Source organism: Trichosurus vulpecula, chromosome 3, assembly GCF_011100635.1.
Source record: "Trichosurus vulpecula isolate mTriVul1 chromosome 3, mTriVul1.pri, whole genome shotgun sequence".
Lineage (NCBI taxonomy): Eukaryota > Metazoa > Chordata > Mammalia > Diprotodontia > Phalangeridae > Trichosurus > Trichosurus vulpecula.
The window spans coordinates 316,094,487-316,166,575 of record NC_050575.1 but is presented as its reverse complement, the minus strand read 5'-3'; the positions used below and the strand labels follow the sequence as shown (position 1 = coordinate 316,166,575).

The 72,089-nt window shown below is 39.9% G+C and overlaps 1 protein-coding gene and 1 pseudogene across 1 annotated transcript; both read left to right on the top strand.

The window, feature by feature from the left end:
• The first annotated feature begins 992 nt into the window (after positions 1 to 992).
• LOC118842536 lies at positions 993 to 24,999 on the top strand (annotated as a pseudogene).
• Positions 25,000 to 41,431: 16,432 nt separating this feature from the next.
• On the top strand, positions 41,432 to 58,627 carry BMP10 (bone morphogenetic protein 10). The gene is made up of 2 exons (XM_036752170.1): positions 41,432 to 41,807; positions 54,552 to 58,627. Exons 1-2 carry the CDS (start codon positions 41,474 to 41,476, stop codon positions 55,484 to 55,486), a joined length of 1,269 nt encoding a protein of 422 aa, XP_036608065.1. The 5' UTR covers positions 41,432 to 41,473; the 3' UTR covers positions 55,487 to 58,627.
• The last annotated feature ends 13,462 nt before the right edge of the window (positions 58,628 to 72,089 follow it).

The following is a 72,089-nucleotide window of genomic DNA, read 5'->3' as shown; positions in this document are numbered from 1 at the left end:
ACTGGCCTGAAGTCTTTGTTCAGCTTCCTCCCGTAGATCAGCTCTGCTACTGGCAGCTCCTGCCTCAGCTGTGTCTGTGTCCGCAACTGAAGCTGCAACTGTAACTGACGATGTAACGGTCGCTGTAACTGACGATGTAACTGTCGCTGGCTCCAACCGGAAAAGGAAAGAAGAGAATCTTCAAGCTGTCCTCTCCCCTCTTATAGGGTTTTTGACATCATCAAGCTCCGCCCGAATGACCAGGGCCGATTGGTTCCTGAGTTGGCCCCTCCCCTTAGGACCCTGGGAGGTTCACATTCACATGGATCACATTAATAGCTAATGGAGTTTGGGCCTGGGGCTTAGCACCTAGTAAAGCTCACTGAGATAAACTGAGTCACTCAAAGAAAACAAAGGTCATTCTGGTTACACATGGCCATCTCTGTTTCTTTTGTATTCATTCTTTCTTTATCTGAGGCAAGACAGAATCCCAACCTAGCTATGTCCAGGAATCAACCTTGTGAGTGTGGGACATTCGCAGGTCCCACCAATGACCAGAGAGAACACCAGTAGTCACCAGCACGATAGTAGCTAATGGTAGTGGAAACGGCTGCCTGTGGATATGGAAAAACAATCACTCAAAGATGGCGGTGGCTGCAGTAAGTACGGCCTCTTGCAGTGGAGAAAAGTGCCGACTGGATTCCGCAGAGGCCCAGATGCTCTGGGCCAGCTGGGAACCTTGGGGGTTCCATTCGAGGAGAAAAAGACTCCTAGAGCCAGAATTTCCAAGGCATCCCATGGCCTGTTTTCTCTTCATGGATGCCTCTCCACCTTTGTGTTCTATGTTTGAGACCAGGCACCTTGCAAGCACCAGGGAGGGCATGCCCCATGTTTGAGGGAGAATATTTCATAACAACTTTTCTTGCTTTACCTTCTCTGTTAATCTCCCTTTTTCTTTTTTAAATAGAATTCAACTAGTTGATTGTTAATGAGCAACCTACTGGTAGAGAATCATGCATACCAGTAATAAAGAACCTCGGCCTCTCAGGGTTGCCCTTGGCAACCCCGAGAGTAGTGGCTGCCATTCCTCCGAGCATCCCAACCTGCCAGTATCAGTGTGAGTTGGGAGGAAATGAACCTAGAGGGGATGCTACATATAGATACATGGATTTGGAATGATTTACCCAAGGTCACACAATCAGTATATGACACAGGGGGGATTTGAACCCAAGTCGCAGAATGTCATAACCCAGAAGCAATCTTGGCCTCTTAATTTTATAGATAATTAAACTGGGAATCAGAGAGGTAAACTGACTTTCCTTTAGGCAGCAAGGTGGTACAACGGATAGAGTGCTAGACCTGAAGTCGGGAAATCCTGAGTTCAAAATTGACTTCAGATACAAATTATATGACCCTAGTAAGTCATTTAAAACTCTGCCTCAGTTTCTTTAACTGCAAAATGGTGATGATAATAACACCGCCTACCTGGCAGGGTAGTTGTGAGGATCAAATGACATATTTGTAAAGTGCTTAACATAGTGCCTGGCACATAGCAGATACTTGAAAAAGGCTTATTCGCTTCTCCACCATGCTTCTTTCCCCCAACCCCAAACACACATCACTAATAAATCTCAGAGCCAGGACTAGAACCCATTTTGACTCCAAGCCCAAGGTTCTTTCCACTACAACACACTAGATAGATCTTACATAACTCTTAAGTTCCTTCCTAATTCTCAGAGTCTATCATTATATCCTCAAAATGCCCAATATTGGCCACAGCTGGGAGCAGGTGATTAGATTTCCTGTGAAAGAAATCCCCTGCGACTGACCCTGTATAGCAGTCACATCCATCCTAGCCCTCAAAAAGGACCTGGATTTTCCGCTTGAGAGGAAGTGGCTCTGGCAGGAATTTGATCTCCGATAACCTGTTCCACTCCCCTCATGGCGGACTCTGGTGTGTATCTGTTGTGCTGGGCCCCTTGTTGCACAAGGCAACAGGCTGTGTTTGGGCTCAGAAGGAATGTGTGTTGTAGGCTTGGTGCTGAAAGGTTGGAAAGCGAAGCACGACGTGTCAGGGTTGATGATACCCCATGATGGAAAGGGTGTGATCCTCATGAGGCCTAAGAGGCTGTGGGGGAAGGGCCAGGCTAAATGACTTCTCACCTCTGAAATTACAGAATTACACAATGTCAGGGCTAGAAAGGGCCTTAGAAAGGCCTCCTCATTTTGGAGGGGAGGAAGCTGAGACCTAGAGGGAGGAAGCGGCTTATCCAAGGTCACGTAGGGAGGAAGCAACAATCCAGACTCAAACCCTTGTTTTCTAATGGCAAATTCCTTGTTTTTTTCCCCTACACCACAATGCCTCACTTCCAACAAATTCTTTTTTTAGAGAATCAATCAGTGTCTTGCTTCTTCCCTTGAACTTGGGGACAGATCACCCTGATAGCTCTAGATACTGAACTCTTGCCTTAGGTTTGGAATATAAATAGGCCGGGCAAATGCTGTGTTTGGGGGCTGCAAGAGCACCTGGTGTGTTAGAAGAAACCTCCTGAGCCTGGGAAATAGGTTATCAGTTCTGTGGAAGAAAGGAGCCCGCTGCTTCAGCTTAGACTGAGACCTGGCTGCCTTTTAGAAGGGGTCTGCTGACCCTTGTTCTTCTTCTACACATTCGGTCTGTGGCCAGGTATTTATCAATGTTTCCCTAGCTAATTTCACAATTATAGGAGGAAGAGATAAAAAAGCCCATCTGATCAGCTATGGAAAGTAAAAGGCATTCAAACTGCTATCACAGGACCTGGATTCAAATCCCAGCTCTTGCGCTTACTAGCTATGTGACCTTGGATAAGTACTTTCCCCATTGGGGGCCTCAGTTTCCTTCTCTACAAAATAATAGAACTTTATAGTGCTTTAAGGTCTGGAGAGTGCTTTTCAAATATCTCATTTTAAATTCACCACTATTATTATTCCTTTTTTACAGATGAAGAAACTGAGGCAGGCAGGGTTAAGTGACTTGCTCAGAGTCACACACCTAGCAAGTATCTCAGGTCAGATTCATACTCAGGTGTCCTTGATTCTAGGCCCTGTGTTCTCTCTGCCGCATTATCTAGCAGAAAAGGAAGTAAGCCAGGATGGAATGTCTGGGGTGTTCAGGGAGAACTGGCACCTCTAGTGGGAGGGCTTGCCAAGCCCTTCTCGGGGCTACTCATCTACCTCTAATATCTATTTGATCTACCCAACTCTCACCTGTGGCACCAAGAAGCTGCAACAGGTGCAGCAACCACACCCCGGTAAAACCATCTTGGCCGACGGGCTGAACCAGGTTGAGGGTCACTCACAGGCCTCACAGCTGTCAGTGAGTTAGGGGGATGTCTACCCTAAGCACATGAAGACGTCCCCTGGCAGAATAGGTGAAGGAGAACAATTTATTCCAATGGCTATGAACGTGGCTGAAGCAGATGTTGTGGAGGGCTTAGAGGTTGGTCACTCTGGATGACCCTGGAAGAGAGAGTGAGGCCGATGCAGCTCTGCCTCACTTAAATCCAATTTGTGCACAAGTCAAGTCATCACCCCAAGAGGGTGTGATGTCATCGGTCCTCTTCCAAATGAAGGACTAACAAGAAGAAGCCAGAATGGCAGGGCCTTAAAGGATGAGGAGGGAGGCAACAGGTAAGAAGACCGGAAAAGTAAGAAGGACCAGGTTGTAAGGAGCACAAAATGTCAAGCAGAGAAGTGTCCGCCTGAACCTTGAAGCAAGAGTGAGCTACCGGCCTTTGCTGACCTGGAGTCAGGGAGACTCGGGCTTAAATACTTCCTTTGAGTTTTGCGTTGTTGTAGTTTCTGTGTTTCCCCACCTTTGGATACTTCTACACAGTCTGTGGCCAAGTATTTATCAATGTTTCCCTGGCTAATTTCACAATTAAACTGTCCTGAATGTTCTTCTATTACCCATCACACATAACAGTTACAATAACTAACATTTACAGCATTTTAAAGTTTGCGAAATGCTGTCCTCCCAGTAGCTCTGTAAGAAAGGGAGTGCAAGTAGGAGGATCCTCATTCTACAGATGAAGAAACAGAGTGTCAGGGAGGTTTCATGACTTTCTGATGTTCCATGACTAATCAGTGTCTGGGGACAGAATTTTGAACTCAGGCTCCCCAATGCCAAGTCCAATGGGCTATTCATGCCGGTGCCAATAGAGCTGCCAAGTTCAAAATGAAGGGGAATCTGCATTAGTGTGTTGCCGAAGTGGGGGGTAAAATTAAATACTTGTAAATCTCATCCTATGTTGAATGCTCTGGTGGGACTTACAGACTCGAGAGGTTATGGAGTTGGATGGAACCTCAAAAGTCTTCTAGTCTAACCCCTACCTGAGAAACATCTCAACAAGGTTCTATTTTCATACCCCCAATGAAGAGTAACTCACTACTTTACTAGGTGAATAGAATTACAGGATCTCAGAATGCTCATGCTAGAAAATCGTTAGTCATCACCTAGTTCTATCTATTCATTTTGCAGGTGAAGAAACTCAGGCCCCAAGAGGCAAAGTGAAGCTAGAGAAGCAACAAGCCTGTAAGTTAAAACACAAAGTGAGGTTTTCCAACTCCAGATCTGGTGCTTTTTCCATCACTTTTCTATTTGTGGACAATTCTAATTATGATGAAATTCACCCAGGACTCAGGATCAGTGCATGTGGAGAGGGCAGCAGCCCCCAGGGGCCTGGTCTCATTTCTTTTCTCACTTGGAGTAAAGTGGAGAGATGCCCTAAGACACCAAAAACTTTAAAGTGATCCTGTGCTTTCAGCTTCAGACTTTTTCGTTTGCTACCTGGCAACAGGGTTTGTTGGTTTAAAGTGAAGCAGTGTGAGCAGCAGCCCTGTAAATAGGAACACATATGTGGTTTTGCCTACCTCAAATGCCACCTCCTCCATGAATCCTTTCCGGAAAGGACAGGATTCTTTCTCTTGCTTTTGACCTTCCCTCCCCATTCTCAGCTAGTGGATAGAGTATCAGGCTTGGAGTCAGGAAGACCTGATTTCAAATCCGACCTCAGGCACTTCCTAGCTGTGTGACCCTGGGCAAGTCACTTAACCCTGTTTACCTCAGTTTCCTCATCTGTCGAATGAGCTGGAGAAGGCAACGGCAAAGCATTCCAGTATCTTTGCCAAGAAAATCCCAAGCGGGGTCGCCAAGAGTGAGGCATGGCTGCACAACAATAACCCCAACTTCAGTCTTATTACACCTGTCTAATAAATTTCATCTTCCTCATGGGTCTGTGATTTTGCCAATGTGGGTAATCTCTCTGTAGAAATCTATCACAGGGACAGCTAGGTGGCACAGTGAGTAGAGCACCGGCCCTGGAGTCAGGAAGATCTGAGTTCAAATCTGGCCTCAGACACTTGATATACTTACTAGCTGTGTGACCTTGGGCAAGTCACTTAACCCCAAATTGCCCTGCCTTCCCCCCTCCAAAAAAAAAGAGAAATCTATCACAATCTCTTCCCACCACTGCCCCCCATCACCACTACCACCACCACCACCACCATCATCACCGCCATCGTCATCCTCATTCCTCGCATTTATATTTTAGTTTGCGAAGCACACCTCCCCTGGGCTAGTACAGTACATACATTATCTCATTTGATACTCACAACCACCATATGAAATAGAGACTACTGTCATTCCCAGCTTTACAGATGAGCAGCCTCAGTCTCAGAGGAGTGAAATGATTTGCCCAGGGTCACTCAGCTAGTATGTATCTGAGCTAGGATTCAAACCCAGGTTTTCTTGACTCCAAGTCCGGCACTTTGGCCGTTATGCTGCACTGCTTCTCCATGACTTAGGGGGTGATTCTCAAGAGTTTCTGTAACTTAAATATTGAAACTGAATGATAACGAGCAAACTTATCCCTGAAGAAAAGATGACCAAACGAACCTCCCTCTCTCCTTTCCAGAGACGGATGATTATGGATATGAAACATTTATACAGAAATAGAGATGTACGTGTGTGTGTGTGTGTAACGTGTATACATATGTGAATGTATTTAATATGTGTAGATAGATAAATAGATGGATGATAAATTCAGAGTTGGTGTACTAATTAGTTTTTCTCAGCTGTTTTTCTCTCTTTAAATTATTTAATAGAGGGAGTGGTTCTCTGGGAATAGAATAGGGCATTTGGGGAAAAGGTGACATGAAAACATCGATGAAAAATTTTAAAAATAATGGAATTGCTGTAGCTAAAAGATTCATCGCCCTGAGACAATCTTAAAATATAACTAGGCTAGTCTTCAGATTAGACACCTCATCACCAAACCTGTACTTGAAGCCTGGCCCGCTCGGTAGAGCCTACCCTAGCTTTCACTCCACTGGCAAAGTCCCCCTTAGCACCAAATAAAGCATCAGAGGACTTTAGTAGAAGTCTGATACACTTTGGCTCCTAAGTTCAGTGCTGGGAAGTACCTTAGAGGTCATCTATTTCATCCTTCTCATTTTTCAGTTAAGGAAACTGAGGCCCAGAGAGGTGAGGTGATTTGGACATTTTAGTTATCTTCCCAGTGATCCTAAGCTCCTTGAGGTCAGATGTAGCATCCTATCTAAACTTCGCATCCCCCCTGGGCTAGTACAACATTTTGTACCCAGTGTGTATGCAGTTGTTTACTTAATAAATGCTCATGGATATGTTGAACTCTGACTGCCCCTCTAAGAAATTAAAACACAGATTCATAAGTAGTGGTTAATTCTTTCCCATGTCTGTAGGCCACTTTCTGGCTTGGCTTTAAATATCAATGAAGAAAATAAAATACATACATATTTCTGAAAGTTGGCAAATACTTAACACTGCCAAGCTGTATGAAGAGTATTGATATTAACTAGAGATAGTCTCTGCCATCTGGGATGTTAGGGTGTAGGTTTGGAGACTGGGCACATACTGAAGACAAGTTGAATCAATCAGTTAACAAGCACTTATTAAAGGCATATCATAAGCTTTGCCCTGGGGATGAAACTACAAAAGGAGACAGACCCAAAGCTCAAGAAATGTTTATTCCATTAAGGAGGAACAATTAGTATCCTGAGTGGGCCAACAAAGGAAATTTGGGTCTAGATATTCATAGGGATTATGAGTGGAGCCAGAGGGCAGTAGAACGCCTCACCCTCTAGTAGCAATGCCCAAATAAAACAAGGATAGAAGAGATGCCACCAGGTGTTTTAAGTGAACTCTCTTCGTCTCGCATGCACCATATTTGGATTTCATTGATTACATGATTCCGGCAGCCTTCAGCCAGGAAATATTTCTCCCCTTTGCTGGATACTTCTGAGGACACTATCAAATATTCATCCAATGATAAAATGTCCATGTGCGAAGCATTTGGCTCCATCCTGTGATAAATTCCCATTCCTAGAGGACTGCCATTTTTATCCATTGCCCAGAAGGTTCTGACTGCCAATTGGACGCAGGCAGTTACTTTCTCAGCTGCTTCAGAATGCTGACATCTGCTCCTGTGCTGTCCTTTTGGGGCAATGTGATGCTACCCTGGTCATTTGGGTAAATAGCTACCGTGGCAATGGACAACAGAAAATTCTCCCATTATGATGGGGATGCCTACAAATGCTATGCAGAGCTGACTGCCGCATGAGCTACCATTCGGTGAGATAGGAGAGATACAGGAGAGCGTGACAGTGGGATGGGCATGTGGCAAGATGGCTAAAATTAGTTTCCAATCTGAGATCCTCATTTCTGTCTTCTCTGGAATGACAGCCATGCTCTGTATTTTTCCCCATACATGGTCTATTCTGAAAGGATTCTCATTGAGAGGTCCAAATGTCAACCACTCTGAAAAGGCTAGCTGAGGTTCTGTTGGAAATGTTGACCAGGCTCCAGCTAAAGCTTATCACCAGGTGGACAGCAAGGGACAAAACCAAAAGCTTTATGTAGCCTTCTGAAAGAGTAGCATTCTCTCTGTCTGCCCTTGTAAAGATATGACCCAGATACACATAGTACACTTACAAGTTGATGACCCATCTCTGTGTCCTCTTGTAAATCTTCATCTTGTTCTATAGCTTTCCATCCATCACCCTCTCGCCCCATTACCTTCAACAGACACTCCTCAAGAATAGCATCATCAGAGGTGGGTAAAATAAGGAACAGGAAGGTAAGGGGAGAAGATGAGTAAAAAGAGAGGCTGAGAAGGAAAATCATGAGTAAAAATAAGATGAAGGGAAATTCACACATAGTAATTATAATTTTGAATGTGAATTTGACAAGGGTAAAGACCTAAGATTTTGGGATAAAAATTCATTATTTGGTAAAAAATTGTTGGGAAAACTGGAAAGCAGTATGGCAGAAACTGGGCATAAACCAATATCCTACACCATTTACTAAGATAAGGTCAAAATGGATACATGACCTAGATATAAAGAGAGCCATTACAAGAAAATTAGAAGAATATGGAACATATTAGATGGATAGGTGAATAATTTATGCATAAACAAGAAAGAGAAAAGTTAGGTGTAAAATGGATAATTTCAATTATGTTAATTTGAAGTTTTTATACAAATAAAACAAATAACCAAGATCAGAGGGAAGGCAGAAAATTAGGGGAAAATATTTATAGACAGTTTCTCGGATAAGAGTCTCATATCTCAAATATGCAAAGAACTTTGTCAAACCTATAAGAATATGAGTCATTCCCAACTGGCAAATGGTCAAAGGATAGGAACAGACAGTTTTCCAATGAAGAAATCAAAACAATTTATGGTCATATGAAAAAAAATGCTTTAAATCATTAGTGATTAGAGAAATGCAAATTAAAACAACCTTGAGATATCATTTTACACCTACCAGATTGACTGAAATGATTGAAGGGGAAAGTAACAAATGTTAGAGAGGATGTGGAAAAATTGGGACCTTAATTCTTTGTTGGTAGAATTGTGAACTGATCCAACCATTTTGGAGAGCAATCTGGAATTATGCCCAAAGAGTTATTAAACTGCCTATACCCTTTGACCCAGCAATAATTCTACTAGGTCTAATTCCAAAGATGATTAGGCAAAAAAGGAAAAGAACCTATATATTTTAAAATATTTATAGCAGCTCTCTTTGTGGTAGCAAAGAACTGGAAATTGCCGAGATGCTTTTCAATTGGGGAATGGCTGAACAAGTTGTGGTATATGATTGTGATGGAATACTACTGTACTATAAGAAATGATGACTCAATGATCTTAGAAAAACTTGTAAAGACTTGCACATTTTGCACTTGCAAAATGATGAAGAGTGAAAGGAACCGAACCAAGAGAATATCATATACAGTGATGCAATATTGTTTTAAGAATGACTTTAAGAGAATAAATCATTTCGACTATTACAAATACCCAAACTAGGGGGGGAGCCAAGATGGCGGCTGGAAAGCAGGGACCAGCCTGAGCTCCCTGCTGAGCCCCTCCAAAAACCTATAAAAAATGGCTCTGAACCAATTCTAGAACGGCAGAACCCACAGAACAGCAGAGGGAAGCAGGGCTCCAGCCCAGGACAGCCTGGATGGTCTCTGGGTGAGGTCTATCCCGCACGGAGCTGGGAGCTGGGAACGGAGTGGAGCAGAGCCCAGCCTGAGCGACTTGGACCATCCAGACCAGAAGCCGAGCGGAGGGGGCCCTAGCGCCCTGATTCAGTGAGCTGCGGCAGTTACGAGACTTCTCAACCCACAAACACCAAAGACTGCTGAGAAGGTTAGTGGGAAAAGCTGCGGGAGTGGAAGGAGTTTGCGGTTCGGCTTCCAGCCCCAGGGGCAGCGGAGGTGGGGCAGCTACTGCTGCTGCTGCTTCCGGCTCCAGGCCCACCTGGTGGGAGGAATTAAGTGGCGGATCAGAGCAGGGGTGCACAGCCTGCCGAAGATCTGAGCCCAGTTCAGGTTGGGGGTCCTTGGGGAAGGAGCAGTGCTGGTGCGGCAGAGCTGGCACCTCCCCCCCAAACGTGGAACATAGAACTCTGTAGTCTACAAGCAGTCATACCCCACTGAAAAACTCAAAGGTCAAGTTAGTTGGCTGGGATTATGGCCAGGCAGCGAAAACGCACCGAGATTCAGTCTCAGACTCTGCATCCTTTCTTTGCTGACAAAGAAGACCAAAACATACAGACAGAAGAAATTAATAAAGTCAAAGAGCCTACAACAGAAACCTCCAAGAAAAACATGAACTGGTCCCAGGCCATGGAAGAGCTCAAAAAGGATTTGGAAAAGCAAGTTAGAGAAGTAGAGGAAAAATTGGGAAGAGAAATGAGAAGGATGCGAGAAAACCATGAAAAACAAGTCAATGACTTGCTAAAGGAGACCCAGAAAAATACTGAAAAATACACTGAAGAAAACAACACCTTAAAAAACAGATTAACTCAAATGGCAAAAGAGCTCCAAAAAGCCAATGAGGAGAAGAATACCTTGAAAGGCAGAATTAGCCAAATGGAAAAGGAGGTCCAAAAGACCACTGAAGAAAATACTACTTTAAAAATTAGATTGGAGCAAGTGGAAGCTAGTGACTTTATGAGAAACCAGGATATTATAAAACAGAACCAAAGGAATGAAAAAATGGAAGACAATGTGAAATATCTCCTTGGAAAAACCACTGACCTAGAAAGTAGATCCAGGAGAGATAATTTAAAAATAATTGGACTACCTGAAAGCCATGATCAAAAAAAGAACCTAGATATCATCTTTCAAGAAATTATGAAGGAGAACTGCCCTGATATTCTAGAGCCACGGGGCAAAATAGAAATTGAAAGAATCCATCGATCGCCTCCTCAAATAGATCCAAAAAAGAAATCTCCTAGGAATATTGTCGCCAAATTCCAGAGCTCCCAGATCAAGGAGAAAATACTGCAAGCAGCCAGAAAGAAACAATTTGAGTATTGTGGAAACCCAATCAGAATAACCCAGGATCTGGCAGCTTCTACATTAAGAAATCGAAGGGCTTGGAATGCAATATTCCGGAGGTCAATGGAGCTAGGATTAAAACCTCGAATCACCTACCCAGCAAAACTGAGTATCATGCTCCAAGGCAAAATATGGATTTTCAATAAAATAGAGGACTTTCAAGCTTTCTCAGTGAAAAGACCAGAACTGAATAGAAAATTTGACTTTCAAACATAAGAATCAAGAGAAGCATGAAAAGGTAATCAAGAAACAGAAATTGCAAGGGACTTACTAAAGTTGAACTGTTTTGTTTACATTCCTACATGGAAAGAGGACATGGATGATTCATGAGACCTCAGTATTAGGGTAGCTGAAGGGAATATGCATATATATATATGTATATATATATATATGTTTATGTATATATATATGTGAATGTGTATGTATGTATATATCTATGTGTATATATATGTGTGACACAGGGTGAGTTGAAGATGTAGGGAAGATATCTAAAAGAAATAAAATGAAATTAAGGGATGAGAGAGCATCATACTGAGAGAGGGAGATAGGGAGAGATAGAATGGGGTGGATTATCTCACATAAAGGTGGCAAGAGGAAGCAGTTCTGTGGGAGGAGGGGAGAGGGCAGGTGAGGGGGGAATGAGTGAACCTTGCGCTCATCAGATTTGGCCTGAGGAGGGAATACCATACATACTCAGTTGTGTATCTTACCCCACAGGAAAGAAGAGGGAGGAAGAAAAAAAAAATAAAAGGGGGGGAATGATGGAGGGGAGGGCACATGGGGGTGAAGGTAATCAAAAACAAACACTTTGGAAAGGGGACAGGGTCAAGGGAGAAAATTCAATAAAGCGGGATGGGTTGGGAAGGAGCAAAATGTAGTTAGTCTTTCACAACATGAGTATTATGGAAGGGTTATACATAATGATACACATGTGGCCTAGGTTGAATTGCTCGACTTCTTAGGGAGGGTGGGTGGGAAGGGAAGAGGGGAGAGAATTTGGAACTCAAAGTTTTAAAATCAGATGTTCAAAAACAAACAAAAAAAAGTTTTTGCATACAATTAAAAAATAAGATACACAGGCAATGGGGCGTAGAAATTTATCTTGCCCTACAAGAAAGGAAAGGAAAAGGAGATGAGAGGGGAGGGGGGTGATAGAGGGGAGGGCTGACTGGGGAACAGGGCAACCAGAATATAAGCCATCTTGGGGTGGGGGGGAGGGTAGAAATGGGGAGAAAATTTGTAATTCAAACTATTGTGAAAATCAATGCTGAAAACTAAATATGTCAAATAAATAAATTTAAATTAAAAAAAAAACAAATACCCAAACTAACTACAAAAGACATATGAAGAAAGATGCTATTTGCATCCAGAGAAAGAACCGATAAATAGAAGTGTGTATAGAATAATTTGAAATATGAATATGTGTGTGTGTCTAATGGTAGCCATCTCTAGGGTAGGATAAAAAATGGAAAAAAGAAATTTACATGATAATTTTATTATGTATTTAAAAGGAATAGCAAGTTGTACATAATAGATTAACAATTTCATATGCAATCATCTTTTTTATTATATTATGTTATAGAAATCCTTCTTTTATTCCATAAATTTAAATTTAAATTAAATCAAATTTAAAAAAAACGACTTCATGACCCAGCTGGTTTGCCTTACCCCATCGTGTGGGCAGGTGTACATTACCCATTCCTGAATGGATGCATAGATACCTGTATGCATGACACATTCCTGACATTATGATTTTTGAAGGGGTTGGTATTGATAAAGCAGTTTTCCCCACTCTCAGTCATAAAGCATAATACTTTATGGCTCAATAAATGTATTGATTGATAAAAGAAGTACACAAAAGCTGGTAGCCATTTATAAAAAAAAAGATGCTATATCATTGTCTTCCAGTTTGCTCATTATTCTGGTTTTTTTAATGTCAATAAACCAATCACGAGACCATTCAAAATGTAGCTTAATATTTTGAAATTAATTGTACAGATAATTCAACACTTGTTTTAACAATCGGCTAGCAGCTTCTGTGGGGGCGTAAGATGCACCCAGGAGGCTGCCAGCACGCCGGAAAAGCACAGGTTCTTTTTATCTGCTTAAACAAGGAAAGCACGGTGAAGGGGTTGACCAGCTTACTTTAATCCAGCATTCAGTTAGCATACAGACAACATTCATTTAGTTCAGGGGAAAAAACGCCAGCATTCAGTTAGTTCAGGGGAGCATATGGGCAAGCATCAACAGACAGGCCAAATACAGATTACAGTCAGCTAGTTCAGGGGAACAAATAGCCAGCACCCTGAAGTTCAGAATATTCATTTAGTTCGGGGGAAAACAAAACCACTACCCCAAACTTCAGAACTAAATACAAACAAATTACAAATATCAACAGACAGACCCAATACAATTCACAGTTACCAACATCTGGGCTCAGCCCGAGAACAAGGGCTGGCCCAGAGTCATGCTCCCCACTGCTCCTACGCCAACAGGAAAAGGAAAAGAGAGCTCTTCAAGCTGTCCTCTCCCCTCTTATAGAGTTTTTGACATCATCAAGTGCCGTCTGAGTGACCAGGGCTGATTGGTTCTTGAGTTGGCCTCTCTGCCTAGTGTAGACTAGGTTAACACCCAATAGGGCATGTCTCTGGAGTCAACACCTCCCCTCAGCCAGCCCCATGACTCATCACACAGGAAGTTCTCTTCTTCCTGTCATGGTTTCTGGGCTTCCTGCCCCGGAAGACAAGCCCCCAGCGCCCAGCGAGGCTCAATGAGGTAAGCTGAGTTACTCAAAGAAAACAAAGGTCACTCTGGTTACACTCCACCCCTTGTGCTCTAGGATACAACACTATAATTCCCTCAGTCCACGATGATCACAACTATCTATGATCTTATACAAAGTCTTTGAGAATTACTTGTAGATAAGAAGGTAGGGAAGAATGAGGGTGGATAGAAGAAGAGGGGACAGGAAACAAGAATTTCTGTGGCCAAAAAAATTAATCACCCTGGCTCCAACCTGGGGATAAGTTGTTTTTGTTTTTTTTTTTCTGAACTAAGCTAGCCTTGTCCACAGGTGACAGACATAACATTTGTACCCACTTTACCCACTTTCATGAAAATTAGACTAGTTTTTCCTTAAAAGATATTAAAACTATCCTAGAGGCTTGATTAACTGAGGAGACTAAAAGCTCAGGCTGTTACTATCACTTCCTGGTCTCCTAACACAAAACAGCACCAAAGAGCTCAAGCCTTACTCTGATGCTTGATTGACAGACCACAAAGAACAACTCAGAGACCAAGGAAGCTTCATTAAGCAGAATCAACTTGATGTGTCCTCAATGCATATTTTTGTGGGTTTTTATTCATTTTTTCTTACATTTTAGTTTCTGAACTGTCTCCCTCCCTCCCTTCCTCCCCACCCCACGCTAAAGAAGGATGCCACTTAACACAGATATATAAATATGTTTAAAACCATAGTATGCATACTTCTATCTATCAATTCTTTCTTTGGAGGTGGCTATCATCTTCCTTTGTAGTCCTTTGTAGTTGTTGTGAATATTTATAATATTGGTTGTTCAACGTTGTTCTTCGAACTATATTGCTGTCACTGTACAAACATTCTCTTGATTCTGCTCATTTCACTTTTTCATTATTTCATGCAAGTTTTTCCATGTTTTTATAAAATAAACCTGCTCATCATTTCTTACAGCACAGTAATATTCCAAATGCATATCCTTGTTGAATATCTTTCTCCTGCTATGACCAAGTATAACTCCTTCTATTAACTATTTAATGTCCTACGAATGTCTCATTTAGATTCAGTATGGAACATAAATTACTAGGTGACAGGCCTGGCCCAGAACATCATCCATCACTGGGCCTGAACACAAAGCCCACCTCAGTAATACCTATCAAAGGCTACACTCCACTAGGGAAGTCCCTTCCACACCACTATGAGGCGCCAAAGGCAGACTTTCGTATAAACTAGGGCTTTACAGTACAGAGTTTATACCGTACTGTACAGAGTGATTTTTAAATTGCTAAATGATTATTTTTAAAATTTGAAGCACCACTCAACAGGTAATGATTTTAAATTATGACCATGGTTCATAAAAGTTTAGCCAGTTCGATACAGTTCTTTGGAGTATATTTTCAGTCTTATGAATAATAGGTTTGGAAGCAGAAGACTAGGGTTCAAGTCTGGGATCTGCTACTCACTTAACTGTGTGACCCTGGACAACTCGACCTTTCTTGAGCCTCATTTTTATTCTTTTTAAAATGATAGGGTTAGACAAGATGCTCTCTAAAGTCCCTTTTACCTTTAGGCCCTGGAACGCTTTAGAGCTTCCTAACTGAGATCCATAATTGTTTGAAGGAGTTTGGCCTAACTCTGCACTCAGGAAAAATGAAGTAGATGAAATGGTTGAAAAATACTCATCATTCAGATAAGAGATTTCCAAACTTTTAAAAATGTGCACCCTGATTAATAAATTTTTAAAAAAAATACACACAAAAATCAGGAACTAAAATAAATGTTTAAATATGAAAACCCCTACATATATATAATATTTAGCAGGTATATACAATGTATTTTTGTAAATCATAAACATGTAAAACTGTACTAATACATTATGTCTGTTAAAAAAAGTAGGCATAATTGTTAAAAGGGAGAAAGATGAAATAAATAATATTTTAAATGGCTTTATTTTATTTAGTAATGGAACAAAAATTTAAAATGTAACATAAAAACAATGAAACATACATATATGGCATGAAATTCAGCATTTACATGACAAAGATCTAACTAAAGATGAGAGAAACCAGCTCAGTCCTATTAATCTAGTCAAGGTCAGACATTGATAAGTCAGCCTAGAGTCAGGAGGAGCACACATCCACTCCCATTGCCTTCACAAAATGGAATCACATCAAATCTATTGCTTGTCCCCATGTAACTCACACACCACTTTATGAGTTGCTAGGAGAGGGAAAGGGAAGGAGGAAAGTAATGGGATCAGGGGATGGGAAAGAGGGATGCCTACCTGTCTGAGTGAGAGAATAAGACAATGAGCAGGCCCAGAAATGAACAGGAGAAAGGTGGCAGGCCATTTTGCCTTTGGGAAATAGCAAAGTCCTTTAATGACCCCACGTTTCTCCTTGAAATAAAGGCCCACGTTTTTAACACCAATATTCTTCTGATGGTAGTATGAGTCAGTAAGGCATGAAACACTACCATTTCAGGGTGTGATCAGGCTGCTGCAGATCACAACCAAAGAATTATGTAGGAAAAATAGTTTAAAGAGTATCACTAAAGAAGCAGAGGATCAAAGAAAAGATGAGTTAAAAGATTGTGCCGGTCTTATAACTTGATCTGGGAATGGCTGATGGTATCTAGCAGTCTCCTTTGGTATCCCAATGGTGTAAAGAAAACATGAAGAGGGCAGTTGGGTGAATGCCCTTGTGGAGGATATAGACAAGAGCCACAAAGGACGGGCAGCCGTGGGTGGATTGCAATCTACATCATTAGAAGCAATAGTCACATTGGCGAGGTCACTGATCCTTGGATCATTGTACCATACTTGTTTTTTACTTAGGCGTGGACCTCTTGTGTTCCTGAAAGCAGGGTCCATTTTATTTTTGCCTTTGTGTCTCCAAAGCCTAGCAGAGTAGAGGGAAGGGGAATGGAATACGCCTTTATATAGCACCTACTATGCCCCAAGCACTGTGCAAGGTAGGTGCTATTATCCCTATTTTTAAGTTTAGGAAACTAAGACAAACAGAGGTTAAATGACTTGCCCAGGATTGCACAGCTACTAAGTGTCTGAGGATGGATTTGAACTCAGGTCTTCCTGACTCCCCTGTGTCACCTCATACCACATGGTCTACACATAAGAGGTGTTTGATAGATATTTGTTGCATTGCATTGCATTCACTTCTCTGGGCATGTTTTCCTACCTATAAAATTGGGGGATAAGGAGGAGGATTAGACTAAATGATTCCTTAAATCTTTTCTAGCTCTGTCATTCTGTGGTTCTATGTCACTAGAGTCATTTCTTTCAGAAACTATTGGTTCCTAATACATTGTTTTGTTGGGAAAGATTTTCTTAGGACCCACTTTCCCCCACTCTCACCTTTCACCCCACCAATAAGTTATCTGAAAACCATATCCCTAAATAAATGAATTATTTGATCTTTTGATGGAAAATCAATCATTGGATTGTTGGTGAAAACCTACCAAAGATAATATTCATTAGTTTTAGTCTAACTAATGCTGAGATAGTTTCTCCTTTCAGGGACAGTGGACCAAGAGATCCGAACTACTGATCTAAATACCCTCTTTGTCAAAACCAAAGATGCTGATGTCAAGAGCTATGTCAATCACAGGGCAAATTGTGCTTCCCTCTAGTGGGCCAATATGGCAGAGTGTACTACCCGGCTCTCATCTGACAATTGTCTAGTAGTGTATAGAGTACGACTATCCCTAATCACCCTCCCTGAGGTCTAATGATACCACCCATCACAACTCGTATATGAGAAGTAGCATAAAACAAATGTTGATTAATTAAAAGCCACCTCAATATGCTACTATGGGAAACATCTAACCAAAGGAAAATTTGATTGGCTTAACAGATACTCTAACGGAAGCCTCCAAAATAGGAAAACAAAGCAGCAACAGAGTTGTTTCAACGAACAACTAAAGAACAAAAATGGATTAGAGAGTAGAAAGGGAGGGTGATAAACTTTGTTTGGTGAGGGATGGAGGGGAGCTGGTTTAGACCAGAACTTTGAGTTCACTGGTGTAGGGTAGAGATGTCAAAATCAGGCCTGCAGACTCCTTGAGGGTTCCAACATCCTGGACTGCCACCAGAACCAGATTAAAATGTAACTGGAAAATGTTTAACAAAATCAGTAAAAATATAACACAGGTAATGTTCATTCGTGGTTTTCTAAGTCAATATGCCTCCTGCATGCATGTTTTTATTTGAATTTAACACTCCGTTGTTAAAGGAGATTCCCTCTACCAACACAGATTGAACCTACTTGATAATATGTGGTCTTAGAGAGTTTTCTGGGCACTGAGAGCTTGGGACTCATGAAGCATATTGTCATAGACAGGACTTGAATCCGCTACCAGGTCCTAGAAATGTTATGGCCACCAGAAAGAAACAATCATACAGTGCTACTTAATATCAAAGATTGAGTAAACTACAACCCAGATTACTGAATGAACCAGAAGGTGGGATGACAGTGCAGTGGTCAGTAATCTTTCTAATATCATGGAGAATAGACACAACTGATAAGGTCCCACCAAGCACTAAATCCAATGATGCTATGATGCTAGGAAATTTGGGAAAGCATGTTTTCTTTACCAGATTACACTTAGCTTTAGATTTATTGTTGCTGCTGTTGTTCACTTGTGTCTGACTCTTCATGACCCATGTAGGATTTTCTTGGCAAAGATACTAGAATGGTTTGCCAGTTCCTCAGTTCATTTTACAGATGAGGAAACTGAGACAAACAGGGTTAAGTGACTTGCCCAGGGTCCCGCAGCTACTAAGTATCTGAGACCAGATTTGAATACACAAAGATGAGTCTTCCTGATTCCAGGCGCAGATCTCTATCCACTGTGCCACCTATCTGCCCACCTCTCCATAAATACTTGTTAGCTCTTATTGACAATACTATATCTAACTTCTCCTTTAGACTAGGTATGTACAAGTTCAGAGTACATCAGTGTTCAGTGATACGTCATGCCATTGCTTACCTTTTACAAAAAGGGACAAGAATACTTTTACTTCTGAATTTACTAATATTTTTTTCTCATTATTTCTAAGCACATCATATAAAATGTTATTTATTGCAGTTCCTTATTAAGGTGATTTGGATCCTTCCATAAAAGATGCAACAGCAATTCCAAACAAGATTATAGATTCTCTTGTTTTAATTAAGTAAAGGTGCTTTTCTTTTCAGATTTTCCTGGAAATATTCTATTCATCAAGCATCTAATGAATGTTTGCCTGTGTCTATGGGTGACCATTCTACGAATCAGAAGAAGGCTTTGAGCATACATAGTTTCTTTGGAATTCTCCCCATCATCATTCAGGGATTCATTTGAGTGTTGCATCTTTGATAAGTCAATGGATAACAACCCTGGTGACACTGACAGAAGCAAGATGACTGACGGAAATCTCTTAACAAAAATTTCCAACTTTGCTCCATGATTGGCTGGCCTATCTCCCCTTAGCTGTCTAGTTGACTATTTAAAGAATTTTGTAGCTATCCGTAATGAGAATTCCATTGAAGGACTGTTATCAATCCTAAACCCACAAAATTCCCAGGGGCATTAACAATTGTGTTCCTGAACATACTCAGCCCCAATGGGGAAACCATTAATTATATTGAAAGAAATGTGAAAGACTGGGTAGGTGGTTTTGACTTCCAGGAATCTGATACTATTGGAACTGCACCCAAACAAGTTTAAATCCAATATTGGATGTAATGACTGGAAAGTCACTTTATTTTCTCAAATCACTTGTATATAGTCTATTCATTTGTGAGGAACACAAGCAAAATTCCTACCCTCTATGATAATATCAATACATGTGCATATACGCACATAATATATATATATACACACAAACCACATACATATATATATACCATATATGTGTATAGTATACACAATATCAATGCCCTATATATCCTATACACATACACACATATACACAAACACATATGCATACACATAAAAATGCATTTTACCAGAATTGTGGCCTCATTGATATAGGGGATTCCTAATAAGAAAATTCCTTTTACCAAGGCAGATTGGTACTTGCTCAGCAATTTATATAGTCTTAGAGAGTTGTCTTTAGATAGTGAGATTTTAAGTGACTTGCCCAGGGTCATATAGTGAGTACGTGCCAGAGGCAGGTCTACACACATGCACACACATGCACACATGCACATATACACATACACATGCATATATATAGAATCTAGGTTATGTAATTTTCTGGGGGATTCTGCTGTGCTAAATATTCATTTTCAGAAAGAAATTCTTTCTGAAATTCTTCAGAAAGTTTCCTTCTGTTTTGAAATAACAGAATTGAATCTACAAATGGATTTTCAGTAATGACATTGCCACAAATTGAAGACTAGCTGTACCAGACCCATCTCTTCTGTTCCACATGAGGCATTTAGTGACCCTAGGGATAGACAGACTTTGATTGAACAAAGACATGTTTGGTGCTAAGCAACAGCCGCATCAAAACACACTTAGGCTATCTATTGCTCTGATATGGTAGACCTCCTTCAAGGAACCCTTTGCGGTATGCAGCCTTTTGGGCTTGTGAAGTGGAGAGCATGGTCAAAAAAGTAGTTTACAAATGATATAGAAAGGCCTCCATTTTTTCACTCTTCATAACTTTTATATTCCTATGTTGAGTGGAATATTAAACAAGGTTACCTCTAAAGCCCTTCCAAAGTTTTATGATTCTAGGATAGAGACATTGATTGTTGTTCACCCAAGCCCATTTAGCTCACTTTTCTGTGTGTGTGTGTGTGTGTGTGTGCCACAACTATGATTCCTTTGGTGTGGAAACTCCCTCCCCAATACAGACTACCTACCAACACCTCTGTAACTTAGAGAGCTACCTTGCCCAGCATCACAAACTGATAACTGAATTAATTTTTCCCAGTTGAAGATGTTTAGAAATAATTAAGGGTTGGGGGAAGAGATGGTGTTGCTTTATAGCATATTTACCTGCTTGATTTTGTCTCTTTGGGCATTGTGATGACAGTATTTCAGGCTGCAGAACTGAAGATGCTTCCCTTCTGTGGAACAGACCTCTGTGTCTTTCTGTACTCAGCCCCTTTGGCTCCAGCCTAAACTTTATCTTTGTTCAAATTAGTATGGAAAAAGCATAAGCCCTTTGGAAGAGAGAATATTTCTGATCCACGTGACACACATGATCTCATTATATAGCATAGGTCCCCATGGTCCCCCCCACCTGAAGGCCAGGTATGCTTCCTTTCACTCCTCTTCCAGGTTCTCTGGTTCCCTTAAGAGGATTAGGGAGTGTCTATGCTCTCTGACAATGGCTCCCCTCCCAATTTTGTTCCCTAGATTGTGGAGGGTAGGGTCCCCTGCAACCCAGTTCCAGTTACCCTCTAACAGCTGGATTAACTTTTATGAAGAAATACTTACTTCAAAAGATATACTCATAAATACGCAGACTTACTACCCCAAGTTGGGGGTACAATACTACCATGCTCCTCCTGCACCACCTCAGCCTCTGGAGAGAATAAGGGCATTAGGTTTATAGCTTAGTTCAGTTTCTATACAGTACAGTTTCAGTTTCAAGTCTAAAACCCTGCTTAAGCCCAAGTCCCAGGCACCCTGGCTTCCTAGGGCTTCCATGCTGGGAGAGCTAGCTGGAATATCTCACCTGCAACTCTGGCTCCAAGGTCACCATGACTTGAACTCTCAAACAGTAGAGATCACCTCTGTCTCCTGAAACTGTGGAGGTCAAATAAAACAGAACAGAAACACATACCCCTAGACCCATTTATCAGAGCTGAGGTATAAAAGGGAGAGCAAGAAAAATTTTTCTCCAGTCACTCATTTAGTTCATGGCCTCCATGCGTGGATGAACTAGAATCTTCATCCTGTGGAAGAATCTGAAAAAGAGAGCAGTCATCTCAGTCTCTCCAGTTGTATAGATATAGGCAACCAATCAAAGGAGGCTATATCAACCTTTGGAGCAGGCACAGCAGAGGCCTCCACGTTAGGCAATCTGGACATTCTCCAAAGGCCTATGGGGAGCCTCCATGTTGGGAGAACTGGCCATGCCTGAACAAGCCTGGATTACGCATAGTCCAACCCAAATTCCTGAGAGTCTTCATAGCATTTCTCTCAAATGTTACATATGGCATAATGGTGAAGAAATCATGAGAACCTTTCCTGGGCTATGCCACAAACTGGAAAAAAACACAAAGCCAGAGCCCATGTTTGGATTATCCCATGATAATATTAACGTTAAGGTCTACAAAGCATTTCACAGTCAAAGTGTCATGGAGGTAATGAGTGGTAGTATTAACAACCCCATTTTATAGATAAGCCAAATGAGGCCTGGAGAAGTCAAGTCACTTGCCTATAGTAACATAGCAAGTAAGATGTAGGTCAGTGGACCAATATCTCACACAATATACCAAGAAAAGGTCAAGCTGGGTACATGATTTAAACATAAAGTGTAATGTCATAAGCAAATTAGGGGAGTGTGGACTATTTTATCTGTTAGATTTACGGATAAGGGAAGAATGTATTACCAAACAAGAGATAGAGAGCATTACAAGAGATAAAATAAATAATCATTTTGATTACATCAAATTAAAAAAAAAAAGCTTTGCTCAAATAAAGCTAAAACAGCCAAGATTAGAAAGAAAGTAGAAAACTGGGGGTGGGGGTTGCGGGGAGGAATTACAGCAAGCTTCTCTAATAAAGGCTTAATTTCTCAAATATATAGAGAACTGAGTCAAATTTATAAGAATAAAGTCATTTCCCTATTGATAAATGGTGAAAGGATATGAACAGGCAATTTTCAGAAGAAGAAATCAAAGCTATCTATAGTTATATAAAAATGCTCTAAATCACTATTGATTAGAGGAATGCAAGTTAATACAACTCTGAGATACTACCTCACATATCTCACTTTGTAAAATGATAAGTGTTGGAGAGGGGAAATAGGAATATTAATGCATTGTTGGTGGAGTTGCGAACTGATCCAACCATTCTGGTGAGCTATTCGCAACTATGCCCAAAAGGCCAAAATAAAACTGCACTACCTTTGACTCTGCAATACCACTACTAGGTCTATACCCTAAAGATATCAAAGGAAAAGGAAAAGGACTCATGTTCTTTTTGTGGTAGCAAAGAATTGGACATTGAGAGGATGTCCATCAATTGAGGAATCGCTAAACAAGTTGTAGTATATGATTGTGATGGAATACTATTGTGCTATAAGAAATATTGAGCAGGATGCTTTCAGAAAAACCTGGGAAGACTTACACAAACTGATGCACAGCGAAATGAGCAGAACCAGAAGAACCTTATACAAAGTAACAGCAATATTGTGTGATCATCAACTGGAATGACTTAGCTATTCTCAACAATACAATGATCCAAGACAATTCCAAAGGACTTATGATGAAAAATGCTATCTACCTCCAGAGGAAAAAAAAAACCTGATGGTGTCTGAACGCACATCAAAGCTTACTTTTGAAAACTCTCTTTCTGTTTGCTTTTTTTTTAGTTTGTAGTTTTTTTTTTTTTTGCAAATGGGTAATATGGAAGTTTTGCATGACTACACATGTATAATCTATATCAAATTGCTTGTCTTCTCAAGGGGTGGGGCAGGGAAAGAAAGAAGGGAGAGAATTTGGAACTCAAAAAATTTTTTTAAAACATATGTTAAAATTTTTTGTTTACATATAATTGAGATAATTTTTTTTAAACAAAAGATGTAGGTCAGGTCTTCTGACTTAAGTCCAGTGTTCTACCTACCACACTATGACCTGTGATTCTGAATGGAGGACCAGACGGTCAAAGCTAGGGAGGAGGAATAAAGCAAAAGGAGAGGGTGATTGCAATTACCCTGTTATCTAGTGCTAAAACTTAAACAAACAAACAAAGAAAAACAACCTCCAATGACAAAAACCCTGAGCCTATGATGGAGTGGGCAGGGGAGAAAGAACCAAGATTGGGGCCACTTGACTGGAAACAACAATCTCTAATCCTATTCCACAGATATCTTTCAAGCTGTGTTTCCCTCTGAGGACACTTCTTCACCTTCCTTCTTCCTTCCAGTGTACCTGTGTTGGCCATTTTAAATAGGTGTCACCTGGATACAAATCTTAAGTAATGAACCACAGGGTGTGATCTACCCCTGCTTGTCCCTTTCACCAGTGAGTGGTCACATACCACGCTTTCCAAATTTGTACAGAGAAATTGTTCAAATAACAGAAAAGGTCAATTCATATAGTAAATCTCCCCATTAATTATAATGATCTTAAAATGGACCAATGTCAGAAATTCTGGCATCACATCCGAGCTCTGACACTAAAAGTGCCTAAGGGAGTGTTTCTTCATTTTTTCTAGGCCTCAGTTTTTCCTCTGTAAAGTAGGGATGATAATACTTGTGCCATCTTTCCTCACAGGGTTGTTGTATAGATAATGCTCTGAAAACCTTAAAGTACTATAAAAACATGAGTTGTGTGTTGCTGGGCCAAGTCAACTTCACCTTTCTGAGACTCGTTTTCTTCCCCTGTAAGATGTGTGTAACAATATTTGCTGTATCTCCAAGAGGTTTAAAACTTTCCACCTCCTGTGGGCACCATCTTGGATGCCTGGGGGACCTAAGGACCAGACTGCAGCCTCCAGAAGCCAGAGAACTGAACTGAGCAGTGACAGAGCTGCTCTTCCTTTTCTTCCTTCTCTTGACCCTGAGGGGAGTCATGGCCCAGCCCCGCCAGAGGCGCAGCAAGCAACAGAGGGTCTAAAGGAGACAGCATTGGAGATTCTGTTCACAGGAAGCCTTCTATGGTTCTAGATTTTTCAAGAGACTTGAACAGATTCACCATTCCTGGTTAGACAAATCTGCTCCTTATACAGCTGTGTGATGGCTTGGGAACCATTGGGACTAAGTTTCATCTACATGATTAAAGTTCATCTGTTACAGGGTGGGTACATTGTAACATAGGCCTCGGGAATCTACTGCCTCAATCTTTGCATAGCTTTCCTTTGGCGAAAGGAAATTTAAATTCTGGAAGCTTTCAAACGAAAGGATGAAATTTCTCATTTTGTTTTGGCGCTCTGCTACTAAGGGCATTCTTGTTGCTACGGTCAGTAAGGTTGTTTGGGGTTTTTTTTGACGCTTTCAATGTTCCAGTGTTCTGGCTGATCCTTGTAGATGTACTTTGTCATGCTTCCTGATTAGGCATGATGAGGCAAATGAAGCATATAATAAAACACAGGTATATACCATTCACACATGGGAAGAAGAAATATAAAGGGAAGGAAAACATGGGGAAGACGTTTGCTAGTTAGAATCTAAACTGATCCTGTCACTCGAGAAGAAACATTTTGAGACATAACAATGCCTTTTTTCTTCACATAAAGTAGTTAGTTACCAGGGAGTCCAAATTTTCTTTATAAAAAGGATCTTCAATTATTTGTAACTGAAATGTCAGAAAGGTTCTTGAAGACGTTGGCATTTAGACCAAATTGTATCAAGATCATTTGTCAGTCGTGGCCCGTGTTCATTCTGAAGAGATTCTGGCAGACTGCAGACAGTGGGTAAATAGTTTTATGTTAAGGGGATGTTTCTCTGTTACTGTCACAATCTGTTTGCATGGCCCTGGAGTGCTTTGAGTGTGAATGGGGAAGGAGGGAGAAAAGCATGCTAGGAGCTGCTTTGTGCTTTCTGAGGCTTCCTTCTCATAAAGTCAACGACCTTCTGCTGAATGAGCACATGCATGGTATTTGGGGGCCATAATCAAATCATTGAACAGTAGATCTGATGATAAATTGAATGGTGCCTTTTTCCTAAAGAACCTCACATTTTAAAGGTGATTTTCAAATAACTGTGTATGGGGATCTGATGCCAGTTTCCTAACTACATCTTATGGGAGATGTTTAAAGTTCAATTCTTTTCATAATGACTCAAAACTTTGTTCTTAATGACCATGATTTCTTTTGAGGGCCCCAAATTCATATATATATATGTGTGTGTGTGTGTGTGTGTGTGTGTGTGTGTATGTGAATATATACACACGTACACATATACATACCTATGTACACATACATACATGTATATATACACACATGTATATACACACACACATATATACATATACATATATTTGTAAAGTAGGTCCAATACCACCTGCATTCCATATTTCATAAGTCTACCACGGGAAGGATCATCAGAGATACAGAAATAATGAAAGCACAACAGAATTGGAGATTGCTATTGTAATTAAAATGTCATCTGTAAATTAGTTTAACTAACAAGTTTACCCAGCCACTCTGAAGGCTGCCTCTGCCATCAATGATCCCATTCTGGGCAGTTGATGTGGCAGAATTCCATCCTAACATTTGAGGGACTTGAGGAGATTAGAACAGCAAATGGTAGTGGGAACTGGGTGAACCACACTGACTCCATCTTGTGACACAATTCTGGAGCCAATCAGTTTCCTTTCTATTTAACTGTGGGTCTGGTCCAACTTCTGGTCCAACTTGTTCTGGTCCAACTTGTGAGAAAACTTTATTCAATGGTGGGAGCTGGGGGGAAATTGCACTGTTTGAACCTAGGCCTGCATGTCTGGAAACCTAGTCCACCACTACCTGCTGCTTAGAGACCCTTAATGAAGGACCTACATTAGGCTGACCAGAAACTCCAGTGAAATCTGAAGATTGTTGCAAGTTTTTGCACGATTATGCATCTCAAGCAACCCATAAATCTTATCTGAAAACTGGCCCAGTACGGAGCATTGAGTTATTATTTCCTCATTCTTTTGGTCCTTTACAGATACTTGGGGAGTGACACCTCTTTTCTGAATTCAGAGAACTGTGCCTGTTCGTTCCCTCCCTCCCAACTTGGAAAGTCTCTAATCTTTCATCCAATTAACAATCAAATTACCCAATATTGTACTGTTTCCTTTTAATTAATTGGCTTTCTTTGATTAATTGTCTTTAATGTGTCAAAGTCTGTCTTCTCCTCTTTTGGGGGATCCAGGCTTAAGCTAAGGAGATCTGGTCTCACTTTTTTAGGCATTGGCATACATTGCTTAAAAAACAATTGGAAGATCAAACCTTTGTTTTCCTCAGTCATTCATCTTTCACCCACTACATATTCCTTATTTATTTTGAGGAGCAGTGTTACATTGTGACTAAATTGCCAGACCTGGAATCAGGAAGTTTTTTATTCAAATGCCACCTCAGATACTTAAATCGGTGTTTGACCCTGGAAAAGTCGCTTAACCTTGCTGAGTCTCAATTTCCTCATCTGTAAAACGGGGATGACAATTGCACCTACCCCCCAGGGATGTTAAGAGAATCGAATTAGGTAAAGCTCTTAGAAAGCCTTCAGGTATTATGTAAATGTGAGTTATTGTTATTTATTAATACATGGATTCAAATATTCAGTGAGTCAAAGCCAACAACACATAAGCATGTTACAATAGAATTAATTACTCTATAAATCAAGTGTTTGCCTCTTCCCCTGGCATCAGGGAATAAAAGTGGTCCTGTTATATTTGTCAATGGAATCTGTTGTTTTAAAGCCATCCTTTGGGCTGCGAGATTTGGTGGTGTTGCCCCCAACCCCCAGGGTTTTTTGTTTTGTTTTCTGAAAATAAACCTAATCTTTAAAGTTTAAAAAAAACCATCATCTCCCCCAATAAGCCACGCTAGTTTGGAAAGGAAAAATTATATTCATAGCAATAGTGACTTATTCACATCTTACAGCTTTTCCTCAGAGCTGCTTTCCCAATCTGAGTGTCTTGTGAGGCGTGAATGGCAGCTTATCTCTTTGAGAGCATGGAATAAACCCTTAGCAGTCCCTGGTGCTAAAGGGCTTAACTTATCTGAATTTAGTGGCAGAGTGCCCTGGCTTACTTCTTTGGCTGATGCTTCTGCCTTACAGTTTAATGGGGCTGTCACACACCTCTAATGAGCCCAAGAGCAGGTTGGTGGACCATTCATTCCTCTCCGGGAAGGTTGCTAAGGCTTCCACGAGCAATAGGTGTTTTAATTCACACAGTCCAGGGCTTCTTGGGAGAGAGAGCTTTAGTTATAATTGCCAGACTTCTTCCTTCTACTCCCATTCCTCACCTTGGGGACAAATGATTAATGAGAGAGAAAGAGATAGTACAGGATAGGGTCAAGCTTATTGAAATAGCATGAAGTGGAAAGTTAAGCACCTCTCCTCTAGAGAATACAATGGACAGGAGGGATGATGAAAATGATGCATTTCCCAATACTCCTCCCTCATATAATCCTTTGGTTGGGAAGATGTGCAGTTAAGTAAAACAAACTGACATATTGACCGTCTGACAGCATACATTACATTCTGCACCTATAATTATCCACCTCTCTACCGAGAGGAGGGAGGCATGCTTTATTATTAGCCCCTCCAGCCAAGATTGGTCATTGCACTGATCAGAATGGTGATGTCTTTTTGGAGTTGTTTTCCTTTATACTATATAATATGTGAGCATGTGTGTATGCAAACATACATATGTTATGTAGAGAGATGCATATGTTTTTTTGGTTATATTCACTTCTCTCTGCATCAGCTGATATAAATCTTGCCAATTTTCTCCAAATTCTTCATAGTCATCATTTATTTTAGAACAATAATATTGCAATGAGCATATTCATATAGCACAACTTGTTCAGCCATTTCTTAATCAGTCATGTTGTTCGTCAGTCATTTCAGTCTTGTCCTATTTGAGATTTTCTAGGCAAAGATACTATAGTGTTTTGCCATTTTCTTCTCCAGCTCATCTGTAAGATGAGGAAACTGAAACCAGCAGGGTTAAGTGACTTGCCTAGGGTCACAAAGCTAGTAAGTGTCTGAGACTGGATTTGAACTCAGGTCTTCTTGATTCCAGGCCCAGCAATCTATTCATTGCTCTACCTACCTGTCCTAATCAATTGTAGGGTCATAAATTTAGAGCTAAAAAAGATTTTAGAAGCCATCTAGTCCAACCCCCTCATTTTACAGAAAAAGAACTGAGGTCCAGAGAATTTAAACAACCTGCCCAGGATCACACTCAAGTGAGTAGATGAAGTAGCATTTGAATCCAGCTCTTCCTGACTCCAGGTCTATCCACTATCCAATGTTGTTGGGCATTCCCTCTGTTTCCTGTTTTTTGTCACCACAAAAGAATGCTGCTATAAATATTCTGGCATAGATTAGAATCTGTCCTTCTATCTTTGTCCTCTTTGAAGTAAAATGGGGTATAAGTCTGGTAATGGAATCTCTGGGTCAAAATGTATGAACATTTTAGTCACTTTATTTGCATAATTCCAAACTGTTTTCTAAAACAGTGGTGCTGATTTGCAACTCTATCAACAACGAACTAGCATGCCCAGCTTTCCACAAACCCTCTAACATTGATTATTGTCATCTTTTGTCATCTCTGCCAATTTTCAGGGTGAGGTGAAACTTCAGGATTGTTTTCATTGTTTCTCTCATTACTAGTTATTTACTTCAAAGTCATTTTTGCTACCACAAAAGAGTGCTGCTCTAAACATCCTAGTATAGATCAGAATCTGTCTTTCTATCTTTGTCCTCTTTCAAGTGGTATTGATGAGTCAATGCATATGAATAATTTTATCACTTTTTAACAAAGTTACAAATTGTTTTGTTTCAAAGGAGATTTCTGTATGGGAGTCATGATGGTATATAAGCTAAAAAGCACCAACAACTGAAAAATGAACACCTATATAATAAATACAACTATCTCCTTTTGATTGAGTTCAGCACCGTTTTAGATATTCCTTTCCTGACTCTTAACCATGACTACCTATTCTGCCCCATATCTCAATATCTCTGAACTGCCTACTCACATTTCTGGACCTTGGATATGTCTCCCACTCTTAGACCCTGCCTTCTTTCTATAACTTCAGTCCCCCATCACCAATTTCTTCTCAGATATTTCAAACTGGGTGTTTCAGAGACATCTCAAATTCAATGTGTCCAAAACTGAATTCATTATCTCTCCCTACCAAAAAAAAACCCTTTCACCTTCTAGATCTCCCCCTTTCTATCAAAGGCATCGCTATCCTTCCAGTCTTTCAGATTTATAACCTTGGATTGTTCCTTCACAAATCACACTCCTTACTCCAAATATTCAATCAGTTGGCAAACTTTGCCTTTTTACTTCCACAACATCTCTCTCTTCCAAGTCCTTCACTCCACCGATAGCTTAGCACCTCAATTTAGGCTTCCATCACATCTTGACTATCTTATTGCAACAGCCTCCTAATTGGCCTCTGATTCTAATCCTTCACCAATCAAGTCCATCTAACACACTGCTGCCAAAGTAATTTACCTTAAATAAAGACCTGACAACCTGACTCCCCTACTCAGCCAACTCCATTCACTTCCTCTTGCCTCTATAATAAAATATAAATTCCTATGTTTTAGATTTTTCTCATTTTACAATGTTTAATTGATGTATTTTGTTTTTATATCACTACACTTTCCCCCCAAAATCCCTCTCACCCCCTTTCCTAGAGAGCCACCCCATATAACAAGCAGCATTTTTAAAGATTAAAAAAAGAAGGGGGAGAATCAGCAATAACTGATCAATAAATCAAAAAAGTCTGAAATTATGTGCAATGTGCTTAACCTGTGGGCTTCCCATTTCTGCAAAGTATAGAATGGGAGTATCTTCTCATATCTCTTCTTTTTAAGACATACTTGTTCTTTATCATTTTGGAACATTCATTTTTTATATTTTTAAAGATTTTTCTATTTCCATTGTTGCGGGTATTTTGTATATTGTTTTCTTGACTCTGCTTACTTCACTTTGCATCAGTTTATGTAGATCTTCCTGTGCTTCTCTGCATTCATAACATTTGTCATTTCCTACAGCACAATGATATTACATTCATATGCCACAATTTGTGTAAGCATGCACCAGTTGACTAGCAACTACTTTGTTTCCAATTCTTTTCTACCACAAATAGTACTGCTACAAACATTTTAGTGTTTATGAGTACTTCCTTCACAACAAGGGCCTCCTTGGGATATAAGCCTCGTAATAGAATCTCTGGGTCAAAAGGTATGAACATTTTAGTCACTTTATTTGTGTAATTCTAAACTGTTTTCCAAAATAGTGATACTGATTTGCAACTCTACCAACAATGAACTAGTATTCCTAGCTTTCCACAAACTCTCTAAAATTGATTATTCTCATCTTTTGTCACCTCTGCTAATTTTCAGGGTGTGAGATGAAACTTCAGGATTGCTTTAATTTACATTTCTCTTATTATTAGTTATTTGGAACATCCTTTCATTTGATTGTTAATAGTTTGTTCTTTTGAAAACTGCTTGTTCACGTCCTTTGACCACTTATCTATTAGGGAATGACTTTCGGTCACATTTTCATATAATCATAAAAATATATAAAATATATGTATACACGTATGCATATATACACATATATAATATCTTTATATATATCTGTGAATTGTGTAATATCTTGGATAGATTTGCTGCATAGATTTTTTTCCCATATGAGTGCTTTCATTCCTATCCTAGGAGTATTAATTTTGTCTGTGAAGAAGTTTTTCAGTTTCATGTAATCAAAGTTATCTATTTTATCTTCTGTAATTTCATGTATCCATTGTTTGGTTAAGAATATATCTCCTGGGTCAGGTGAGCAACAAGATGGAGAACTAGACATTTTCTCTGACCCCCGCCATGACCTCTCAAGACTCTATGAAACAGAAATTATGCTCAAAAGATAAAAACAACATCAGCTGTCTCCATGGTCTACACCTCAGTCCTCCCTCCTCCTTCTTTCCAATGCTGTGGAGACCCCAATTTTAGGCTGTAGAAATATTCTCTCAGTGACAGACAGGTGGCTGAAGCCCTTCAGGAGTAAAAGCCTGCTGGGGGCCACAATCTCTAGCACCAATGCTGCAAAGCTCTGAGTTGCCTGTGACGGACCAGAGAACTGAGGAACAGAGGGAGTGGGACAGGTCTCTAGAAGAAAACACCATGTGTGTGTTGGGGAGGTGGGAAGTGCAGTACTCCACCATGCCTGAAGGAAAGAGCACAGAATTCATCTGGGGCCAGTTCTGATGACCCAAGAGTCATCTGGGGCAGAGACCTAGTCTGGTCAACTGTGAATTGTCCAGTGTGGAAGGAGACTTAGACTCTTTGAGATCCAGGACCCCAGGAAACCAACATCAGAGTCAGAAAGTAAATAGAGGGGAGTTGGGATGGGGAGAAAACTGAAATTACCAAAGATGACAAGAAGAAAATTCAAAGAACTTAAGCAGATAAACTCACAGGGCAAACAGTAACCAGTGATGGGAATAGCTCAGTGGTTAGCTTTTTCATCAGAATATGGTAGGGAAAGGGCCTTACCATGGGGTAGTGTCCTCTCTGATACCTCCAATAATTGCCATTGTTCTAAGAGTGAGGCACAATGAAAAAAGGGAATCCACAAGGCAAGCTCTATAAGGCAGTGGCAGAAACTGCCTAGAGAAAAGAGCCTAGAATGGGTGCCTTGGAAGCCTTGAGTGAATGAGGAATACAGAGAAGAGAGAGAGAGAAAGACAGATAATTATAGAGGGCATGAATCAGAGAATGAGGGTCTATAGTAGACAGAAAGAAAGAGAGAATAATGAAAACAGTAAGAGAAATACTTTTTTGGAGAGGGGTGCAAAAAATGAAAATTTCAAAGTTAATTAACAGGACTATTTAAAGGAAAAGGAAAGCAAGGGAGGAATCTCCTTGACTAAGAGGGGAAAAAGAAGGAAAGAAGTCTATTACCAGATAAAAGAATGAGAGAAAAAGGAATAAGCAAAATTTCAAAGGGAAAGGGATAACAAACAAGATAAGGGGATCAGGGGAAGGGGAAGAGAGCCATTGGGGAAAGGGCCACCATAAAAAAAATAAGGTAAAGTAACTGAAAAAACACCGTAATATGTTTACAACTAAAGAGAGGAGAAAATCATAACTTGGAAAAAAAACAATATTAGACAAAGCAGAGGAAAATGGAGACCTAACTCATAAACTTAAATGTGAATGGATAAAAGTCCAATAAGATGAAAAAGAGTGACAGATTGGATACAAAAACAAAACCCTACAATCTGTTGTGTATAAGAAGCACATTTTAAAAACAAAGACATACACAAAAATAAAACTAAGAGTGCAGAAAGTTTTTTTCATGATGCATCAAATGAATCCCCAAAAGTAGAATTTACAATCATGCTAGCAAAGCAAAAATAAGTGTTCAAAAAATAAATTAAAAATGGATAAACAATAAAACTATATTGTGCTGAATGCAATCATAGATGACAAATCAATATTAGTAATGAACTTATACAATCCAAATGCCTTAGCATCCAGATTCATAAAGGAAATATTGTACAAGAAGACATAGAGAGTAAAGCAATAGTAACAGGAGGTGTTAATATTCTTCTCTCAGTTTTGGTTAAGTCTAACAGAAAATATGAAACTGAAAAAATTAACAGAGAAATTAGAGTTAAAAGACTTATGACATTGTCTAAGTGGTACAGCAAAAGAATATATACATATTTTTCAGTACCATATGGAACTTTTACAAAAAATTGACCATGTACTAGGGCACAGATATATTGCAAACAAATATAAAAAGGTAGAAGTATTTAAAAAAATCTTTTTTAGACCAAAATACAATAAAAATAGTGGTTGATTCAGGGTCCACAAACAAAAGATACAAGCCCAAATGGAGACTTAACAATGAAATCCTAAATAGTCAGTCAAAGAACAAATCATAGAAATAATATCTATAATTTTAAAATTACAATTATGAAGCACTATACCAAAATTTCTTGTTCTTATTCATCCTTTGTTCTCAAAGAGGACCAACTAAAATTTCTAGGATGTGGTTAAAGCAGTCCTCAGCAGGAAAATCATGTCCTTATAAACATACATTAACAAAATAGAAAAAGAGAGGATTAACAAACCAAATATGCATTTTAAAAAATTATAAAGCCAACAAATTAAAAAACTTAAGCAAAAAAGAGGAGATATTAAGAATTAGAGAGGAAATAGATAAACTTAAAAAAACAGAAAAATGATAAATAAAACTAAAAACTGGTTCTTTGAGAAGACTGATAAAAATTATAAACCCTTAGCTAACCTGATCTTATAAAAGTGAGCAGAAAATTAAATCAACAAAATATCATACAAACAAGGTGAAATCACAGCAAAACAAGAATTAAAAAGAAAAATCAGAATATATTATAGAGTTACATGCTTTAAAAAAAACCTGAGAACACAAAAGAAACAGAGGAATATCTTCCAAATTATAAAATACCCAAATTATCAGAAGACCTAATAGGGATCTTAAGTAACCCAACCTAGAAAAGGCAAATAATCCTAGCTGTGAAGGAACTTCCAAAGGGAAAAAACCTCCTTATCCTGATGGATTCTGAGGACAATTCTATCAAAACTTTAAAGAACCGTTGTACTCATACTTTACAAATTTTTCTCAAAAATTGAAAAAGAAAGCACCCATGGTCCTAATGACTAAACCAGGGAAAGATAAAACACAGAAAGAAAAATATAAGCTAATATCATTAACATTGACTTAAAAGTGTTAAACAAAATCCTGTCAAATAGACCACAGTGATTTATCCAAGAAATCATTCATTATGACTGGGTAGGATTTTCACCAGGAATGGTATAGTTCAACATTAGGAAAACCAATATGGTCAATCATATTAAAAACCAAAATATTCAAAACCACAGAATCATCTCAATAAATGTGGGAAAAGCCTTTGACAAAGTACAACATTCCTTATGATAAAAATCCTGCAAAGTATATGTATATACAGAGACCTTTTTTAACATCCTAAAAAGCATTTATGTAAAACCAAAAGCAAGCATCATATGCCATGGCAATACACTAGACTCTTTTCCAGTAGATACAGGAATAAAGCAAGGATTCCACATTCCCCACTGTTATTTGATGTAGTTCTGGAAATGCTAGCAATGGCAATAAGACAAGAGAAATAAATCAAAGGCATAAAAATAGATAAAGAGAAGATAAAACAATCCTTCATTTGCCAATAATATAGTAGTTTATTTGGAAAATCCTAGGAAATCAGTAAAGATACTACTGAGATAATTAACAGCTTTAGCAAAATTGCAGGTTACAAAATAAACTCTCAAAAAGCAACAGCATTTCTATATAATAACAACAAAACATAAGAAGCAATAATAGGAAGGGAAATCCCCTTCCAAAAAACTACAAAATGCATAAAATATCTGTGGATCAATCTATTAAAACCCATAAAAGACTTATATAGATTCAATTACAAAGTTCTTCTTAAAGAAATAATAAATGACTTAAATAGTCAGAGGAATAGTCAGTGCTCATAGGTAGGCCATGACAATATAATTAAAATGGCAATACCTCAAAATTAATTTATACTTATAATGCTATGCCAATCAAATTACCAAAGGAATACTTTGTAGAATTTGATGAAATAATAACAAAATTCGTTTGGAAGACAAAAATCTATATATCGAGGAAATGATGAAAACAAGTAGAGATGAAGAGGAAATAGCACTTCCAGACTTCAAACTGTATTATAAAGCAATAGTCATCAAAACCATTTGGATTTGGCTAAAAAAAATAGGGAGATAGGTCAATAGAACAGACTAAATAAGAGAGATTCAGAAACAACGGAAGTGATAAACTATTGTTTGATAAAGTAGAAAACATAAATGACCTAAAAGAAAAACTCCATTTTTGATAAAAACTGACTGGAAAACTGGAAATCGATCTGGCAAAAATTAGCTTCAGACCAACATCTTACACCATACTCCACAATACATTCTAAATATACATGCAACTTTAAAACTGAAAGAGAAACAGATCATATACCTTTCATAGCTATGGGTAGGACATTCTTAACCAAACAAGAGATATGGGCAATTACAAAAGAAAAAATAGGTAACTGATTACTTGAAACTGAAAAGCATCTGTGTAGACAAAATTAATGTGCCTAAAAGAAAAAGGGAAGTAGTTGAAAGGGAAAAAAAGTTTGTATCAAATTTCTCTGATAAGGGTTTGTTATCCAAGATACATAAATAATTAACAAATGTACATAAAACTAATAGCCATTCCACAATAGATACGGTCAAAGGCTGTGAATAAAGTGTCCTCAAAAAAAGAACTTCCAAGTATTCACAGCTACATGAAAGAGTGCTCTGAATAACCAATAATAAGAGAAATCCAAATCAAAACAACTCTGAAGCTTCACCTTACACCCTGTAAATTGGCAAAAATTACCAAAAAAGTGACAATAGGAGGGGGTGGAGCTTTGAAATGGTGCAACCGTTTTGGAAAACAGTCCAGAATTATGCAAATAAAGTGATAAAAAAATATCCTTACCCTTTGAATCAAACTCTATTACTGGGCTTATAACCCCAAGGGAGCTATTGAAAAGAAAAAAAATCCTCATAAAAGTCCATAACATTTATAGCCTCACTTTTTTTGTGATGAATAAAAATTGGAAACAAAGTAGGTAGCTATTATTTGGGGAATAGCTAAACAAGTTATGATACATGAATGTAATGGAATATTCCTGTGCTATAATAAAATGATGGGTGTGATGAATACAGAGAAATATAGAAAGATCTATATGAACTAGTGCAAAGTGAAGTTAAGCAGAGCCAAGAAAACCATATATACAGAAACTACGTGAATATAAAGGGAAAGAACAAAACACTAAAAAAAATCAAATGAAACAAAATTATAAAGATCAAGCAGGATTCAGATGAAGAGATATGAGAGGACACCCCCAAGCTACCCCTTCATGGAGGCAGGAAGTGTTACACATTGCACACTTCTTTGGACCTTTTCAATATATTGATTGGTTGTTCTGATTTATTATTTCCCCCTCCAAAATACTACTTGTTATATGGAATGGCTGTCCGGGAAGGAGAGGGGGAAAGATACATGGGATATGGTGTTGTAAGAAATAGGAAATATCAGTAAAAACAAAATATACACCAACAAATGCAATATAATTTGGAGGGGGAAGGAAAAGGCATCTGTAGCTAGGGAAAGCAGGAAAGGCCTCATGTAGGTAGCAACCCTTCAGCAGAGCTTTGATGAAGACTCTGGATTCTAAGAGGTAGAGGTGAGAAGGAGGTGTATTTCTAGCACAGGGGTGAGCCATGGTGATGAGGAATGGAGCATTATGTGTGAGTAACAATTTGAAGATCAGTTTGACTAGAGTCTAAACCATGTGTATGAAGGATGGATAAAAATGCAGAATAGCCCTGGACAGGTAGGTTGGAATTGGCTTGTGAAGGGTATCAAATAAATGCCAAACAATTTGATTCTAGAGGTAATAGAGAGTCACTGTAATTTGTTGAGGAAAGGAGTGACGTGGTTAGTCCTGTGTTTTGGGAATTCTTTAGCAGCTCGATGGAGGATGGGTTGGAGTAGGGAGAGGAGAGTGGGCCAGGGCTTAAGGCAGGGAGACAAATTAGGAGGCTATTGCAATAATCTAGGTGAGAGATAACAATGACCTGAACTAGGGGGAGCAATCTTAATCTCATTATCATCCCCATTTGTAGAAGAGGATACGCATGTACATACGTGTGTGTGTATATATATATATGCTTAAATTTATGTACAGTTATCCCTTCCACATCACAGAGGTTAGGGGCGTGGCAACCTCACGATCTGGAAAATCCACATAAAATGTTTTGACCCTCCCTTCGTGCCAGAGAAGAAGTTTTTTCTTTTTCTTTTGTGGGGTGTTTACGGTACCTTATTGTAAAATTTAGGTTAAGCATTTCTGATTTTCTAAATTTTTTTCTGTGTTGTCTGCTGGCCTTTTCATGTCATCTGCAACTTTCACAAAACTCTCCCGAAATTCCCATTTACAGTCATTTCTTTGGCCAATCCACAATATATCAAAACTGTGATGGGGAAAGTTGTGATCTGGAAGGGATAAGTATGTGTGTGTGTGTGTGTGTGTGTATATGTGTGTGTATGTATATGTATGTATGTATATGTATAAGTATGTGTGTATATATGTGTATATGTATACATATATGTATGTATAGGTAGATTATATGTGTATGTGTGTGTAAATGTGTATGTGTACATATGTATCTGTACATGTATATACATGTATACATGCACCTACCACTATTATACCCTTTCTGAAGTAGCTACAAACATGCTAAAGGGGATTTGGGCTGCACATCACATAAAGTAACCCAACTTTTCAATAATAATGAGATTAAAGGTCACATTTCTATAGCCATTTGAAAGCCTGCAGCATTTTGTTCACAAAAACCTTCAGGGTTAAAGAATGTTCACGTTCTCACCCTTACAGATCAGGTGACTGAGGCTGAGATAGCAATGGCGCCCCTGGAGAGAAGGGCCTGAGCATCCCCAGCATCTGGCACAGAGCTGGTCTTAAGAGGCATTTGATGAATTGAGATCAATCACTCAGGTGTCAGCACTCAGACTTCAACCCAGGTCCTTCTCTTCCTCCTGCACCACAAGGCCTTGCTGCCAAACACTAAGCTAACAAAAGACCATAATGAATATATGAAACACACAAGATCAGTTTGTATTTGAGCTCTTGTGAGCACAAAGACTGATTTCCGCAGTCTGGAATATCTGCTTCCACTGGTATTTGTCTCTCTCTGTCTCTCTGTGTGTCTGTGCCTGTCTCTGCCCATGTTTCTCATTGTATCTCTGTTTCTCTCTGTCTCTGCCTCTGTCTCTGTCTCTCTGCTACTTACTGCATTTCTGTCTCTGTCTCTGTCTCTCTCTCTCTCCCTCTATCTCTAGGTCTCTGTCTCTATTTCTCTGTTTCTGTCTCTCTGTCTGATTGTCCCATCTGTCTCTGTATTGCTCTATCTCTCTGTCTCTTTCTGTCTCCCGCTCTCTCTTTCTCTCTGTCTCTCTCTCCCTCTCTCCATCCCTCTGTCTCTCTCTATTTCTCTCAGTCTCTATGTCTGTCTGTCTCTCTTTATCCCAGTCTTTGCCTCTCTATCTCTGTCTCTCTCTGTGACTCTGTCCCTCTGTTTCTGTTTCTGTCTCTGTTTCTCTCTGTCTGTCTCTCTCTCTCCCCTGACCTGGAGAGACAGCTCGCTCCACTTAGCAAGTGGAGCCCCTCACACATCTGTCCTATGGAGGCCTTCTGCATCTGCCTGCCATTCAGCTTGTTGAAGTGTGTGTTGACATACTTCTGTTTGTTGAAGAGAGTTGGATGCTTGTTTTGATGCAGACCAGGATAACCAAGGCCGGGCTAGTGTGCTGTCAGAAAGCTTCATGTGAAAATCTTAGCACCACTGCAACGAGGACCAGTCCTGGATCCCAAGAGTGTGGCTATTCTGAGCCCCTCCTATTGGGAGTCTATAACTGACTCTGCTTTTTTTAAAGTAGGAATGACAGGATTGAGGCCTAAGGCTACTGAAGAGACTTTCACCGGAGAGTCTCATTTGAACCAATATCTACAAGTACCAAGGATATAGTCAGTTATCTCAAGGGAGAGATACTCTCTGTAATATAATTAACAGAAATCAAAAAGGCAGACAACCTGCAGAGTTGGAGGATAAAGAGAGGAATTGGAAACTTGATCAGAGAGAGAGACAGACATAGAGACAGAGAGAAACAAAGACAGAGACAGAGACAGAGAGATGCAGAGAGACAGAGACACGGAGAGGGAGGGAGCAAAATTAATTCAACCATGAATTCCTTTTTTCCCTTGCCTTCATTATAGCCAATGAATTTGCTGGGTCAGTCATTCAAATGATTTAGAGAGCTCAAAAGATCTTAGATTTAGGACTAAGAGGGGCCTTAGAAGTCAACCAGTTCAATTACCTCATTTTACAGAACAGGAAACTGAGGTTTGTGAGGTTAAGTGACTTGCCCAGAGTTCCACAGTTAGGAAGTGTTTGCAGCAGGATTAAAACCTAGATCTTCCTGACTCCAAGTCTACTGTCCCTACACTATTGTTTGGACCGTATATGGGGCAGTGAGGTGTCATGGAAAGATGCATTTATTTGAAACTGAATCCAGGTTATTCCATGTAGAACTTGTGTGACTTTCTACAAGTCACTTCCTTTCTCATCGGTTTCTTTATCTGTAAAACGAGGTGACTAGACCGCATGATCCCTAAGGTAGCTCCTTTCCAACTCCAAATCCTATGAACAAGGGATTCTCAGCCAAGATTTTAGAGGAATTAAGGATCAGAGCTGGTGTTTCCCTTCTAGCCCAACACCTTCCCTATAGTCATCCTCCTGGCTCTGTTCAGCATCACTGATTCAGTGACAACCCAGACACCATGGCAGCCATGGTCCCCTGAATAAGCCCTAGCCTGTTCTGTCTTTATTCTGTAAACGTGTGCCTCAGCTAGATTAAAATCTTTGGTTGATGAGCAGTGAACATTTAATCCCTCCAAGATTTCCTCCCATTTATCCTGTTTATATCCTATATGTAAATACTTGTTTGCAGATCATCTATTTGGGAGCTGTTTTTGCCCTTCCTCTTTATCTCTAGTGCTTTACACAGTGCCTGGCACATAGGAAGGGCTTTAAAAATGCCTGTTGACTGACCGACTAACAGGCGGGTAATAAAGCTTCAAATCAAACAAATGCTAACAGGCATTCATGAGTGCTTCAGTGCTGTTTCATTTTTAATTGTTCTTCCTTTGATTTTCAAGTTCAGGCCTCTTTTTATACCTAAAAAGCATGTTAACTTTTAAAAGAATTCAAGAAGTTTGCATTAGTTCAGTGATGATGGATATTTGGCATTTTTTCAGAAATGTGCAAGGGTCACCATTTTAAAAAATGAATTTGTGTGTAGTGTTGACTTTGTTTAGACCCAGGCAACTCATGAAGGGCAATAACTAAGGCACAGAGGTGTTGGGAATTATGCCAGTGGAGAAGGGGTCCAAAGCAGTGAAATCCTGGATCCTTGCAAGAACAAGCTGAGGAAGGGTGAATACCATTCCTTACTGTAGTTTGGAGGTAAGCATGGGCTTTCCATGGCCATGCCAGTAGTAGATAAGCTCTGGCCACCACTGGCCAAGCCAACTGGCTTTGAATACAGATGGACAATGGATTTGGGCGCCTATTATTTGAGGACCAACTCTGCTAAGTGTAGAGAAGTTCATCACCAGACAATTAGCCATAAGGGGATGACCATCAAAAAATATCTACTAAGGCATAAATAGGTCAAGATCTGTGTCAATGAATAGGGTAGCAATATGTACAAAATCACAGTTCCTGGAAGTAGTGAAATAAGAAGTTAATTTTTGACACCTCCTATGTTCTCATGCATGACAATCCATTCTTCCCCGTGAGCTAGAAATGTTTAAGATCAAAAAGTGTCCATGTCCGCTGAGAGAGGCTGCTTGAAAGGAAGCAAGACAGAGCCCCTTTCAAGAAGAAAATTGTCCTATCTTCTCACCAGTGTCAGAATGTAGAAGTGTTTACAAAATGCTCATTAAAAGAAAAAGGAATTGGGAGATAGCTACAAAATCTGGTGCACAAGTTTACACTAAAGAGATAAGAAAGGCTAGGCTCCCATAGGCGATCCTGCTGTCCAATTAAAGCAACCTGGCTTTTTTTGGGGGCAGAGGAGGAACAGAAGGGAAAGAGACGGACAGAGTGAGGGAATGTTTCTGAAAGAGTTTCCAAACTTGGCAACTCCGGATGACATAAGTCAAGTCCCCTCCAGAGGATTCGGACCACTCGGACCACTGACACCTAAACTTCACAGGGCTTGGGGGCTTGAGCAAAGCCATGGGCTCCCGGGTCCTACAGCTCTATGCAGTCCTCTGCCTGGGAGCCTCCTTGGGATCTGGCAACCCCATCATGAGTCTGGAGGACTCTCCCCTGGAAGAAGATCTGCCCCTGCTTGACGATGTTTTTTCAGAGCAAGATGGTGTTGACTTTACTACTCTGCTACAGAGTGTGAGAAATGAATTTCTGAAGACATTGAACTTGTCTGAAATCCCTCTGCCCAATTCAGCCAAGGTCGACCCACCAGAGTACATGTTAGAGCTATACAACAGATTTGCAACTGATCGAACCTCAATGCCGTCGGCAAATATCATTAGAAGTTTCAAAAATGAAGGTAAGTTTGGGCTTTTGCTGTTATAAATTCAATTACACTTTTAAAAAATGAAGATATATATGTATATATCAGATATGTATAAATTCACACACATAGGATTGTGATCACAATTAGGCCCTAGGTTTCACTGGTGCGAGGGATTCCTGGGTAAGAAAATTCTCTCTACCAACAGAGTTCTGTATCTTCTCTGCAATTGACTGTCATAGGAAGTTGCCAAGTGCTCTGAAAGGTTGTGACTTGTACAGGGTCACACGGCCAATATATGTCAAAAAAGGGACTCACGCCCATGTCTTCCTGGCTCCAAGGATGGTTTTCTATCACTAAGCCAATATGTGTGCGTATGTGTGTGTGTGTGCATATGTATGCATTTATATTATATATAGACATCAATATTATATACATGTATGTGTATACTATATAGAGATAAAAAACCATATAAAATACTGTAAGCTCTTGCTGATACTGTATATACTTGTAAATGTATCATATTATATATAGACATCAATATGTACAGATGTGTGTATATAGTACATATATACACATTGTATGTATATTTATATATTATATATATATACTGTATGTATATTTTTGGTATAATATATACACACACTATGTATTTTATACATATACATACTCTGTACGTATATAAACACACACTTATATATGCCTATTGATGTCTATACATAATATAAATACATATGTAAGTCTATATAGAGTGCCAGCAAGAGCTTGCAGGATTTTTTGTGCGGTCTTTATCTAGACCTTGGCAGAGATGTCCCAGTAGACCTTGCAACCTGACACCATAGCACTACATCAGAAGTGGGCTCAATTTTCTTCTGATCAGATTACCATTTTCTGTTTGAATACCTTAAAACACAGACCGGCCATATCCCACCTGTCAGTCTGCCTCTAAGCTTTCACTGCCCATCAAGTTTTTTTATTGGCTTCAGTTTGTAAGTTTAACGTAAGAAGGAAATTCTGAAAACACAGACAAAAACTTTTTGCAGGATGACGTGACTGGCAATTTGCTAGGGAACAGTCCTATTTTGCATTTATATTTAAGAAAAGTTGAAATGGCATAGAAATGAAAGGGGCTACTATATTAAATTTGTTAGTAAAGGGTTAAGATGTATTCACACACTTCAGAAAGAACTTTCTTCCCGTAATCCAGCCAATCCTGAATGATCTATCTCCCTCCCCAAAACTTTTGGTAATAATTTATGTTCTTATTTCCTTTCATGCTATTATAATCTGCCTTATATGTCATTTATTTGTCCTCATGCGGTACGTCAACTAATAAGCAGCTGGAAGCTACATAAAATCAGTGATCTAGAGCTGGAAGAGACCTCAGAGTCCATTTACAAATGAGTAAAATGAGGGCCAAGGAGATTAAGTAACTCACCCAAGATCACTAGTTACTAGTAAGCATCATTCTGGAGATAGAACCTGTGTGTTCTCATTCAAACACTAATTCTCTTTCCACTCTACCAGCATTCCTCCAAGAGACTGCGCTGGAGTTGGATTTTTTTTTATTTGTCCTCAGCACCAGGCACTTTGACATGTACATAGTAGACATTCGATAAATATTTGTGGAATGAACTGGAACCAAAAGTATTCACTGACTCACATGACCTTAGAGTCCTATTTACAATTTCTAATTAAATACAGAACTTGTTCCTATTATTCCTTACAAATTTTAAAATCTAGCAGAGCTTTCTAGGTAACAGATAGGGCACCGAAGGACAGATGAACTTTGTCCAGGCTGCTAGATTCAGTAGCAATCTTATGCTTTTCAATAGCAACGTTCCATCACACATTGGGCTATGGTTTGCTCAATTTTTATACACTTCTTTATAGATCATAGATTTAGAGCTGAAAGGCACTTTGGAGATCGTGTCATTGTCCAACCCCCTCATCTTAAAAATGAGAATCTGGAGGCTGAGAGAGACTTAGAGAAAGTCACACATTGGAAGCCAGGCCCTTCTGATCCCAAGTCCAAGGTTCTTTCCACCTCTACCACATGGACTCTTTCTAATGTACACAATACAATTTAGGGGTAATTCTATTCATTTCTGTTGTTGTTGTTTGGGTCTGAGATTTCACTGGTAAAGAGAACTTCCTTGTGGGAAACTCTCAAAACCAATGTAGATCAGCAACTCATTTACACATTAGAGATGGTGGTGTGTGGTAGATGTTTAATAACCAGCTCTCTGAGAAAAACAAAAATGTACATATCACACACTTCTACTTTTAATCTGCACCATTAACACTTCCTCCATCAGTTTCTTAAGTCTGGATAATCAACAAAACAATTAATCAAGTCCAGATTGATAGGGTTTGATTATTTTTTAACAATAGGCCAGTAGGTTTGAGCTGGACTCCAACACATTCTTGCCTACAGAGTCACCTGGAAAACTAAGAGGATTGAGTGACTCACCCATCCATGCTCATACAGCTAGAAGGTGTCAGAAACAGGATTTGAACCCAATTTTTCCCCCACTCCAAGGCTAACCCTCTATCCACTATGCCCCATGATCTCTCAATGGTCCTTTCCAGAACTAAATCTGTGACTCTGTGACCTATATTCATACACCCATCAAACCAGGTAATAAGCAGCTTGTGTGTGTTTATTGATTATATAAGTTAATTTTTTAAATTTTTTTTTTACATTTCCAGAAACTGTCTTTTGTAAAACATTTTATACACACACACACACACACACACACACACACACACACACACTGCATTGCATTTGCTACCTACCTTTACATTTTGCTAGAACTTTGGGAGGAAAAATTTAGCATTCACTAATTTGTGAAAGAAGATAAATGGCATTTATATCTATAGACACCTTAAGCAGGCAAGTTCAACCTCAGCGTTAATCTCACTAGAGAACCTATTCTGAAGTGCTGCTGCCGCATACCTCCCTGCTTATCCCTAAGGGCTCCTGATCTGTTGAGAGACTGGAGAGTGTCATCATTCATATCCATGCATGAAAAGGAGCCATTGGCCATTCACAGTTTGCATTGTTAGTGAAAAACTAGAAACAGCCTCAAAGTCCAACTGTGAGAGAATGATTAAATAAACTGATATATTCATGGAGAAGGATATCATCATTAAGAACAAAGGAATTGGGAAGGAATTTGTTGAAGCAATACAAAATTGGGGAAAAAGCAGAATCAGGAAAATGGAGAATATTATTATGAGCATAAAAATGCACATCGGAAAGAATGAACAAAAAACAGGACGTGTAGCAGAAATAGTTCTGAATTTGGAGTCAGAGGACATGGGTTTGAATCCCAGCTCTATCACTTGCAACCTATGTAACTTTGGATCAATTGCTTTATTTTCCTGGGCCTCAGTTTCCCTAACTGTAAAATAAGATTAGACTAGACCATCTCTAAGGTCCTTTCTACTCAAAACCTATGAAACAAAACTGAGTTGCTATGACATTTTATGCATTTAAATTCATTTATTTCAATAGAAATAGTTTCAAAATTAATTGGCCATACTGAGTGTTTAAAATTGTCTATAATAACTCCTGTAAAAATGAATCTATTATAGATGTAGGCCAGAATTTTAAGGTTTGAAGATCTTACAATTCTCCAATGAAAACCAAAGGCTGAAAATTGAGCTCAGTTTGTGCATCAAACATTTAAAGTCTATCCTTAGTGATTAAGGATTTTAAGGTCCGGAACTAGAGGGAACTTAAAAAGACATGCAGGCCAGCTCCTTCATTTTCACATGAGTCAACTGAGGCCCCAAGGAGTGAAGTGACTTGGCCAAAGTCACACAGATGTTAAGGAGCAGAGCTGATAGCTGAATGTAGGCATTCTGATGCTATTAGACCATAACCACAGGAAGTGGTGGGAGAAAGCTAAAGCACCAGCAGCGGGGTGGCAGTGTGGGGCAGTGGACAGACCATAGGACATGTAGTGAGGAGACCTGGGTTTGAATAGAAGGTCCTAAGCCTACCAGCAGTGCAACCTTGGACCCCATCACTTCCTACCTGAAACTTATTTTTCTCACCTGTAAAATGGGGTTACAATACTTGTACTAAGTTACTACGTAACTATGAGAGGGTAAAGGCACTAATCTGGAGTCAGAAGACCAGCTGAGACATTGCTGTTGTTGTTTAGTCTTTTCTGACTCTTTGTGACCCCATTTGGGGTTTTCTTGGGGAAAATACGGATATGGCATGCTATTTCCTTCTCCACCCTATTTTACAGATGAAGAAACTGAGGCAAGAGGGTTAAGGGTCACGCAGCTGGGAGGTGTCTGAGTGTCTGAGGCTAGATTTGAATTCATGAAAGATGATTTCAATCCCAGTGTTCTATCCACTGAGCCACCTAGCTGCCCCCCAGCCCATTTTTCAGATGAGGAAACAAAGGCCAACATGGTAAAATGACTTGCCCTGGGTCACACAGCTAGGAAATGTCTAAAGCCACATTTGAACTCGGGTCTTCCTGACTCCAGGCCTAGGGTTCTATCCATTGTGCCACCTAGCCATCTCTTGGCAAGTCCACTTACCCTCTCACCGGTTCAGTTTCCCCATCTGTAAAACGGGAATAGTAATATCACCTACCTCAAGGCGTTGTTGTGTGGATCGAACAGGAGCATGTGTAAAGCATTTAAATGTTATCTATTATTATTGTTGTCATTATTATTATTAATTATTATCCTTCCCATCCCTCTTCAACAAAAATGTTATCTTAAAGGAGCTTTTAAAAATCTTCCTAGAAATATATACATATACATACATATATACACATATATATATGAATATTTGTGGTCACCCATAAAACCATTAGCTATCTACTCCATTTGCATACTTACAGAACCTCAAATATTTTTAATCCAAAAAAAAGTTTCCTCATTGGTCTCTTCTCCCTTACTCAGCTCTCCTCACACAATCGCCATTCATGTTACTGTGGCAAGTAAGGAGCTTCATGGCAGGGCCATCTCTGCTTCTCATATTGCTTCAGTGAAAAGACCTGAGTTCAAAACCCAGCTGTGCTACTTATTTACAGAATGACCTTAGCCCAGTAACTTCCCATCTCTGGGTCTAACTTTCTGCGTGTATACAATAAGAGGGTTGGACTAGATTGATAGTCCTTAAGCTGTTTCTGGGGCACAGCCCATGAAGAACCATGGTGCACAATGGAGACTCCTGAGTGGTTGTGTGATCACGAAATCAAGCTCCTGACAATTCCAAGGAGACTATGTGCGTGATCACAGGTGAACGTTCCATACAATTCACAGCGTGCATGAACGACGTTGCCACAGCCTTTGAGAACCACTGGGCCAAATGACCTCTAAATTATTTCCATCTCTAGATCCTATGACCCACCAGTTCAGTACTGAAGCAAGTATACACACCCACTGAGCTGACCTGGCTTCTCATCAGTCACCTTAGGCATTGGGCCTATGGCTCGGAATCAATCGAGATTTATTTGTTAAGTACCTGGTAATTAGAGCTCTCATCTCTATGTGCTCCAAGGTTTACAAAACGCTTTTCTCATAATGACCCTCGGAGGTAGGGATTATACTTATTGCTATTCCCATTTTATAGATAGGAAAACTTTGACTCAGAGAAGAAAAAAAATGTCTTGCCCAGGGGCATGCCCCTAATTGGTGTCAGATCCACAATGCAAATGTAGATCTTCCGATTAAAAAGCCAGTGCCTTGCTGCCTAACCTTGCGTGAGATGCGGTTGGGAATTCAGTAATCAGTGGCCAGGGCTCTGGGACTTGGAGTCAGGAACATCTGCGTTCCAATCTCGTCTCAGAGCCATCTAGGCTCTAAGGTCTATTTGCATTCTAAATCTATGAGCCTGAGATTCCTATAATTATGGCACGGTCCTTGCCCTTAAGAAATTTGCTCCTAGCGGAGAGAAGGAAATCTACACACAGAAAGTCTTCAAATACTTCAAGGACTATAACTTGGTCCATGCGGGTACTCCCTCCACCGGTGCAATTCACGGCTCCTCTCATCAACAACTCGATTCAACTCAACAAATATGTGTATGGTATAGGCGTGCTCATGGATATGGCACATGCCTTAATTTAATATAACTCAGTGGATGGTCCTGGAGAGGCGCTGTGGACGCCCAAATTCATCATCCGGTGATAGTCACCCTGTGACCAGTCTGGTGCTGAGCTTCTCCGAACTTAGCTAGTCATGAAAAGGTAGCTAACAATAATGAAAAGGACATGATGTGACAAATGAGTGGCAAGAACTAAAAAAAAGCATGGGGAAGGGGCAGAGAAGATTCCACTGGCGGTCAGTGGGAGGTGACGTCATCCTTGAAGGTGGTTACCTGTGTAAATAGGTGGAGAGGGGAGGGGAGAGAAAGGGAGAGGAGGAGAGGAGGAGAGGAGGAGAGGAGAAAAGGGGAGGGAAGGGGAGTGGAGAGAAGGAGAAGAGAGGGGAGGGGAGAGAAGGGGAAGAGAGGGGAGGAGAAGGGAGAGGGCATTTCAAGAGGGGGAATGACTTGAGCAAAAGTGCAGAGAATACCCAAAAAAGAGATGTGTTCAAGGAATAATAAGTAGACATTTGGAGTAGGAATTTCCTGCAGGGAAGAGGGAGGATAAACTTGGAAAGGTACATTGTGGGGGCTTTTATCACCAGATTGCTTTTGGACCATTCATTAACTGGTGAGGAACCACTGCAAGGCTTTGAATGAGGGATCCCCAAGGATGTTGCATAAGAGGAAAAATGCTAATTTGATAAGAAGATCTAGGCGCAGCTAGTGGCACAGTGGATAGAGTGCTGGGCTTAGAGTCAAGAAGACTCATCTTCCTGAATTCAAATCTGGCCAGGCTGTGTGAGCTTGGGCAAGTCACTTTACCCTGCTTGCCTCATTTTCCTCATCTGCAAAAATGGGCTGGAGAAGGAAATGGCAAACCACTCCAGTATCTTTGCCAAGAAAACCCCAAATGGGGACGCAGAGTGTCGGGAACGACTGAACGAGAACAAGACCTGAGCTTTAGTCCCAGGGCCAACACTTACTAGCTATATAATCAAATTGATTCACTTCCCTGAGCCTCAGTTCACCATATGTAGAAGGTAGATATTTGCACTCTACTTTACCTGGTCATCATGAAGCGAGACCTTCATAAGTCTTAAAACGCCACATAATTGTGTTATTCCTATATAAGCATAAATTATTACATCCATCAAAGCAATGTTTTTGAAAATGAATATGATACCAGATTAGAGGCAGGTAGACCAAATATAAGGCTACAGAGTAATCTAGGTATGAGGTGACAAAAGCTAGAAGAATACAAGCTCCTTGAGGACAGGGACTGTTTAATTCTTGTCTTTCTACACCCAGAGCCTAACCCAGTGCCGGGCACAGAGAAGACACTTAATAAATGCTTACTGAAATGAATAGGATCATAGATCTAGAGCCCTTCAGAAGGGATATTAGAAACCATCTAGCCTAACCCCTCATTTTACGGTGAGGAGACTGATTCTTGAAGAGTTAAAGTGCCTTGCGCAGGGTCATACACACAGTAGGTCACAGAGGCAGGGTCTGAATCCAGGCCATGTGACTGCAAAGCCAGGGATCTTTCCACTGTGCCATGAGGGACTAAGATGCAGACATAGGTCAAATGACTTACCCGTGATCGCATAGATAGTAAATAGCAAGAACAGGATTAAATTAAACTGAAATGAATCAGATTGAATTGAATTAGGGTGCTAGCAATGGAAGTGGAAAACAATAGATGGAGGCAAAAGTCATTGCAAAAGAAGCAAATAATATAATAATAGAAAATCAAAAGGAGAAGTTAAAAAAAAAACTAAGGATATTTAGCTGAGAGAAGACTTAGAGGGGACAAGGCAGCTGTCTCCAAATATTTAAAAGGTCACATCCTGAATGAGGGATTAAACTTGTTCTATTGCGACCAAAAAAAAAGGCAGAAGGAACAACGGGCACAAATCACAAGGAGATAGATCTGCGCTTAATTCAAGGAAAGACTTCCAATCAACTAGAGCTATTTGCAAGTAGAAGAGACTTCCTTGGGAAGCTATGAGTCTCCCTTTCCTGGGAGCCTTGAGGTGATACTTGTCAGTTATATCATCGAAGGGATCTCTGTTGAGAGGTAAATTGGACTGGAATCATTGGATTCTCTGATTTTGTCTGAGCTAATTATAAAAATGTATCCTGTTGTTGAGTTCTTTCAGTTGTGTCTGACTCTTCATGACCCCATTTGGGGTTTTCTTGGCAAAGATACTGGCGCAGTTGGCCATTTCCTTCTGCAACTCATTTTACAGATGAGGAAACTGAGGCAAACAGGGTTAAGTGACTTTTTTATTTGATCTGTCTGTCTTGGGGTAACTACAGGTTAGTCCAAAGCCCTCAAACACTGATATTGAAAATAGTTAATTAGATTTTGAGTTATCTCAAATTAAGGTAAGAGGGGTAAACCTGTCATTGATTCATAGATGAGTTGTTAAGACAGTTGAAGGAATTTTCAAAACTATAATTTAAGCAACTGTGTGTGTGTATGTGTGTGTGTGCGTGCATGCATGTGTGTATAATTCTAAAGTAGGGGCACAGAGACTTTAACTCACTGACAGTTATTTGATAGGAGGTCTAGGCTATAATACAGCAAACTGTACTCAGGATGTATTAGAATTCAGGATAAAAAGGATTTTCAGCTCCTCTCTAAAATTAAAAGGTCAGACTATATAAGGTCCTTTTTGATCTAAAGGCCTAAAAGCAATTATCTTTGAGCAGTCGCCTAATCCAACCCCATAATTGTACAGAGACATTTATATCCAGACTTTAGAAATCTGTTTAATGGGTTGCCATTCTTAGTTCTGGTGAAATTAGCTACATTGGCTCTCAGACCATAGACTCAGCCCTTTCAGCTTGATGGGATCTGCCATGTATGCCCTGTGCTAACATTGCCTTAGAGATTCAGAGGTCACCTGGATGCCACACATGGTGGGCATCAGAGAAAGACTTTTAGTTTGAAAGAGCTCCGGAGGAAGTTCAACTTCTATTAATAACCGATTTAAAGACAGAAAACCATATAATGTTAGAGTTGGAAAAGGTCACAATACCTTGGACATGAGTTGAGGTCATAGCTTGGTTCATAGGATTTGGAGTGGAAAGGGATCTTAGTGGTCTTCTGGGTCCGTTCCCTAATTTTATGGAGGAAAAATGTGAAGCCCAGCCAGGGAACCTAATTGTCTAAGGTTACCCAGGGATAAGCAGCAGAGTTGGGACCATAACCCAGGTTTTCTAATTACCAATTCAAAGCTCTTGCCACCTTAAGGCCCCCAACTAAAGGAAATGGAGAGGGAGAGAGGGAGAGGGAGAGGGAGAGGGAGAGAGAGAGAGAGAGAGAGAGAGAGAGAGAGAGAGAGAGAGAGAGAGAGGGAGGGAGGGAGGGAGGGAGAGAGAGGGAGAGAATGAGAGAGAGAATGAAACATTGGCATATACCACTCATCCACATTCTTGAAATATGACTTCCAGTGCCTATGCCCTGGGCCCCCGTGGTGCCTTTAAAATTGCTTTTTTATTCATATAATCATAAAATCATAGACTGTTAAAGTAGGGAGACAACTAGTAACCCTGAGGTCAAAGGATATGAGTTCAAATCTTGGTCCTATCAGTTACTGTGTGACCATAGAACAATTGCTTCCCTAGGTCTCGGTCTTCTCATCCCAAAAATGATGGAGTTGGACTAGAAGACCTCTAGGGACCCTGCCAACTCTAGATCTTCTGAACTAAGTGATTATTTCAATTTATGCTCTGATATTGTAGAAAACTTATGTTGCTTAAGGGAATGAGGAAGATAAGTTCTAATGAGGTTGATTGTCAACTGCAAAAGATTTTCTACCTAATCTTGGGGTCGCTGAGGCACGACATCTTGCACGTAGTAAGCAACAACTATCAGATTGAATTGAATGTCACTTGACTCTATTACTTTCATTTTGGCTTACTAGGAAGAGTGGGGAAGTTTTCATAGTTCAACTAACATTTATTAAATACTTTCTATGTGACCAGAATGATGATAGACACTGGGGATACAGATACCCCCAAAATGAAACAAATCTTACTCTCAAAAGCTTACCTTTTATCAGGGGAGAAAACATGTTCACATAAAAATAGGAGGTAGGGCATTGGCGGGGAGAGGGGGAGGGAAGGATGAAGTCAGGAAAGGTTTCTTATAGAAAAGGTAATTCTTGAGCTATGTCTTGAAGGAAGAAAGGGATTTAATAAGACAGGTGAGGCAAAAACATATTCTAGGCACAGAGAGCAACCAGCACAAAAATTCACAGAGATGGAGAACTAAATGGAAGATCAACCTGACTGTACTATAGCAGAAGAAGGGAAGAGATATATAGATCAATGGATACACACACATATACATGCACACACACACATATACACATAGACATACATGCATATACATGCATACATACATATACATATTTGCACACACATATAAATAGACATACATGCATACATGCATATACATATTTGCACACATACACACACACACACATATATATATCTGGAAAGATAGATCAGAACAAGTTATAGAAGGCATTAAAAACCAAACCAAAACCAGGAGTTTATGTTTTATCCTAGAAATAATAGGGAACCAACGGAGTTAATTTAGTAGGGTATTGACATAGTCACATCTGTGCTTAAAGAAAATCTCTTTGGCAGCTGTATGGAGGATGGATTAGAGTGTCAGGGAGACCAATTCAGAGGCTATTACAATAGTCTAGGCAAGAGGCGTTGAGAGTCTGAAATAAGTTTGGTGTTCAAGTGAGTAAAGAGAAGGAGTTGAATGTAAGAGATATTGTGAAGGTAGAAATATTAAGATTAGGCAATTTGTTGGATATGTGGATCAAGGGAGAGTGAGAAATAGAGGATGACACAGAGTTTATGAACCGGGGAAATGCCCTCAAAAAGTAGGAAAGCTTCAAAGAGATGTGGGTTTGTGGTAAAAGACAGCGAGTTCTGATTGGGATATATTGAATTCAAAATGACTCTTGAAAATCCAATTGGAAAGGTAGAAATGGCAGTTGGTGATGCCAAAGCTCAGAGGAGAGAGAGAGGGGGAGGGAGAGAGAGAGAGAGAGAGAGAGAGAGAGAGAGAGAGAGAGAGATTAGGCATGTCAAACAGGCAGGAGGAGAACCAGGAGAAAATAATGTCACAAAAATCCAGAATGGAGAGAGTATCTAGGAGGAATGGGTAGTCAATATTTCCAAGTGAAGCAGAAAAGTGAACAATAAAAACTGTGAAGTGTCAGTGGGGAGCAAGGGATATTGGGACTCTCCCTCCAGTGTCTTGGAAAATGTGCAAAGAAGGTACACTATAGCCAGTTCTGAAGCGAAAGATCAAGGATTCATGTGAGGGAAGGAAGGTCTCTAAAAACAAGTAGATGGAAAGAATATGAGAAGAAGACGATCAGAATGAAGAAATTTATTATGGATTGGCAATTCCTGAGGGCTCAGTGGAAGGCATAGCAAAGTTGGAATGGGACACGAATGGGGTAGTGTTGAGGAAGATAAGGAGGAGAGAATAGGAAGTAGGTGTTAAGGATAGTTTGCTCCTAGCTACAGGGTAATTAAGCAATACAGGGATAGAGATATAGGTGGTGGAAGTTTTCTGTCCGTAGCGGTAGTAGTGGGTGGGAGAGAGGATGTATTGCTCACAGTCTCCACTGGGTGGCGATGTAGGGCAAAGGCCAAGGCTACTGGGCCTTGGTTGCTGCCCACCCCTAGGGACTGGGTGAGAGTGGGACAAGAACGGCTTGCAGGGGCAGAATAGAACTCCAGGAATGAAATGACTCCTGGGAATGTAATCCTCTAGCCCCTGGTAGAGCTGTTTACTCTAAGCCAGAAAGTTCATGGGGGCCATGATGTTCTGGCTTTGTGGATGGAGAAAGAGAGCTCATGGATGATAAAATCAAAGTATAGGAAGTGACTCCATGAGGATGGGATGAGCAAAACAAAGGGAGCATTCCTGAGCTATGAACATGGCTCCCCGTCACCTACCAAATAAAGCAAAAACTCCCAACTCTTCATTGAAGGCACTCCACAATCTGGCTCCAAACTACATTTCCAGCCTAATCTCCTACCCCTCCTCTTCTGATGCTTCATGTTCCAGCCAAACTGGAGTAGTGTCCACGGCCCCCCCCCCCATCATTTTCATGCTTATCTCCATGTCTTCGCTCTCAATTCCTTGGGCCTGAAATGGACTCCCTGACTCTCTGCAACCCATATCTTCATTTGCCCAAGTCCCTCCCTCTTTTTAAGGTCCAGTTCAGGTAGCACCTTCTCCATAGAGCTTCCCCTGACTTTAACTCTATGGACAGAAATATTTTCTTATGAGAGATCTCAGATTTCTCATAGAACATTGCCTGGACCTATCCTTTGCATTTATTTCATTCTCCTTTATATCATAATTATCCATGTGTCTGTCCTTTCCCCAAATCACTCAGCCATATCTTACCCCATGCCATCTCTACCACTCGGACTATAAGCTGGTATACAGCAGGACCTGTGCTGTATCTCTCTGTATTTTCTAAACTTAGTGCAGGGTCTTGCATACTGGAAGCCCTGAATAGGTATTTTTTTAAACATTTGTTGCATGTGCAGCATATATATCTATTCTGTATGGAACATTTTTTTCTCATTTATAGTCAATGATTCTGCTTTATTTTAAGGTAATAGCTCCCATCTAAAAGCTGGGTTTTGTCCTTTTCCAGATCTGCTTTCTCAACCAACCAGCTTTAATGGACTCCAAAAATACCAACTCCTCTTCAACATATCCATCCCTCACCATGAAGAAATTGTCATGGCTGAACTCAGGCTCTACGCCCTGGCCCAGAGAAGCCACTTGCTATATGATGGAGTAGAAAGAAAAGTGACCATTTTTGAAGTGCAAGAAAATGAAGGAGAGGAAAGAAAAATGCTGGTTTTGGTGTCGGGAGAGATCTACGGAACCGGTAACGAGTGGGAGGCTTTCGATGTCACGGATGCCATCAGACACTGGCGAAGGTCAGGTTCTACTACCCACCGGCTGGAGGTTCACATAGAGAGCAGAAATGAGGAGGCTGGACTTTCAGAGAGAGGTCAGCTGGAAATTGACATCAGTGCTCACAACAATCATGTGCCTTTACTTATTGTGTTTTCTGATGACCAAAGCAGTGACAAAAAGGAGGAGAAAGAGGAGCTGAGTGAAATGATAGATCACGAGGACCTTCTGGAACTGGATGACCTAGAAGCTGATAATTTCCATGATGGCCCTGGGGAAGAAGCTCTATTGCAGATGAGATCCAACATTATTTATGATTCTACTGCCCGGATCAGGAGAAATGCCAAGGGGAACTTTTGCAAAAAGACTCCACTTTATATTGACTTCAAGGAAATCGGTTGGGATTCCTGGATCATAGCTCCTCCAGGATATGAAGCATATGAGTGCCGGGGGGTTTGTTCTTACCCTCTGGCAGAGCACCTCACACCCACAAAGCACGCCATCATCCAAGCGCTAGTCCACCTGAAGAATCCCCAGAAAGCTGCCAAGGCTTGCTGTGTGCCCACCAAACTGGATCCCATCTCCATTCTCTACTTAGACAAAGGGGTTGTCACCTATAAGTTTAAATATGAAGGCATGGCTGTGTCAGAATGTGGCTGTAGATAGCCAATGAGAAAGAAAGGAATCATATGCACGGGTAGCATCTTCAAGAACTGTAAATTTTGTACATTTTGAGTGCCTATTTAATAAAATTATTTAAGAAGGGGTGTACAGAAAACAGAAGGGGACTGCCTCAGAAGATTAGGTAGGTTGGTGGGTTGTAGAAAATGTATATTTTGCTATTCAGCCTGCTTCTTTCTGGGCGGATTTCCTTGTAATTTGCCATTTCCAGGCAACCTACCTAGAATTAAAAGTGGCACATCCAAATGACAATTTCTACACATTCTCTATGCAATGTCTCACATCACATATGGCTCCCCAATCAGAAAAATAAAGCCAATATGTACATATACATGCATATACATGTATATACATAAGCACTTGTATGTATATGTCGATGCCACAATACTTCATGACTTCGTCAGTGTGTTTCCTCCATTGACATATATCTCAAATGCCTCTACATCTTAAGAGATGTTTTTATTAGTTGCTATGGCCAAGAAAATTCATTATTGGGTGGATAGTCATCTAGAATTGAGCCTCCAGTCACTTAGCTAGCCTGGTCCTTGGGCAGCAGTCAGAATCCATCACTGGGCTCATATTCAAAGTCTTTCCAGTTTGGTAGGACTTGCCAATGTCTGTGTTCTTCAGCTTTCAAGAACCCAAAATCACTTTCACAGCAGGAGTAGATATCAAAGGATTATAGTGATCAATATATGTGCATGCATGTGATATGGATATGGATATATACACTCATGCACTCAGCAAAATAGCAAATTCACAGTATATCATAGATGAAAAGGACCTTAGAGATCATCTAATCCAAATCAACCACTTTATAGATGAGAAAATTGAAGCCTAGAAATGCTAAATGGTTTGCCCAACGCCACACAGATATAATATATATCTATGTATATACGTGCTTCTAAAAAGTTTCTATATTAGAGCACAGTTTTTATTTCTATCTCAAGCTAGTACAAGCCAGGGACTGAAAAAATCGATACAAAATTATATCACCTTAATCCCTTATGAAAAATGTAGTTTTTTTTTCTCAAATGATAACTTTTTCACCATTCTTTTGTCCTTCCCTCTTGTGGAAGGGCCTAGTGATGATGCGAAGTATTTGTATCAGGGAGGTGGTGTTTGATAGGGAAGTCACTTGACTTAGAGAGTTAACCTAGAACCCACAAAACAGTATTAATGTACAAATGATGGGATTGGTTTGACAGGATGGCATTTAGTGAACATAAGGAAAAAGTAAAGAACTTGGAGCTTATGTTTAGACACCAAGACCCATCCCCAGGGCCACAGGCCCAGTAGGAATTGTATTTTGTCTTTCACAATCCCAGGAGAGCAGAGTCCCTGGCTGGTATCTGCTTGTCTGGGCATTTCATTGTGGGCTGGAGACTTTCAAATGTAGGTTAAGCTATGAGGTGGCCACTGATGAGAACAGTCTTTAGGCTACTTCATAGATTTGTTCCAGAGGCCCCCCACTCCAGTAAGGTCACTGAACAGGGAAGGCAGAATCTCTCATAAAGGTGTGGAAAACTGGAATGATGAGTAGCTAAACCCAGGACATCTCTAGAAGTTTATGTAAGTCCCTGATATAAGCTTATTTTGTTGTGATCTGCCTCTTCCTGGTAAACAATAAATGCAGAAAAGTATGATTAATTGAGGGTTCTAGTGAACTGTGATGCAGTTTATCTTTGTTTTTCTGTTAGTTTGGTGACTTCTCTAGAGGGAGAAAAGGAAAAGAGCTCTCCACATAAGCTTTGAATGGAAACATCTGTGAAGTTCCTGCTACCCACCCCCACCACATGTGTAGTGGTGTCACATGCCATGTTTCCACTGCTCTTCTGCGACAAATGGAGATGATAAGAAGGTGTCAGAGCTGAAAAACAATAGACCCTTCACTTTATTTATACTAAGGTGCAAATTTGTCAGATTCTTGGGAAAGTCTAACTGCCTGATGATGCCTTCTCTGGTCACCGTCAGCTCCTACTTCATTCATCCATGTATACGCTGTACATTTTTATGGTAAAATTATCTTTCCTGGAAGTGATAAAGGACTATCTCTGAAAAAGCTAATTCTAACCATTCATGAGAATCCATATGAAAAAACTATCAGCCCGTAGCTAAAATACCCAAGTGAATTCTTCTCTTCTCCCCACTATTTATTGATGTATTTATTGTTGTAATATACTGTAGAATACTAAATGGTTTATTTTGTTTTGTTTTGTTTGTGATTCACACTTGGGGACAAAAAAAACTTTTATGGAACACATCAGATACTAGGCAAAACCTTTCAAACATTACCCTCCCTGGGTGGATGATGACTCATTTATGGCACGTTGTTGCCTAGAATTTCATCTTTTCTCACTTTGTAATTTTATTATTTTTGGCCAATTTCACATAACACCATCTACTTTGCATGCTATCAGTCTCTTGAAATATTTTACATTTTTGGAAATAGTGCAATTGAACTCAAGTGGGAAGGTTATAAAAAAGATTAGCCAATAAATGTAGATTGTCCTATTGTCTCATACCAATATGTTATCAGACTGTTCTATCTGTAATGCAGTGTAACTGCTCAAATAACACATCTCAAGAAGGAGAAACAAACACTTTAGGACTGGGAGCGGATCCTTTGGGAGAAGCTCATCACTGAGTTGGCTGAAAAATGATGCATTTTTCAGCCACGGAAATTCTTGAAGACCATCTACTGAGTCATAAATGGGTTGTAATCTGCATAGGTGGAGAGAATCAGTGAAATTGCAGATTACTGATACTTGAAAGTAATGTATATATGAATAGATATTAGAATGTGCACTGACTAATGTCAGTATTTAGTAGATTCAGTCCTCAAGGGTTTATGCTTTCTTCCCCATCTTGCTGAACTGGCCAGTCAATCAACCCAGGGCTTGACTGAATGATCAAAATGACTCATCTAGTGACATCACATAGATGTGGCCCCAACATGTTTAATTTACTCTCAGGACAGACCTTATATTATGTACCCTGGGGCAAAGCTAACTGAAAACCTCAATCCTGAGATGTCGGTATCCATTAAGACAGGCCACATGCGGCTTGTAGTACAATTTATGCAGCCCGCCTACATGCATAGAAATTTACATGCTTTAGTAAAGGAAGCCGAGCTACCACAGGCAAATCAAAATATATTCTCTATTGTTTCAATAAAAACTTAAGGTTGGACAGCCTTGCTTTAAAATATCATATAGTGCTCCTTACAGGATTCATCGCCTTCACTAGAAGTATTATTTATGGAAAACCCACTGAGAGTTGAATAGTAGACTCTTAGGTCATCTGGCCCAATAGACAACATGGTGCTGGAATTCCCAGCAGGAAAAATATTCCTGACATATAGCCTTTCCTGGAATACTCCCAGTATTGGGGCATTCACACTTTCCCAAGGTTATTTGCTCTTCTTTTAGATATGTCACTTGTTAAGAAGGTCCTCTTTATATGGAGGCAAAATTTGCTTCCCTATAATTTTCACCCATTATTCCAAATTCTACCCTCTAGAGTCAAACAGGACAAGCCTAATCCTGCTTCCCATGACAATCCTTCAAACAGCTGATGAAAAAGACCTAGCTCTCCTTAATGAATTCTTTCATTAGATTGTCAGCTCTGTGAAGGCAAGAACTGTTTTTTACCTCTTGTTGTATCCCTAGAGCTTAGCAGAGTGCCTAGCACATAGTAGGTACCTTATAAATGTTTATCGATTAATGACCATTAATGATTAATTAATGATAGATTAATGACCATTGGCTGGTTAGAGAAAAAGATTAATTAATATACTACCTTTCCTACTTTTGTTAAGGCTATCAATATTATGTCACATAATTCTCCATCAGTTCAGTTTAGAGTCCTGCATTTCTACAAGCAATCACATTCAATGAAAAAAAGAAACAATTCCATGGTAAAAACCTTGATAGTTTACTTTTCTTACTCCAAGAAAATTTATCATCAATGCCTTAGACAGAAGAAAGTAACATGTAGTATCAAAGACAATGAGAAAAAAAAAGTTTGTCTTAGCTGAATAATTAATTACTAGAGTATAAGCTGCATGAGTGCAGACTGTTTTATCTAGACTTTGTGTCTCTGAGTTGGTACATTGTGTTCTGCACACAGTAAATGCTTATTAAATGTTTGTTGAATCTCTTATTTTGAAAATAATTTATTACACACAGAAAAATGAGATCCATAACATAATCTGAAGCTAAAGACCATTCTGATTTTGTTTATAGGCTGAACCCCTGAATTCATCAGTGCAGGGACCCTTCAACATAGAAACTCCCTCTACTTATGCAGAATGGAAACTGTGTATAAACTATAGCCTTTGGGAGTTACCTGGGACACTGAGGCTGGCTCGTGATGGCATAGCTAGCATGTGTCAGAAGCAGATTTGAACTAGTTCTTCCTGATTCTAAGGTGCACTCTCTGCCAGATTTATGAGTTGTCTTTTAATTGTAAACCTTTCTACTTCCCATGGGCACTCAACTTTGTTAGCCCCTAACTACTTGCAGGGAGAAAAAAAGATCAGCATAAAACAATGGTGCTGTTTATTGAGCAACCATAAACATATGCTTTTGGAAAGAATTAACGGTGTGCTTCTCATTCAGTATCTCATTTAGTGCCTTCATGATAACTTTGTAAAAAATCTTTTCCTTACACTAATACCTAGAATGAAACCAAGACAGAAACTAACATCTTACTATATTAATGAACCAAATGTGTGCATTCAGAAAAAAATCATCTTGTAGAAAAAAGAGTATTTTGAAGAATGTTGTTTGCTGTTTAATTTAATTTTAGAAGCCATTTCTAACATTGTCCACTTGGTTTCCTCTCTTATCAACAGAATGTTACTATGAAATTCAATGGCCAATTTCAGTTCAAACTCTCAGCAAAGCATAACTTAAAGAAACAGATAACAAATAACCCTGAGTGTTGAGACCGCCCATGCAGGCAGCTACCATCCTTTCTTACCTGATGCATCATTTTCCCATTGTTGGCAGCTTTCTGGTCAATGCAGATACTTTTATGGATTGGAGATTGGAGATCTTATTCTTCAGTGAATTAGCTTTATTTCTTTTATGCTAGAGAATTTTAGAATTGGAAGAGGCGATAGAAATCATCTTGTCTAACTCCATCATGGTGCAGATGGACAAACTGAGACACTGGGAGAGGAACTGATTTAGTTCTATTCAGGTAGCAAGTGGCAAAATCAGGATTTGAACTCAGCTCTTCTTACTTTGAAATCAGTTCTCTTTCTACAACTTGGGTAATATTGAATTCAGGAAAAGCATTAAGTATTGTTTTCAGTGATATTTGATAATTATGTTTAGGTACTTGTGAATCATTTTTGAAATAAAACAAGAAAAGGAAGAAAAATGTAAGACTGCCCAACATTTTAAATGTATTATAAACATAATATGAGCACAACAGTCATGATGCAGACTTTTTCATCTTATGGCATGGGAAAACAATAAAACAAGGAATGGCTATTGAAATGTCTTTTGTGTCACTTGAGTCATATGTAGAAAATATAGTCATTTCTGCCCTTCCTATTTCTCCACGGGGCCAAATCAAGTGAGATAATGTGAGCAAGCTATGGAGCAAAGATTCTTAACCTAAGGTACATGTACTTGATTTACATTTTTTTGTAATGGTTTTTAAAAGTAATTGGTTTCTTTTGTAATCTTCTGTATTTGATTGTATGCATTTAAAAACATCATTCAGAGAAGAGGTTCATAGGCTTTGCCAGACTACCAAAGGTTTCCTGACACAAAAATGACCAAGAGCCCCTCCTGGAGAGCCCTAAAATATTGTACATATGGGAATGATTATTATTGTCAAGACTTCTCCACTTGAAGTGATTTGAAAGATATGGTTCCTTTTTCTATGGAGAAAGACTGCAGCCCTGCCAGGTATTAATAAGTTAAGCTTTTAGGAGTTTCTGGGGCTAAAAAACATAATCAGATGGCAGCCAGCCAGGGGCTTAGCCTTTCCATCCCAGTATTTCTAGGAAAGGCACGGGGTGTGTTTCTGGGCTCCTTCTAAAAGATTGTCTAACAGAACATTCAGGAGCTTGGGTTAGAGAAACATTTTTTAAATTGCTCCAATCATGATAATTCTCACACAGAAGCTTCATAGTGCATTTTTAGGGAGAAGTGCTTCTCTGTCAATTAGCTGACATCTATTTAGTGATCAGGAAATAGGTGAGCTTTACTTCATCTGCTGTCCACAAGATACCAATGTAAAATCTAAAACTTCGTAGCTGTGAATTATTTATGTCACTCCCCTCCTCTAAAAACTCCAATTGATCCTTGTTACCTCTAGGATCAAATTCAAGCTTCTATGTTTCTGAAGCCCTTTATAACTTGGTGCCAGTCTACCCTTGCAGCGATTACCCTTTAGCCCACACCTAATAGTCCAGTCAAACTGCCTTTTTTTTAAACTCTTCCATACAGAACATTCCAATCTCTTATCCCTGTGTCTTTGCCCTGGCAGCCTCCATTTCTGAAGGGCAATCCTTCCTCATATCTGCCTTTTAGAATCCCTAATTTCTTTCAAAACTCAGCTCAAAAGCAAATGAGTTGTACATAAGAGAGATTTCCGGTTTCATGTACAATCTTCTTTTTCTGTTCTTTGCATATAGAAATGTTCATATTTGGTGTTTGCCATGTTCAGAATAACAAAAAATATAACATATAAAAATGGCCCAAGTACCACCTTCTACACAATGAAGATTATGCTGATCCGTTAAATCTTCTTCTTCAAAATTACCCTGTTTATTATGCATGAATCTTGTATACAAGTAAATATGCACACAGTCTTTTCCAATAGAATGTAAGCTCCCCAAAGGAGGCACCTATCATGGTAAATCCTTAGTAAATGCTTATTGGTTGAGTGATGGATGGATTATTAACCTATATTATGGTTAATTTTCCCTCTGTAACTGACACTATTTTCATGCACCAATAGGACTTTTCCATTTCATCAATACAAATGCAAATGGCTTAATCCTCTCCTCAATCTAAAATACCTAGCTACACACACACACACACACACACACACACACACACACACACACACACACACTTAGATTTTTTTAACCCTAAGAATGCTATAAAGGAGAGGGGAAATGGGGGGGGGGATTAAGAATTTATTGAGCACCTACTATGTGCCAGGATGGGCAGCTAGATGGCACAATGTATAGAACCCTGAGCCTAGAGTCAGGAAGACCTGAGTGCAAATCCAGCCTCAAACACTTATTAGCTTTGTGACCCAATTGCTTCATCCTCATTTGTAAACTGAGCTGGAGAAGGAAATGGCAAACCGCTCCAGCATCTTTGCCCAGAAAACCCCAAAAGGGGTCACGAAGAGTTGGACACAACTGAAAATTATTAAACAATGAATGTTCCAGGTACTGTGTTAAGCACTTTACAGATATTATCTCATTTGGTCCTCATGTCAACCCTGTGAGGTAGGCGCCACTATTTTATAGTTGAGGAAACCAAAGCAGACAGATGTTAAGTGACTTGCCCAGCTACTAAGTGTCTGAAGCTAGATTTGAACTCAGGTCTTCCTGACTCCAGGCCCAGTGCTTTATCTACCACACCGTCTCACTATCTTATGGGACTATTAATAGTCTCTATCCTAGTATTATCTAATATGTATATATATACATATATGATGTATGTATATATATATTATATTAGTATTATTATTTTAGATTGGGGGGGAGGAATAAGAGGAAATGGACAAAGAGCAAAAGAGTTTCTCCCTAAATAGAATTCAGATCAGAAAATGTTAGAATACAAGCCCTTCAGAATACAGAAGCCCAGCCAAGCTGCCTGAGTAAAGCAGGGGCAGAGAACTTTGGATTGTAGTTGCATAAAACGAAAGACTTTTAACTCACTGGTCTCAGATCCAGTCTAGCTCTACATGCTGTGACATCTTCTCCACCTTACCCTCAGTCCCTGCATTAGTAGATGCCACTGCTGGTGTCACAGAGGTCCCAAGGACAAATAACATAGAGATCACTGCTGTGTAGTGTAATACAAGGAGCCCACGGGTCAGAAAGTTCAAATACTGATTCTTTTACTTACTACTTGTGTGACCTCAGGCAATCCACTTGTTTAGACCTCTGTTTCTTTATCTGTATACCAAGGGAGTCAGATTGATGATCTCTAGAGTTCCTTTCTAGGGAAGGAAACTCCGAGGCAATCTACTCCCACCCCTTCATTTTTCAGTTAAGAAAACTGAAGGAGGTTAAGAGATCCAAGGTCACACAGGTATTAAGCATTGGAAGTGGGATTCGAATCCCGCTCCTCTGACTCCTGTGCCTCCTAATGATTCTTCATCTTAGCAGCTTGGCTTCATGGTTCTGACATGGGTAGGCACTTTACTGTACATTATCTCATTTGATACTCATATGGCCTAGTAGTAGTGTTATTAACATCCCCAATTTATAGATGAGAGATTTGAGATTTAGTTTTAATTTGTAATTTAATTTAGTTTTTAATTTATAATTTATATATAAATATATGATCTATTATAATTTATAAATTAGATCATATGATTTTCCCAAGGTTTCCCAAGTAAGTTTCTATGGTAGAATTTGAAACCAGATCTTCCTAAACCACAAGTGCCATCTTCTAATTCCTCTAGCATGGTTCCTCTAAAATAACAGAAGCTAGGGTTTAAAGTTGGAATGGACCTCAGAGACCATCTATTCCAACCCCCTCATTTTACCAACAAGGAAACTGAGTCTTCAAAAGGAGAAGAGTGAGTAAGAGAGCTGGGATCAGAACCATGGCCTTCTATGTCCCCATCCAGGGATCGTCCCACCACGTTGTTCTGCCTTATCGTGTTCCGGGAACAATGCAATCCAACACTCTAGTCTCCAGCATAAAGCAAGCTTTTCAGGCAATTAGCCTTCTGTTTCATGTGTTTAGAAAACACATCCTCAATCGTTGGTAATTTAAACTTCCTCATACCCTAGTTCAGTGTTTGCTAAGCGAACAATGCTAACAGGATGGGGACTGTGTTGATGCTAAGTTACTATATTAAGAAACATGACCAGAAAACAGAAGCCAGCCCCCCTTGCAGATGTTGTGTTTACACTTGGGACCCATCTGTCTTAATTAACATAATATTTATATGAAACCAGCTTCTGTGACATCTTCTCCTACAATTACCACGTTTTTATTGTTCATCTAAAAAGTGAAAAACAAAATAGAGTCCCTAATGGATGTGGAAGAGGAAAGAGAAAGAGTTAACTCACTAGGGTTTGGCTCAAACACTGAAACAGGAATACAACAGGCCCTGCTCACTCAGTATGGCTGTTTTAAGGAAAAAACCTAAAGGTGAGGCCTGCAGGATTCGAATGCAGGCTCTTTGTGAGTTCAGACAGATCACTTCACCTTTCTGGGCCTCAGTTTCCTCATTTATAAAATGAGAGGGACTTGTGATGATCTTTAATATCCCCTCTAGTGTCAAGTACCATAAATATTATTGTTCAGTCATTGTCAGTCTTGCTTGACTCTTTGTGACCCCATTTGGTGTTTTCTTGCCAAAGATACTGAAGGGGTTTGCCATTTCCTTCTCCGGCTCATTTTACAGAAGAGGAAACTGAGGCAAAGAGGGTGAAGTGACTTGCCCAGGGACACACAGTTATAGTAAGTGTCTGAGACCAGATTTGAACTCAAGTCTTCCTGACTCCAGGCCCACCCTCCCCAGGCCTGATGCTTTATCCACTCTACCACCTAGCTGCCTATATTATGAATATTAGTAATTCTCATTTCTAAAGCGATTTTAGGTTGACAAAGCACTGCCCTCAAAAAACCCTCAGGGATTTGTATAAGGAAACAAAACTCTGATTGATCCCTCCAGTGTGTAAAAAGCTTCCTCCTCAGACCTCTAGAAGTACTTAACATCCCTCTACTGTACTGATTGGGTCATATTGTGCATTAGAGATACTGTATTAGTGTTTTATCCCCTATTAGATGGAGAATTCCCTGAGGGCAGAAGCTGTACCCTTCTCACCACTTTGGAGAGTGGACCCTGCCTATTAAAGATTCTTCATTATTTACTCTGTATATGCTTGTTTTCTCCCCTGAGAGCATGTCAACTCCTTGAGGACAGGGTCTATTTCACTAATCCCTAATAAGGATTAATCAATAATTAATATCTTTATTAATTAGTTTTAATTTAATAATTAATTTAAATTTAATGATTTTTATAATTAATTATTAATTTTAAAGAATTATTAATCCCTAATAATAATCCTTAAATAACAAATTCTTGATTGGCAATCAGTCGGTACAGTGTAGTAAAGAGACTGCATAATCCATAAGCATTTATTAAGCACTACTATATGCCAGAAACTGTACTAGGCGCTACTAGTACTAATGTGTAGGTGGGCGTACTTCAATTTCAAGAATATTTTTAAAAACAAATAAACCTGGTCCTGAATTCCTCACTTGGTCAGTCCTGCTCGGGTCTTTGCTTCAGCTGTAGCTGCTGACACAAAAATATGAAATAATCCCTGCCCTCAAGGAGCTTATATTCTATTGGGAGAGACAACAAGCTCATATATAAATACATAGAGAATACACACCAACTATATACTATCAAGCGGACCAAAGTGGCTTCTAGCCTGTGGAGGCCGGAGCCAAACACAGCAGGCTAGAGACAGGAGAGTCAGCAATTTGGTATTGGGAAGGAGGCATTAGCAGTTTGGGGAGGGTGCTCAGAAAAGACCTTATGTAAGAAATGGGGTTTTGTGTTGGTTGTTGGTTGGCATGGTATGATATTATATCTTCACAAGGTGGAGGGGGGGGGGCCACTATTAATATTCCCATTTCAAAGATGACTAAACTGAGGCTCAGAGGGGTAAAGTGACGTATACACAATCTCACAGGTAAAAAGTGTCTGAAACATCTTCTGATTCCACCAAGTTTTGCTTTCTTTCCACTTACACGCCCACAACCTGCCCTGCGTCTCTAAAATTAATGGTCCAAAGATAAAATAATAGCTAATATTTGTATAGTACTTTAAGGTTGGCAAAGCCCTTTAAATAAGTTAAGTCAATAGATACCTATTGAAGCAAATTTGATAAATACACAATGTTGAGATAATCAATACCCAAAGGCTGAAATCAGTTTCCTCCCACCTTGACCATGGGTTCTAATATATTTTTAATGATTCGCAAGCATTTTGTTGGAAATGCATACGTCAACACAACTGGGAATGTCCGTATCTTGCCAACCTAATCTTTGCAATATAGACTAATGGATATCAGTTTTTGTCTCCCCTCCCACACATGCAAATTCCAGAAAAGTCTGAGAGCCTTGGAACATTAGAATAACTTGTTCTGAGTAAAATTTTTCGTCTAGGGCCCAAGTCAAGAATAAAAGTTCTATTCACCAAATTCTAAAATATCTGAATGACAGCTCCCCTTTTTATAGTGTTATAAGGCATTTCAACCAAGCAAGAAATAATCATTAAACAGCTACTATGTGACAGGCTCCGGGCTAGGCACTGGGGGATACAAGTACAAAGAATGAAATAATCCCTACTCAGTAAGAGCTTGCATTCTGAGAGGGAAAGACAGTCAGTATGTGCACACACACACACACACACACACACACACACACATATACCATAAATATAAACTGAATAAACACAAACGTACGCAAACTAGTTAAATACAAGATAATTTGAGAATGAGGAGGAGTGGGAAGTTGACGCTGAGCTGGACCAAGGAAATGAAGGACTCACTAAGGCAGAATAAAGCAGGGAGTGCACCCAAGCATGGAAGATAGCCAAAGCAAAGACACAAAGATGTCACATCTGAGGAATAGAGAAGGCTGGTTTGGTTGGATAGTAGAGTGTGGAAGAGAGAAAAAAGTCCAATAAGTCTGGAAAGATAGGTAGGGGCCAGTTTCTTTAGGGATTTAAAAGCTAAACATAGGTGTTTGTATTTTATCCTAGATGTCATAGGAAGCCACTAGAGTCAATTGAATAGGAGAATCACATAGCCCAATCTGTGCTTAAAGATAATTATTTGGGGCAGCTGTACAATAAGATGATCTAGACTGGTGAGAGATTTGAGGCAGGAAAAGCAATTAAGCAGCTACTGTGAGAATCTAGAAAGAGGCGGTGAGGGTCTGAACTAAGGTATCAATTATGTGAGTAGAATAAAGGGGTCAGATGTGAGAGAGGCTGTGAAGACAGAAACAGAAGGATTTGGTAACTGATTGGCATGTGGAGAGAATGAGGAATCAAAGATAATACCAAGATTCTGAAGCTGGAAGACTAAAAGGAGGGTTGCTGCTTTCATCAGCTAGGCAAGGATTTAGATGGAACATAATGAGTTCAGTTTTAAACATTTTGAGATATACTGTTTGTAATGTCTAATAGTCAGTCAATTGATGATGTGGGACTAGACCTTTAAGGAAGATACCACGTCTGGATATGTAGAAATACAGATCTAGGAGTCATTTCCATGCAGATGAGAGTTAAATCCATTTGGGTGGTGGGTGGAAATAATTGAGGATGCAATTTGCTGGATGGAATGAAGCACACAAATAAAGAAGTTGGCCTTGGACAGGAAAAGACCCCACTCTGTCAGAGACTGGAGGAAAAGGAGAAGAAAGTAAAAGATCATGTTTTGAGATGAAGAGAATGAGAATGAGAGAAAAAGGAGCTCACATAAATAACCTCAATTTTTTTTTCAGTAAAAGTAAGAAGGGAAGTCCTCTGTTTAGAGGGACAAGAGTAGGTGTAGGGAGAGAGTGGCTGGGGATGGAAAGAGAAGGAAAGGAATTGTTTCTGAGGGGAACAAGATGAATCAGTTAGGGAGGGTCGACTTGATAGAGTGAGATTCAGCTGAAGTTAGATGGTATAGATTTGTATTGTCCCCACCAGCACAATTATGAGAATTCCTTCAGCTCCTTACAGTGGGAGTAGAGGACAGGTGATGATTGGAGGAATCCAAGACTGAGATTTGGAAGTACAAAAGGAGTAGAAAAAGAGGATAAGGAATTCCAGGTCAGAGGACAGTATGGAGTTGAAATGGCTCACCATTTGGGCAGAGGTTAGAGAAGAAGAAAAGTGAAGTCATAGCCTGCATACTGAGAAAATACTGAGGGGAAGAAGGTTTGGAGATCTTGATGGGGGCACAGAAGACATATATCAAAAATTAAGCATAGGGAGAGGTGGAGATAGGAGGTCATGGTCATGTAATGTAATGTCACTAGATCTTCCCATTATCCACAAAAGCTCCACTATTCTCACTAAGAAAGTAGAACTTTTGTGGGTAATGGTAAGACATAGTATGTCATCATCCTTATGTCTGACTGAGGTAGAGTGAAGGGGTAGGTCATGGGGCTTAAGGAGATTGACAAAATGGAAGGTTAGAGAGTTTGGGGAACATCTACATGTGACTTATAAGGAAGAAAGCGTCTGGAAGTGACAGTGAGGAGCATGGAATATTCCAAATTTCCCCCCAGGATGGTTATGAAAGAAGATACAACCAAAGCCAGAGTAACCAGGGGTGCCATATTGTAATAGGAGAGCCGGGTCTCAGTAAGGGTATTAAAAGGAAAGAGTATAGGAGATGGAGGTCTGAATTTTTTTGTTATGGAATGGGAATTCCTGAAGTCACAGTGGAGGGGACGGGCAGAATTGGGTTGGGACATGTGTGGGGTACAGTTGATAGAGATAAGGATAATGAGAACATGAGGAGGAGGCTGAGGACCATTTTCTTCTAATGGTAGATGATTAAATATTACAGAGATAGAGAATGGTAGAATCCACAGGGATCAGAGTGGGTATCAGATAGACAAGGAAGTTCATAGTGTCCAAGGCATTTTGCAGAAGGACCAGGAGCAAAAAGAGGGCATTAATGGCCTGGCCCAAGCCTAGATTCTTGGGGCCTGCCACGTACAGGTGCTCCTCTTCTTCTCTTCAGAGGTGGCTAGTAGAAAGGGGATAACATCCCACAAATAGAAACCTCAAAACATCTTTGAGAATTCAGCCAACTGTATTGAATCCAAAGCATCATAACAGACTGAACTATTGCTCACAATCACTTATTCATAGCATTGATCCATAAAAAATTAAGAACAACATTGTAATAAATACCACAATGCCAAATACTCAATTTTTTCCAAATTATATCAAATGAGCAGCTTTAAAAATTTAGTAACTTTAGTGGAAGAAATTAAAACCTTATGAACACAGAATAGGTATAGTTAATCACTGTTATCCTGTCTGCTACTGGAGTTGTCTTAGAGATTATTTTATTGAACCTACAGAAAATGAGCTTGCATCCCAATATTCTTATTCAATTATAAAAAGCAATTATTTTATCCACCAGGGCAATAGTCCACAGAGCATTAACTGTACAAGAATAATAGCAGGATAGTGACAACTAGTCCCAGGACCATTTCCATCTGAATACCTATAGCAGTAAGGCAAGATTTACAACCTCAAAGATGACCATGAATATGCGTGAATGGTTCAGAATCACAAAGTATAAGAAATCCTCTAGATAGAAGTCAGAGGAAGTATAACATTTGTTTAGACACAAGAGAATCCAATCCCAAGACCAATAATTCCAATTCCATATAGAAGTAATTATGTTCCGAAATCAGTAAGCCCACATCAATGTAGCAACAAGGAAATTATAACAAAGTATTATAGGAAGGAGCCAAGCCATACTGTAACCTCTCCCCCCCATCCCCAGGGCCTTCCTGTAAACAATCGCTCATGAATCCTAACTCTCCACTCAGCACTCCCTCCTGCAGTTCTGCTGTCTCTGAGTTCCTTGATCTCCACAACTCTCTCTTATTCTGTACTCTCCACTCTGCAGTCTCTCTCGATGCTGACTCTCCCTCAATGTCTGCTGCCTCAACGTCTTCTTTATGTCTGCTTCTGAATCCTGCTGCTCTCCATTCCACTGCTCCCAGTTCTGAGTTCTCTTTTTATATGGTCCTAGCCAGCATCTGATTGGCTAGAACTCAAGTCTCTGATTGGCTGAATTCATGATTGACTAGAACTCAGTGCACACACCATTGGTTCTAGCCTTAGTAACTCCCCTTAGGGCCCTGAGGGCTTCACCCCCACATTAGCTTAGCACCTAGTAATTAGGAGCTTTAGGCCTATTTACAAACAAAGATATAATCAGGCTTTCTTACCTAGGCCCACCTGAGGCCTATTGAATGGGCCTAGAATGGGGAAGATATTCAATCACATTAATATTAGAACACCACTAAAAAATATGAGGTGAATGAGATGGATGATGACGATGATGATGATGGTGATGACGATGGGGTGGGGGTGATGGTGGTAATGATAATGGTGATGATGGTGGTGGTAGTGGTGGTGGTTTTGGTGGTGGTAGTGGTAGTGATAATGATGATGATGGTGATGATGGTGGTGGTGGTCACGGTAGTGATAATGGTGATGATGATGGTGGTGGTGGTGGTGGTGGTAGTGATGGTGGTGGTAGTGGTGGTGATAATGATGATGATGGTGATGATGGTGGTGGTGGTGGTCACGGTAGTGATAATGGTGATGATGATGGTGGTGGTGGTGGTGGTAGTGATGGTGGTGGTAGTGGTAGTGGTGGTGATAACAGTGATGATGATGATGATGATGATGATGATGATGATAATGGTGGAGGCTTACCTCCATATTGCACCATACAATGTGATTTCTCCACAATAACTCTAACAAGGCCCAAAGTGCAAGTATTACCCATCCATTTTATAGATAAAGAAGCCAAAGCTCAGAGGGGTCTATGTATGCATGGCAAATGGCTACAGGCATAACAGCACTTTGTAGTAGGCAGGAGCCTATCAAACTTGGCTTAATGACACTTGTTTGGGAAGTTCCAAATGAGGAGCCAAGTGTGTCTGAGGTTAAGCAGAACACTGCATGAAGATGGTGCTAAAAAGCCATGTGTTGAGCTAAGTGAATAAAGCTCTGCACAGGGCTAGGATTGCAAAGTCAGAGCAGGATCTGACTAGGGACAGTAGTCCCATGATCCGTGGGGCTTTGGGGTTTATGTTGGCTTTGCTGGGGCAACTATTTATCTCCCTGACAAGCTTTGGATCAGTGGCTGACACTTTGAGAAAGAGTTTTCTGAACAGGCTGGACAAAGACCCCATCTGATACTTAGGGAACTAGACTGAAGGTAGGCTTAAATGCTAGAACTCAAGACAAAAAATTCCTGCGGGAAACTCATCCCACTTCTGTGCCCAGCATGGTACAAGTTATAACTGAGCTTCCCCAAATAAGAGACAGCTTGGTATAGTGGAAAGGTGCTGGCCTTGGGGCAAGAGAGTCAAATTCTGCTTCATGCTGCCTTGCAACTTGGCCTTCAGGGGTTGTCTTCTTTCTGTCAAGCAAAAGGATTAGACTAGAGCAGAGGTTGTTAGTCCAGAGTCCCTGAACTTAGTTTTGTTTTGTTTATTTGTTGTTGTTGTTGTTTAATATATTTTGATAGACATTTCAATATAATGGGTTTCATTTGTGACCCCATGCAAAAAACATTGTTTCTGAAATGGGAGTC

Coding starts and splice junctions, on each gene's coding strand:
- BMP10 (XM_036752170.1), top strand. CDS start 41,474: ATGGGCTCCCGGGTCCTACAGCTCTATGCAGTCCTCTGCCTGGGAGCC. Junction 41,808..54,551: donor TAGAAGTTTCAAAAATGAAG/GTAAGTTTGGGC, acceptor GTCCTTTTCCAG/ATCTGCTTTCTCAACCAACC.